At 36.3% G+C, this 72,089-nt stretch overlaps 1 long non-coding RNA gene and 1 pseudogene across 2 annotated transcripts; one reads left to right on the top strand and one right to left on the bottom strand.

Moving 5' to 3' along the window:
• Positions 1–44,735: 44,735 nt before the first annotated feature.
• Positions 44,736–46,334, bottom strand: LOC124899429. 2 transcript variants are annotated; one of them, XR_007056907.1, is made up of 2 exons: positions 46,090–46,334; positions 44,736–45,307 (listed from the first exon to the last, which is right to left on the bottom strand). It is a non-coding gene; the product is annotated as an uncharacterized LOC124899429 (long non-coding RNA). The 2 variants fall into 2 exon arrangements; XR_007056906.1 differs by having other exon boundaries at positions 44,736–45,880; positions 46,090–46,333.
• Positions 46,335–47,181: 847 nt separating this feature from the next.
• Positions 47,182–47,941, top strand: LOC107853129 (annotated as a pseudogene).
• The last annotated feature ends 24,148 nt before the right edge of the window (positions 47,942–72,089 follow it).

Below are 72,089 nucleotides of genomic sequence, written 5' to 3'. Positions count from 1 at the left end.
AGGTTAATATACAATATTATTTTTTCTAAGATAGTGATGTCTGGATCAACGTTTGTACACCTCAAGAAATTTCACGAGATACCTGTAATAGATGGTTCACAAAGTGCTGAAAGTTGGAATGTACTTAATAGGCCCCTAATCCCTATTCATATGTGTCTATGCATGTTGAAATGATCAGTTCTTAATTAATCAAATGTATGTATCAGAGATTGCTAAACATCTTTCCTAATAATTTGTAACAACTTAGCCTATTCCAAATGGTTATTTTTGTAGCCCATGAAAGACTACACTATCTAGTCGTCCCATTTGTAACTACATGCTTTAAGTTTCCAAAAAAAAAATAATTAATCAATTAATTGTGTCAAACTTTTCAGTTTTAGAATAGTTACGAAATCTCCTCAAATAGATTCAAACTTTATTCCATGTTGTTTACATGAGGACGTTCCTCTTATAATTCCATGATATATGTTTCATATCTGTAACACCCCATACTTTCAGACTTGAAAGTAAATTGTCATTTATACTTGTACACATTCCAAAAACCATAAATCTATTGTGAATATAGTGTTTTAATCAACTATGTGGTGTATAAATCTAGTTGAGCATGAATAGAGATCATAGAGGTCCCCTAACTCAAGGACGAGTTGAAAGCTTTTCCATCGATTGAGTTTTAGTAAGCGTCAAAACTTGGGTCAACTTCAATAGGTCATTACTCTTTGTATATATTTAATTATAGTAACTACTATATATCAAATGAAAGGCCTTCAAATTACCTTTCCAACGATATAAATTTCGCAAAAATCGGACACCCGAGGAAGAAGTTATGGCTATGCAAAGTGGAGTGTGTCGTGCAGCATAAGGTGTGCGACGCACGCCCTAACTTATGCCATAAGGTCTGCGAAGCACAATCTAATGTGTACGATAAAGAGTGTGCCGTACAACCTATATTACGCTAAAAGTTGTGCGCCGCATACATTACTACTCAAGTGACTCAACCACACCATTTTTGGGGCAAAATGGTCCTTTTCCCACCCTTATTTAGCCATAAACACGAAATTCAGTCCCCAAATACCCCAAAATACACCTTCATTCATCAAAATTTCTCAAGAACTCTCCTTACGGTCCCCAAGAAACTCATGATTCAACCGTGGGTTTTTGAAACTAATTGCATATTTGGAATCCCCAAAACGTAGGCTTCAAGAAACACCTATCATCTACGAATATAGAGGTACATGGGGTTATCCTAAAATATCATGGGCCTTTAAATTCATGTTTTATAATGGGGCTTTTGAAACTACGAATATAATCATGTTTTAAACGTTTCTATATTATTGATTTGATCTTTAGGCCTATTTCCGAAGTGATTTGACATATTATATATGTATATGAATGTGTTTTGAAAAGGTGTTAATTTGAGAACATGAATTATATGGAATCCCTCTTTTAATGTGAATTTGTTTTAAATGTTCATATGATGTAAATTGTTTGAAAATATCTTGAAAAGCATGACATGAAATGTTTTGAGAATTGATGTGATTTTCACTTGAAAATGAGAGGGCTATTTGTGTTGAAACATGTTGAATACAATGGTTGAATGAGAAAAATGATGTGATGTTGATGGCTTGCAAGTTGAGTATGACGATACCCTACAGAATATGATATGTGATTGAATAAGATGAAATTTGAATGCATTGATTTTACATGAGATAGGTGGATTCCCAGAGAAGGCATTTGAGTGTAAGGGCTCAATACTGGAAAATTTGTTTGCCGATATGGGAATTTGGTACCCTGCTTTGTAATCTTATGTACCTGACTTTATGTCATTCCTGAGTTGGGACTATGGTTAGGAGCCTGCTTTGTGATCTTGTGCACTACCATTGGGTCGAGACACCCTGTTGTGTGATCTCATGTGTCTTCCCCTCACTTATACTCTAATCTCGGTGGCAACCGAGGTTTGACAGTTGGTGTAAATGTGATATGTAGGGTATTCCACCTAGCTCAGCTGCATTACATTGTTGTTGAAAACAATTACATTACGCCCATGTGTTTTCAAATGATTTGATATGAAACTACTTTATAATGGCTCTCAACTATATTTTGTAAAAATATTATGTTTTGTTTTGATATCTCTGCGTACCAGTACTTTTGTATTGACCCCCTTCCCTCCCAGGTTTGGAGGCATACTCTAGGGGTCCAAAAAATCAGTAGACTCCTCAGACAGATTTGCAGAGTCACTTGGTGAGCCTTCTATATTTCGTAAGTCCTGATATCTGGCAGTTTCACTTAACTTTTATTAGTTTTGGGTCTATAGGGGGTCGTGTCCCAGTGTTCAGATAGATATTTATTTCAGTCATGTAGAAGATATTTCGCAGACGTTATAGAGATGTTGTGTTGAGATTATGGGACATTATTCCCCGTTATTGATTTCATATGATTCTTGACAATGTTTTCATAATATTATTTATCTTCTACATTTCTTTTATTATATGAGTTATGTGCAAGATTATCAGACAAATAGGGGTGTTTTGAGCCTTCATGGTTCAGAATGCTCGTCATGGCTAGGGCCCCAGTTCGGGTCATGACAAACTTGGTATCAGAGCACGGTTCATGGTCCCAGGGTGTCTACAAAATCGCATTGGGTAGAGTGTTGTTTATTGGTGTGTAGCGTGCCACACTTATAAGCAGGAGGCTACTTGCGTTTTGGAATGTATCTATTTCTTTATGTTCCTGTTCGTGCAATAGAGTCAAAATGTTCCTCTTCCATACTATCATTCGTGCTATGGTGTCGCCCATATAAAGGTAAAGTCATCCCAAATTCTTTCCTTACTCTGATTTTCTCAGACATGTCCCATTATTGGGGTGATTCAAGTGCAAAAAGTTTAGAATCTACATGATATAGTCTTTTCCGATTGTGTCATATAAGAAAAAAAATTATGCAAAGACTCGAGAGGAGTCTGTTGGTGCTTCAATATGTGTTGATCCTGATGTAAACATTGATCCTGATGGAATCGTGCTTTCCAGCTTAAGGTATTAAGTAAATCTAGTCCCTCCCAAAAATCTTGATACAGATGTGGACGGTGTATAGCAGAATGTTGGGACTGTATTTCCACCAGAATAGTAGCATAAGTTAAAGTTTTGTTCTCATGACCGATCATTAATGAAATTAGACCAAGAAGTTAGTGCTGTGAAGTCACAAAGTTAGAAGTTAGAGTGAGGGTAATTTTTTGTGTAAATGAATATTTCAGTTGAATAACGGATGTTTGAGGATGATTTACCCCTTTATAGTGATAAACTAATGTGGTAGCTAGTAGCACGTGTGGATGGTATGGTATTCCATGGGGGAATTATTTTACTCAGACTTTTATTTATACAGAGTAAGATGTGTATTCTTAGACCATTAAATATTATGTGTCAATTTCCTATCTCTTGTAATATGTAATCTTGTTATCTTGGTGTTTTTGAAAAAAAAATTAAAGTCTAGTGAAGCCATATGGGGATCTTTCGATTCACTAGCATAGTTTCCTTGTCATCTATCTCATTTTCTTGTTCAAAATACAAACCAAAGTCTAGTGAAGCCGTGTGAGGCCTATTTCAATTCACTATCAACTTATTGTCCAACTTGTTATTCTTTTGTTGGTTTAATATATGTATGGCTGAATCTGTTTGCATGAGATGGAGTTGGTAAAGAGGTGATTCATCTTTGTGAGTTAGTTTAGTATAAGGTAGAGAAGGAGTTGTTAGTCAGGGTGATTTGTTGGTTGCTTGAATGTGAAAAATGGTTATATTAGCGAGTAAGTTAAGATTATAGACTCATGGTTGTTTGAGGAATTTGAAGGCAGTCTAAATGTATGCTTGAGTAAGTAAGTATGAGGTGAGAAATCCGCAATAGTAGATAAGATCGTATGGGTTTATAATATCAGATTAAGGTTGATCATGTCTATTATGTGACCTTACCCCTTGACTTTTTTCGTGGTAGTTGTAAACTAGTACTACTTATAAGAAGGTATGTTGTAAATTTTGAGGTATTTGGATAGAATGTCCCAATTTTATAGATTAGTATATTATGTTGCACTTGTCATTGGTGGTAGATGATTGATGCTAAACTATAGAGTTGAATTCAAGTGTAGAATGTGGTGGTAAAAATAGTGGCATGAGATTAATTATGTATGTTTTGAATTTAGTAGGCTTGATGTGTTGAAATAGTATGTGCTAATGAGTTATGATAAGGAAGACCGTAAGGTCAAGATTGATTGTTGTGGTTTTGAATTTCTAGTGTACTAGTGTTTCTTGATGTTTATTTCATGGTTTCCAAGTGAGAATCACGCGTAAGGTTGGGTTGAAAAATCATGTTTTGCACTAGACCTTAAGTTTTGAACAGTTGAAGTCCATGAAGGTGTATGTGATGATTTCTTGGTTAATGATGATAGTTATATGGTAATGGAAGTGATCTAATAGGCTTGAACGGTGTATGAACTGGCTTAAGTTTAAGTTGATTCATAATGAAGTATAATGTTGTAGGTATGGTGTGTAAGTATGCCCAAAATGATATGGAGTTGTGGCATTTCTCTAAGACTATTACATGTTGCATTTGACTAGTGGTACCATTGAGTTGCTAGTTGGAAAAAGACTAGTTAGATAGTATATGGTGTTCTAGATAGCCAATTTAAGGAGCCTTGATTGATAGTGTTGAGCCTTTTGATATGATCTCGATTCTCATGGAAGAGAGATATAAGTTTGGAGTAGCAATTTTGGTATGCTAGGACGGAAGTGGTATGGTTCATCAAAGGCTTGGTGATATCCATGTTAAGTGTTAGAATCTAAGTTTGAGTTTTGAAAGTTAAACCGATAGAAATAAGTGTGCAAGCATTATACTATGATTATTGGGGCTATTGAAATATAGAGTGTATCTCAAAAGGTAGTATTAGCAGTGGGCTTTCCACTTTCATGTGTGGGCTTTAAGGTTATGTTCTATTAATTTTGTGTATTGTCATATTTCATACCCTAGAGTGCAGTGAGTGTGGTTAAGTTAAAATTCTAGTAAGGGATCTCCCAAACTTAAGATGATGTCTTAAAGCCAAGAGGGAGATGATAGAACGAATAACCAAGTCAGACTCTCAGATTCTACTAGTGATGTCATGATGACATAGAATGTCAGAAAGTGAGGGTGAGACTCAACCCATTCCTATCTCAGTATTTTTCAGTGATCCCAATAAATACTTGTGCCTTACATTTCAGTTCGATAATCGTAGTTCATGATCATGCTTGTGATAGTGAATCATGTACTCTTCCAGTTCTAAAATGAAGAGTTACAGTTTATTCAGTAGTTGGAATTACATTCCACATGTTACAAACTCCAAATTGAGGTCATGCAGGTCATGAAATATATGTTTGCGCCCTATAGTATGCTCAGTCTCCATAACTCATGTTTTACGCCAAATGATTGGCGAGATTCAGCTTATAGCCATGAATACCCTAAATTCAGAGTACTTTGATAAATCCCGAATGTTGATTTGCTATTTCTCATGCATCAATTAAGTGTTAAGTTTCAAAATCTTATGTTTTAGCCTTTCGTGACTCCTTCTTATGTGAGGATGGTTTTAAGGTGTAAATGTTTTCCTGTTGATAAAAAGCATAGTATGCTTGCTTTGGATAAGGCCTTAAGTGTTAAGTAAGTTTGGGGCCAAATCTTTGATATATGTGACAGTTAGTGAGAATTTGTGTGTGTGTGTTCTTGGGGTAGAGCGTGGGAGTTATATTGATAGTGGTTTAGAGAATATGTGAAGCATGTCCTTATGGGTGTTTGCCTTGGAGGTCATATGTGGTTATAAAGATAGGCTTGAATGACATGTTGGGATTTAAGTGAAGGAACACAATATGCTCTAGTAAATCCATAGTAAAAGTTCAGAGCTGGTCGTTGAAGTGGTAAGGCACGTTATGCTTAGGGTGTGATCTCTAAAGAGGATACAGAAGACTGAATCATATGGTTTAGACTAGTATCGTGGTGTGGCATGTTGTATTTTGTGATTTAAAATTTGGCTTGATCACCGTGAAAGGATTTAAGCTACTTTAGACACTAGTAGAAAAATTTATAAGTATTATAACTTGAATCAATAAGTATGGTAATTAAGAAGAATAGTAAGTTAAGGGATACTCGAGAAGTTTGCTAAGCTTGAAAGTAAGAAGTCACATTGACTAAGTCCTGGTAATTCTATCCTGATTTATGAGTTATATGTCTATATTCCAGACTGCAGAGTAGTGTAAATATTATGATTTCCTTAGTTGGATGTCTCGTGTAATCCATACCTAAGATTCGTGGATACTGATAGAACTTCTTTAGAGAGAGTATTGAAGAGATACTCTAGATTGAGTATAAGTTTTCAGTATAGTTCAATCTATGTGGCTAGCAAATCAGTTTAGCAGTCAGATTCGCATGACTTGTTTTCTCATCTCTTTATTTAATCATGCTACCCAAAATCTCAGATATGTTAGTATTCCAAGATAGAGTATACTAGTATTTGTGAGTATAGCACAATTCATGCGTCATGTACTAGATTTAGATTCCAGATGTTCAGATATGATTAAATTTGTAGGTGTCTAGTGCATCACCTCAGTTTTCTGAGCATCTTCGTAAATTGAGCACTCATAGAGAGACATAGGGTCCCAAGGGGGAGATACCCCATTCAGTTGAATGCATAGATTCTTATTATAAGCTCTGCACCAGTTATCATTGTGTATTCAATCATACGTTCATACATAAGTTCAGTTATTATGCATGCATTAGATATGCATGTCCAATAGAAAAAGTTCAGCTTATTAGTGTATTCAGTTCCGCGTTCATGAGAACAATTCAGTAATAAATCCATGCATCAGGTATGCATGTTCATTATGAGAACTCATCTTATGAGTAGCTTCAGTCGTGTATTCCATGCATCAGATAGGCATGTCCGATATAAGAATTCAGAATATCAGTAGTTCCAGCCATATGATCATGTTTTAGATCAGTGTATTCTTTATTATAGGACATGTCGTGTCCGCTTTATTCCATACCTTTAAGGCTTCAACAAATTCCTACCCATCATTAGAGGGCGAATAATCCCAAGTGGGAGATAATGTAACACCCCATACTTTCAGACTTGAACGTAAATTTTCATTTCTACTTGTACACATTCCAAAAACCATAAATATATTATGACTATAGTGTTTTAATCAACTATGTGGGGGTATAAATCTAGTTGAGCATGAATTGAGATCATAGAGGTCCCCTAACTGAAGGACGAGTTGAAAGCTATTCCATCGATTGAGTTTTAGTAAGCATCAAAACTTGGGTCAACGTCAATCGGTCATTACACTTTGTATATATTGAATTAGAGTGCCTACTATATATCAAATGAAAGGCCTTCAATTATCTTTCCAATGATACCAATTTGGCAAAAATCTAACACCCAAGGAAGAGGTTATGGCTTTGAAAAGTGGAGTGTGTCGTCCAGCATAAGGTGTGCGATGCACACTCTCACTTATGCCATAAGGTGTGCGACGCACAACCTAATGTGTGCGATAAAGAGTGCACCGCGCAACCTATAATATGCAATAAGGTGTAAGCCGCATACATTACTACTCAAGTGACTTAAACACTCCATTTTTGGGGCTAAATGGTCCTTTTCCCACCCTTATTTAGCCATAAACACGAAATTCAGTCCCTAAATACCCCAAAATACACCTTCATTGATCAAAATTTCTTAAGAACTCTCCTTAGAGTTTCAAAATAAAAATCCAAGCAACTCAAGATTCAACCGTGGGTTTTTGAAACAAATTGTATATTTGAAATCCCCAGAACATAGGCTTCAAGAAACACCTATCATATTCGCATATAGAAGTACGTGGGGTTATCCTAAAATCTCATGGGCCTTTAAATTCATGTTTTACAATAAGGGTTTTGAAACTACGAATATAATCATGTTTTGAATATTTCTATAATATTGATTTGGTCTTTAGGGCTATTTCTGAAGTGATTTGACATATTATATATGTGTATGCATCTATTTCGAAAAGGTATTAATTTGAGAGCATGAATTATATGGAATCCCTCTCTTGATATGAATTTATTTTAAATGTTCATATGATGTAAATTGTTTGAAAACATCTTGAAAAGCATGACATGAAATGTTTGGAGAATTGATATGATTTTGACTTGGAAATGAAAGGGCTATATGTGTTGAAACATGTTGAATACAATGGTTGAATGAGAAGAATGATGTGATATTGATAGCTTGCAAGTTGGGTATGACGATACCCTATAGAATATGATATGTGATTGAATCAGATGAAATTTGAATGCATTGATTTTACAAGAGATAGGTGGATGCCCGAAGAAGGCATTTTAGTGTAAGGACTTATTGCAGGAAACCATGTTTGCCAAAATGGGATTTTGGTACCCTGCTTTGTGATCTTGTGTACCTGACTATATGCCATTCCCAAGTTGGGACTATGGTTTGGAGCCCTGCTTTGTGATCTTGTGCACTACCATTAGGTTGAGACACCCTACTGTGTGATCTTGTGTGTCTTCCCCTCACTTAAGCTCTAATCACGGCGGCAACTGAGGTTTGACAGTTGGTGTAAATGTGATATGTAGGGTATTCCACCTAGCCCAGCTGCATTACATTGTTGTTGAAAACAATTACATTACGCCCATGGGTTTTCAAATGATTTGATATGAAACTGCTTTATAATGTCTCTCAACTATATTTTATAAAAATATTATGTTCTGTTTTGATATCTCTGCGTACCAGTACTTTTTTATTGACCCCTTTCCCTCCCAGGTTTAGAGGCACAGTCTAGGGGTCCAGAAAATCAGTACATTCCTCAGACAAATTTGCAGAGTCACTTGGTGAGCCTTCTATATTTCGGAAGGCCTGATATCTAGAAGTTTCACTTATCACTTATTAGTTTTGGGTCTACTGGGGGCCTTGTCTCAGTTTTCAAATATATATTTATTTTAGTCATGTAGTAGAGATTTTGATGACGTTATAGAGATATAGTGTTGAGATTGTGGGACATTATTCCTCGTTATTGATTTCATATGATTCTAGACTATGTTTCCGTAATATTGTTTATCTTCCGCATTTCTTTTATCATATGAGTTATGTGAATGATTATCAGACAAATAGGGGTGTTTCGGGCCTTCATGGTTCAGAATGCTCGTCACGGCCAGGGCCCCGGTTTGGATCATGACAATATCCGACTAGTTTAGACTGCTACTTTTCACGCTTGCCTTCTGGGGAAAAATTGGCAGGACTCTCCACTTCCAAAATTATTTTTGCCATTTACCCAGTAAAATTATTTTTGATTTAATTTTTAGGGTTAGGGTATAAAAACTTGGGAAAAGCTAAAAAACTAGGGCCCACAGGTGGACGTAGGGACCATTTCATCATTTTTAGAACTTTGGAAATTTAATATTCTACCTTAACACCCTATACTTATTCCAATATCCGAAAAAATCCCTCTCTCTGTCTTCTTTAATTCTCTCAACTCTCGCTTAAGAAACCTTCATCCCAAAATTATCATTTTTGTTTCTTCTTTTTCTCCAGTAGCTAAGGGGTCGTTATTGCATTGCAAGGTTAGTTAAAATCGTGTTGCGATCATTTCTAGATACATTTAAACGGGTTTCTTTGCTAATTAATTCGTAGTGATGTAGGAAATTTAAATTTTTTTTGAATTTGGTTGATTAAGGATTTTTGGTTTAGTTTCGGTTTTGTTTAGCAAAAAAGTGTTGAATAGTGGGATATCGTTATTTGAAGAGTTATTTTGGTAATTTGATTCAAACAACAATCTGTTTCTATTCGTAGACACGTGGTCTATGAAATCGACCCATAGTCTATGAAATAAGAATGCCCTAGATTGAAATCAATTTTTAGGTGTATGAAATTCTTTTAAAATATGGTTGTTGAAATAGTGGAAATTTAAAGATTAATAGCTAATTAGTTTGATTAGGTGCACTAGTATGATTTTTAAAATTTTTGTGTTTTGATGCTGCATGATGGATTTTGGTTCAGTTATTGAAGTGTGTAGTGAACTGTTTGATGGTGGTAGAGTTATTTTGGCATTTTGATTCGAACAGTGACCTGTTTCTGTCCGTAGACCGGTGGTTTATGAAATGAGAATGCCCTAGATCGAAATCAATTTTTAGACTTATGAAATTCATCTAAAATATGATGGATGAAATAGTGAAAATTAAAAGATTAATAGCTAATTAGTTTGATTAGGTGCACTAGTTTGATTTTGATACTGCATATTGGATTTTGGTGGGGTATTTCTTAATTTTTATAGGGGAAGGGAGGGGGAAGGGAGGGGGAAGGGGGGGTTCATTTGAGCATTGGGCTATTTCTGTTGATAGACTTGTGGTCTATGAACTGAAAATGGGATATTTGTTCTGCGGGTGTAGATTGAGTTGAAAATGGGTAAAAAATACATCCTTTCTAAATGCAAAGCCAGTCCCGTTTTGGATATTGTTGGTAGCAATAGAAAAAGAAAAGCTAAAGCAGTTGAAAATGTCTAAAAAAGGAAGAAAAATAAAGAGTCGGTGTCTGAATTAGATTCGGAGTTAAAGGAGATAAGGGACTACGTCTATTCCAGTGAAGATGTTGCCAAGCACAGTGCTAATGGTGAAAGTGAAGAGAGTGAAGATAGTGGAAGAAACAATGCTGATGGGGATAATGATCCCTTGTCCGTGCCATCTCTTTCAAGGTTTATTTTTGTAGAGCAGTATAAACTTCGAATGATAATGGACGTGGTCAGATCTTTCCCGGCAAAGATATCGGTCAAATCAAGAATGGCTGCTTATCGATATTTATAGCAAGTTCTTGTCGACCAAGAGTTAAGGAAAAGATTCAAGCAGTCCTGTTTTGGACAACTTAGAAACCTGCCGGAACATCTCAAGTTCAACGGGTAATTGGTCCATTATTTGTTGTTACGATGCATCAAGAACTATAAGATGCATCACGAGATGTGGTTCTGCGTTAACAACAAGTCTGCATGTTTTATCTTGAAAGACTTTTGTTTGATCACGGGGTTGAACTGCTCATCATACCCCAGTGAATCAAAAATGAAGAGGGCGTTAGCAAAGGGGGAGAATTTTTTCTTTAAGGTGAAAAAATAAAAACATTACGGCGGCCAACTTGCTACACCTGATCAGAGGGAATAAGCTGAACGAGGACCAGAAGTTTAAGTGTTGTTTATTATGGTTCTTGCACACCATGTTGCTTGAAAAAGATTCGATGAAGGTTATGGACACAAAACTGATTTGAATGGTCGATTCTTTGAGTTTCTTCGAGAATTATCCATGGGGGAAAGAGATATTTCAACTGACCCTAGACTATCTATAGAAGAAAAGTGACCTGAAGAAGCAGAGGGAAGTATTTGATGAGAAGCAGAAGGCATCCTATGCTCCATTCAAATTTCCCTAGGCATTGATGGTATCTACCATAAACCCTTTAGTGAGTTTATTGTAGATTCTTGTTTTATTTATACTATGTCATAGACTCTGAGTTATTTTTTCACTGATGTACTGCTTACAGGTTTGGATTTACGAGGCATTTCCTCTTGTTGGAAAATTTTCTAGAAAATCAACGGATGATCCCTTTCCCATTCCCCACATCCTCAGATGGCACACTACAAAAAGTGACCAGATAATCGAAGGCGACCTATTCAAGTACAATGAAAAAATTACCTATGTATGAACAAATTTTTTACCATGCAATAATAATACTAGTGCTGTATCGAATGTTATGTAATTGTTAATTGATATTCTGTAGAACGTGCACCCGTACATAATCCTTACTCTTCGTGATATGAAGATAGATTACATGATTTTCTCTGAGCCATATATGGACGAGGTGAAGAATAACATCCTCGATGGCTTAAAGAAAGAGTTAGGAGGGGTGACTATACTTAGTTCAAATAAAGACAATAATGATGACAGGAATTTGGGAGGTAACCCCGTTGAAGTACGCGTTGGTGATGATGACATTTCGAGCACCTCCAAAGATGCAGTGGACACCTCATACCCCGGGGATCTTCATAAGCGTATTGTTGCGCTTGTGGAAGCGGTGTTGGATATTGTTGCCTATATTAGAGAGAAAAGTCTAAAGAAAAACAAACATAATGAGCGACAACACGAGCATGGTAACTTCATTCAATCAATAATTGATATTGTTAATGAATTTTTAGCTTTAAATATTAGCAACACTTTGTAATATAATGATACAGTGAATGTGGACCTTCGTGAATCGGAGAGGAATGAAGAAGGAGGAAGAAGGAGCAAAATGGATAAGTTGGCCTCTGTTATAGCGGGAGAGGAAAAAGAAAAAGAAAAGAAGGATGAAGAAGAAGATATGAGCCAAGAAGAAAGTACAAAAGAAGCAGCTACAACAGAAGCAGAAGATGACACTGAAAAAGAAGCAGCAGTAGATGTTGAGAAATAAGGAGAATAAGGTGAAGAAGCATCAACTAAAGAGAGTCCAAAAGAAGCAGCTGCAGAAGCAGAAGAAGAACCTGAAAAAGAAACAGCAGCAGATGTTCAGAAAAAAGGAGAATAAGGTGAAGAAGCACCAGTTAAAAAGGTACCAACTGCTGCAAATGCTGAAATAGAAGGAGAAAAAGGCAAGCATGAAGAAGCAGCCGAAGCTGCTGAGAAAAAATGAGCTAAAGCTGACCAAAAAGATTTGGTCATGATTATCCTAGGTGAAATCAATAGTAACATTTGTGTTCATGATGAAGACAGGGAAAATGATATTTGAATGTTAATATTGTTAATGTGTTGTTGAATGATCGCTAGTTAGGATCGGGCAAATATTTTTTTTATTAGAAACATTGTTTTATTTTATGTAGTAGTTAAGATTCTGCACTGAATCTGTCTCTATCAAACTGATTAGTGGCATTGACATTTGAATATGTAGGGTGTTGTCATAGTTGGTGCAGTGTATGGTTGATGTCATAGAATGCATACGTAATCTTTCGTACACTGCTTGCATGGTGTATCATTACCATGCTGGTCGATTTTAAGCTGACGTGTTGTTTGATCGATCATGATTCTATCAAAAATAGTATTAACATTATTGAAAAATAGAAGTATTATTATTTGTTCAATATCACTACATCCATGTTACACCTTTTCAGGCCATTCTTAGGCCATTCTCCATTTCTTCGGCCAAAATCAATTTTTGTTTTAGTTGATCCCTCTCTATTTTGGTGTTCTGTAACAACACTTTAAAGTGATCCCTCTGTTCTTCGGATTCTTTGAACAAAGTCATGAGAAAATATATATTTTCTTTGCATTGTTGGAGCCTTTGTAGTAGATTAAATTTTGCCATGCCTTGAAAATTTGATGTCTCAGGTCCCGGACTCAACGTTGATGCACTGGTTGGAGGTGACAGCTCATCAAGCCATTTAAAAAATGAGCATGCACCACTATCCTAGTAAAAAATAATAATTACATAATGACGAACTTAACTTCATAAAAAAGACACACCGCTTACCTTCGCAATTGCACAATTATAAAATTTACGACCTGGATTTGAGTCCGTGCATGATGTCCTTAGGGCAGCCGCATTCCCACAATGACAAATTAGAGTATTTTCAGAATTGGATGTTTGAGAGTCTTGAGACATTGTAGAATTTTTATAAATAAAACAAAGCGAATGAAATAAAATAATGAGGGATGACAGACCTTACATATGAAGTAAAAGTGAAGTGTTGACACTGTTGGATTATAAAAGTATCCGTTTATTACCATTAGTAATTTTATTTTTTGAACTGGTGGTGACACTTAATAGACCGTCGTAGATCATGGCTTATGTCAGCTATCGATTAGACTGGTCAACCGTAGACTTACATCTTTAGATATGCATTGATTAATATCCTAAGTATGCGTAGACCACGTTGATCGATGTGCACTTTCATAGACTGTCACTTGGATTAGTTAAAAAATGTATAAATAAATTAAAAATAAATGTAGTGTTGATTTCTACATATGTGAGTGAGTGTAAACAAGACACATAATCATATTAGAGCTTGTACAATGTGAATTAAAGAGTGTGTAGATTGGTAGTGGTTGAATGTTCAATATGCTAAGAGTAGTGTTTGTCAAAGCACTAGGATGTATTAAGGATATATATTGTATTGAGGATGATGATTGTTCAACCACTATCCATTCCAGACACTATTTTGATTTAGGGGTGGTGATGGAAGGAGTATGTGGAATGTGTAGTCATCAAATACAATATATATCCTTAATACATACTTGTGCTTTGAGAAATGTTACTCTTAGCACATTGAACATTCAACCACTACCCATCCACACACTTCTTAATTCACTTTGTACAAGCTCTAATATGATTGTATGCCTTTTTTAGACTCACTTACATGTGTAGAAATCAACACTACATTTATTTTAAATTTATTTATTCATTTTTTTAACTACATCCAAGTGACGGTCTATGGCAGTGCACAGCGATCAACGTGGTCTACTCATACATAGGATATCAATTAATGCACATCTAAAGGTGTACGTCTACGGTCGACAAGTCTAATCGATTGCTAACATAAGTCATGATCTACTACGGTCTATTAAGTGTCACCACCAGTCTATAGACCATACTAATCGATGGACCCTCATGATTATCTATTTATTTTAATTATTTTGTTCTATCGGCCCTAAAATATGTTATTATCTGTTTAAATTATTTTTAATTTAATTATTTTTTTCGACCAGATCCAAAATATGTAATTGCCTGTTTATATCATTTTTATTTTAATTATTTTGTTTCATCAGTCCCAAAATATGTTATTATCTGTTTAAATCATTTTTAATTTAATTATTTTGTTTCACCAGTCCCAAAATATGTTATTGTCTGTTTAAATCATTTTTAATTTAATTTTTTGGTTCATTCAGTCCCAAAATATGTTATTATCCATTTTAATTTAACCAGTGACGCATCGACTCACATTATCTTTGATCGACTACCATACAAGGTCGACGAATGATGGAGTATATGATTCATGATAGACTATATATCACTTTTTACAGAAACTTGAAATTAATAAAGTCAAACGTCAGTACTGTTAATTGAATGAGACATGCATATTTGAAATTCGTGTTTTTACAGAAGAATAACCGCCATAAGAAAGAAAAATGAATCATAACAAATGTAGTAAAAATAATATTCAAACTGAAATTGTTCATTAAAGTGAAACTGAAACTTACATTAAACTTGTTCATTGCATTACTTGATAAAATTTATAGCAAAAGGGGTAAAATAGAAGAAGCTTTCTTCTAACAAAGTCCTACTGAGAAAGCTTCTTCAACAATGAACAAACCAACAAGAACTTAACAACATAAATAAAAAAAACAGTAAACTAAATTATGGGGATGATGGGGGGTGATGTAGTCCATACTGTACATTCCAAGACGCTCCAAAATTGCTCGGAGAAAATGAGAAATTCATTGGAGCTCACGCTCCAAGTAATGGCGGTCTTCTCCCAGGCCATAGAATAGCCGGTCAAAATCATTTCGAAGTAGAAGCAAATCATAGTGACAAAGAGGAATACATTTGATTGGGCGAAGGGCAATTCTATGACCAGGCATGATTTGTGATGTTTTGGGGAAGAAGAAGAGGGTTTCTGATGTTTTGGGTTTAGGGACAAGTGAAGGGTTACGTAGAAATAGGGCCTGTACTTATAGACCTATCGATGGCATCCATTTATATATCCAACTAGTGGTCAGCCAATGACTGTAAGAATAGAAAACGTTTTATTTGTGTATACCAGCGGTTTTTCTTGAGAACAGACGTGTTTGCAACTTTTAATTAATTGGGAACAGGAAATAAGGATTTAATGTATCTATTAGAAAGATATGGCGGTATAAAACCTACATAGCGTGTTTGATAATTAATCATATAACAAATATATATTTTTTAACAAACCGAGTTAAAGATATACCATAGAATGGATGTAGTCTATCTTAGACAAAGCTTTAAGTCGATAATAACTGAACGTTAAATTCTACTGAAATGCACATTTATACCCCAAAACAGTAGCTTTACAACTGAAGCAAAATAAAGTCTATCTATGATTTGTTGGCCATGCTACACGTGGTTCTTTTGTGCCTAAATTTCTTGCATATTGAACACCTATTCCTCCTTTTGGACATGAACATCTCACTGATCCCCTTAGTGCATTTGACTTTCTTCCTTCCGAGTTTGGGATCGTAGGGGGGTGTAGAAATTTTAGTGTATAGCAATTCCTGTGGCATATTCCATTCATCCTCTGGAGGGACAATGTTAATTGCTTCTTAGTATGCGAGGAGGTAACTTGCATCTTTATAAATTGGTGAAGAGTACTCGTAGATGGAGTTTCCATAACCTACACCATCACCATACTTTGCTCACAAAGTTGTCATCGCATGTTCGCACGGTATTTTCACCAAGTCAAATTTCCGACAAGAATAACTCCTTTCCAAGCGATTGACCTTGGCAGTAACGCCATTGCCAAACACTGTATACTGGTCGACAACCCCGTTTGGATTAGTTACATACAAGGAATCGTTTGCACTCTCGTTATTTCTTAGGATCTTTTCTGCACAAGGAACAAATATGTTCTTTATACCATCGACATAGGCATACCTCTCCCTAAACTTTTTACCAAATTTTTTAGAAATTGAATTGAATGTGTATAGCATGGGGTACTCCCGCTCATCCATCAATACCGAGTTGAGCGACTCGGTGATGTTTGTGGTCATCACATCGTACCTATTGCCCAGGAAGTGTGCTCTACTCCACTTTTCAAAACCAAGAACATTTTCTAGGACATGTGCTGCCTCGGGGAAATTATACTTCAATTCCTCAAAATTTTCGATAAACTCATCAAAGGAATACTCCTTTGCCGTGGCGTAGAATAGATAAAGATGTTCTCCAGACTGTTGATTTACACGGAGATTTTCAGCAAGGTGCCTTATGCAAAGTCCGTGATATGCACTATTGTATACCCGAGAGAAGGCATTGGTAATGCTAATGTGCCTGTTGGAGATGACACAAAGATCTGGTTCATATTCTATGATAGACTTCAACTTCTAGAAGAAAAAAGTCTAAGAAGCATCATTTTCTTTATCGACGACACAAAGGTCAATTGGAAAGATGTGATTTTCGGTGTCCTGTGCAACTAAACTAAGCAACACCCCCCGTACTTTCCATACAAATGTGTTTTATCAACGGCAATTACGTTTCTCATGTAGGCATATCCACGTATGCAAGCTCCAAATGCTAAGAAGTAGTAAACGAATGATTCATCAATCTGGTTTACCATGATAGAGTAGGAAGACCCTGGATTCAACAACTCCATCATGTGGAAAAAAATTAGCAAGCAAGAATATCCACGCTCCGGTGTCCCGCGAATGATGTTCTTCGTAATTACACTTCCTTTTCAACACATCCAGTAGCTTGCATAAAAATGCAACTCCTTGAACACAATCCTTTGAATTTCACTTATGCTTGAACCCTTACCTTCCCGAAAATGATTTACGCATAGTGAAGTAATCAATTCGAATGACATTTTCTTGTGCTTGAGGGTGGCGTCTTTAACACCACACATGTGCTCCCCCATATACTTGTATATGTGAAATCTGTTTGAGGTTTCATACTTCCTTGCCTGCAACAACCAGCCATAACCAGGAGACACGCATTTCTCCTACAACAATTTGGTGCAACTCTTCTCCATACGATAATCAAAAGACCGCCTCACCACCGCTCTGTCTAGTAGCATTTTGAGCTGTTTCTTGTCGGTAAATATTTGATCACAATAGAAATTGGTCCTTCGGAGAAGAAATATACTGGTTAGGATCCCATTCCATATTCTTCTTCCGCATCTTGTGAGTTCGATGAAACGTCTTCCATCTGCACACAGTCATCTTCCATATTCATGGGATGATCTCCATCGCTTACGTAATCATTCAAATTATCGTCGAATATCGAACACCTAGGTGGAGACGGTGATCAATTCATCGGTCCTTCGAAGGACCTATCGACTACATTTATCCTTAAAACAGGTCTAAAGCCATCTACATCAACATCCATCATATAGAGTGACACACATGCATCATTATTTATGATCGTAGGATTCATCTTTTGCTTCGAATGCATTAGATAACTAATCACCAAGTTACTCGATGCGCAATCTAGATCCCCAATCTTCTTTACGCTTTCAACCAATTCATCGTATAAACTATTGCGGCGATCAGCAATGGGCAGTGTCAACTTTGTAAAAGATCTCCATTTCCAACCTCTAGGAGTATTCACCCATTCTTCCATGAAATCACCTACAACCAGAACAAATTCTGCAACAGACATCCTAGAATTAACCTTTGGTCGACGGTATATTAAGCTTAGGGTCTATATCGGGATGTATGCACAGTTGATGAATAACGATGACGGGTTGATGACTATGCAGATATCCATACAGAAACTTGAAAATGCCAATATTGCTTCTAATAAATGGTCGTTGGGTTTAAGGAATAGAAAATGAACTTGGAGTCGCCTCAGTTATTGTAATGTACTTCTAAAGAGTTTTTAACTCATGTGACTGATTTAAAGCTTTTTAACAATGGTGTAAAGTGTGTTTTAGAAGATAACAAACTAATGGGGAAAAATGGATGCAATGGACGAGATTATGAGGTATGTGGACAAATTTAGAGCTGATCGCTGGAAAAATAACGCCGGAAAGGATGCTGAAATTAGAGCTTTTTCTGGAGGGAAAGAATCACCTTCTATTTTTAGCTTTTGGATTTATTTTTTTATATTTTTGGAAACCTAGATATTTTATAATGGTGGATGATGGAGTGGGTTTAAGTGTATTATTAAAAACTTGGGGATGAGTTTGTCAAGTTGGAAATATTGGTTTAAAGTGTAGTATTAAGAACATTGTGGGTGAATTTGTTGAGTTGGATAAATTTGTGGTGATGTGGATTAAAAAGAGTATTTGGCAAATTTTTCACAACTTTTTAATAAACCACTTTTCAAAAGAGCCTTTTTGGCCAACTTGCCCTGCCTTCTGTGACAGGTGTGATAACTTTTACTTTTCCATTAGCTGTGTAATCAAATTTTCCATCATCATCCCTGCCCTCAAATTAAGGGGTGACTCAAGGGTAAGGCTAATAAAACATTAACTTTTGGCCCCTATGATTTTGTGGCTTCAAAATTTTTAATATTAATTTTATGATTTCAACTTCAGTTGAAATAATAATGAAAATTCTGAAATACGTTTAAGAAGATTATCTAAAAAAAGAAAGAAAAAGGTTTCTAATTTTTTCCATAAATATTTTAGAACTTTGAATTAAACAACTCAAATTTCATATTAATAAATAAAGTCTTAACAACAAGATCCAAGTTAAGGTATTGCAAGCAAAACACAAATATCTTATTAGCTAGAACTAATCCTTACTTTTGTTAAAATCATATTGATATGTGAATTTGAAGGTTAAGTATCTTTTAAAAATATAGAAGAAAAAAATAACTCTAAATTATTATGGTATTACTATTTTTATATATATGTGTATATATTTAGGCATTTTATTAAAGTTTGGGTCCTTTATTGAGACGTCTCTGGCCAAATTCTAGTTGATCAATCGAGCATAACTCCTTCGGCTTCTCTGATGGCGGCACCAATTTTTTTCCGATGCCGCATTGTTATCTACCAAAAAATTCAATTCACACTCATAAAAAAGAATTAATTTAGTAATTGAATACTTAAAAAAAGCAAAAAAGAAATAAATGAATGAATAAAGTAGAAATTCAAGTGTACCTTTAACGCTTTAGACCATATACTTAAACGATCAATTCACATCAATCAAAATCAATTCACTCACAAAACGCTTAACAAAAAACAAAACAAAATAAGTGAAAAGTTGTGAAACCTATGGACGATCATTGGACGATATAATGATGTAAGATGATGGTCTCTTCTTTCCGGTGGGCGGTAGGAAACTGGTCGGTCATTTTGGCGATACCATTTTTTTTGTTAGAGTGAAAGAGAGGAGTAGTTTTTTTGGCTTCTTGCTTTGTTCAGTTTTGCTATTATACTTCAGTAGAGAGTAATTAACCCCAAAAAAAAATGACTTTCTATATTTCAATCAAATTGCATTAATAAGGAGAATCCTACTACATAAGTTTCACGTTTTCCTAGAATTAAACTCGAGAAATATGTTTGATCACAAAATTTAAAAAAAAAATATTTTTACTTTTTCGAGAATTTTTAAAATTTCTAAAACAACATAAGTTAGCCCTTTTTTCACTCCAAATTACCCTTAAAAATTCAAAAACCTCAATTTTATTTCATTGCCAAGCACACCTTTAATTTTCAAATATCATTGTTCACTTCAAAAGTAAAAACTAATTTTTTCTATTTTCACGATGAAACATGGTCAAACGCTAACTAATTTTTTTCTTCTGTTTTTTTTTTTGTTTTTTTTGGGGTTGGGGGGGGGGGGGGGGGGCTTGCATTTATTGTATATTAATCATGTCAATAGCTCACCCTAAAAAGTTAAGTGATCGTTGTAAATATAATTTGATTTTTAGATTCGGAGTGTAACTCTACAGTGAACTAAGATTGAGTTATAATTGCTCGTTATCGCTAAGAAAATAAAATGGAACACCTATTTGATTTTCATGATTAAGATTTTTTCTTTCAACTACATAACTAATAAATCAACTAACTAGAAGGTGGGTTGAGATCATGATTAAGAGGGACTAAAGTTATGTTTTCTATGATTGTCAGATTCGTTCTCACTATATTAGCTATAACCTCGCCAAATTAATCTCTATCGATCGTTGATCTTTTCTTACCATAGATATCTCTCGACCAATAAGTGTAGTAATTTCCTAGTGTTATATTCTCGAATTAACCCTAGCTAACCTATTAATCTATTCACTTAGATTGCATCAAACTTGTTGCTTTTAAATCTCAATAATGTTGATATGAACGAGGTTTTGTTATATGCTTCATCCAATGATATAGGTAATTTTGACAGTTTTTAAAAATTGAGGTATAAAATTATATTTGAAAATGACTTTTCTAAAAGTCTAAGAAAATTCAAAATCACCCTCCATATATTTTTGAGCAGTGTTTTTATGATGCCGGACGAGCCTGACCAGCTCTAAAACCCCTTTTGTTACTTGGCTCGTCCGTTAGTCTCACTTCGCGAGGTTCTTAGGCGAGTTGGACCATCCTTTAATTCTCTTTCTTTTGCTTCAAATTCAAAATACTTTCATTTGATCGTGTTCATCTAATACATTTTCTAATGACCTAAAACTCTTAATGAATACAAAACACCCAAGATATTAATATAAGGACATAATTATGCATAAAATAAAATGGGATAAGGTATTATATGTTGAAAATAGTAAATCTAAATGTTGTTTATGTGTTGAGATTCAAATGTCTTTTAGTTATCCTAGGTTTGCATGATTTTTTGTATTAGGTAGATTTTAATTATATTACCAATGTGGTTAGATTTAATTGTGGAAGTATTTTATAGGTGTGAGTCTAGAAGACTCTACTGACACCTATATAAGCCCTCTTTGTGATCTTGCAATGTCAGATTGGAGTTTCACTAATAATATGAAGTGAGCTCCTGTTTATTTCCTATGATATTAGCAATTACACACCTTATATTTCCTATATTATAAAGATACACTTTTAACTGAATATTATTTCTAATCAAAATAAATAGATTATGGATAAACAGAATTCATGAATGTTTCATAAAAGGCTAACAACTTAGCAAGAGTAGCCAAACGTATGTATCAGAGATTGTTAGACACATCCTTCCCAATATTGTATGGAGAAAATTTATTTGTAACAACTTAGCCTATTCCAAATGATTGTTTTAATTAGTAGCCCATGAAAGACTATACTAGGGATACACTATACAAGTGGCATAGTAGCTATCATAATGTTTCCTTTTTCTCCCTACTCATTGCTCAATCATTATACCATCATAATGTTTTCTTTTTTGTCTTCAATGAGTACCTAACCAGTGGTTTCCATTCAATTCCTTTAATATCATTTGAATCAATCTTCTCAAATAAGTACTAAATTGGGTGCACGTACAGTTTCCACATTAAGGAATCATAAACAAGACTCATATCTTATAAATAGGATGGTTCACCGGTGTTGCTCGCTAAAATTATTTTACGTCGCTGGCTCGTTCCCTTTCAAGAGTAACAGAGATTAATTATCCTAATTCTAATTTTCTTTTCTACTCCTGTAAAGGTGTTGCTGCTTCTGAAAACTGAAAAAAAAAATGTTAACCGTACCTTTTACTCCTTAATCAGAACGTGCATTGACAAGAATAAAAAGGAGAGGAGATTTGTCTTTTGGCTTGCCCACTTTAATTTTATTATTTAATATTAATAATATAAACTAAATTATCCATTTACCTCTCATTAAAAGTATGGTTTGTTACAGTCAGATTGGAGTTTTATTAATAATATGACGTGAGCTCCTCTTTATGCCCTATGATAGTATCAATGACACGTCTTATATTTCCTACAACATAAAGATACACTTTTAGCTGAATATCATGTATAATCAAAATAAATAGATTATGGATAAACAAAATTCATGAATGTTTCATAAAAGGCTAACAACTTAGCAAGAGTAACTAAACGTATGTATCAGAGATTGTTAGACATCTTTCCTAATATTGTATGGAGAAAATTTATTTGTAACAACTTAGCCTATTCCAAATGATTGTTTTAATTAGTAGCCCATGAAAGACTATACTAGGGATACACTATACAAGTGGCATACTAGCTAGCCGGAGAAGATTTAGTTGTTGGTCCACTTTGAAAACTTATTTTAACCAATGGACACTCATTTTGGCAAATCCTAATTTTTTTTGGGTTTGGTGGGCCATGTAAAAGAAAGAATATTTTGGCACCCCTTATGTATTTTTAAAATCTTTTGGATTTAACCCTACTCTTCCATTAAATACAAAAAAAAAAAAAAAAAATTCTCTCATCTTCTCTCTCTTTACCAAAACCGCTTCTTCTGCCTTTCCACCATTTTCAATTTTGAGCTCATGTAAATCAGCTCCAACTTCGATCTTCAACTTCAGGTAAGCTATATTATTGTTCCGGTTAATTTATGCTCCATATTGATGGAGTTTTTTTCATTTTTTTCCGTACTCATTTGTGGTGGGTGAAGTCGTTGGAGTTCAAATAAATTATTACTTTTTTTAAATGGCGCTTGATTTCAGTGAAAGTGGTTATTTTTAGTTGGTATTTACTTATTTTTTATGGATAATTGGTGTGTATCGATTATCCTTTGCGGTTGCATGTTGAAATTTCTTCACTAATTACGTCGGAATGTCGCAAGATATGTGATTTTTGTTAAAACTTTTCTCCAATGTAAGGGTGTTGTAGAAGCATGTTCACGTTGGGGATTTCTTCACTGCGTATTTGATAATTAGACTCGAAAAGTTAAAATTTTTTTAAAAAAAATGAGGCTTGATTTTACTTATAATTTGTGTTTTTAAGTTGGTATTCGATTTGTTTGTCCATTGTTTGTGTTAAATTGTAACTTTCCTCGATGATTGAATTGAGATTCTTTTTGCCACTTTTTGTCGATTTGCGTGATAAAAATGTGTTGTAAATTGAATCTTTTTTGCAACTATTGCATTGAGTTGGTGCTGCAACTGCTGCCATGTTAATAGACTGCTAGGTCGATTAGGTATTGTATCTACTGTCAATTGATTTTTTTAAAAAAAAAATAGGGATTGATTTTACTTATAATTTTTGTTTATAAGTTGGTATTTAATTTATTTGTACATTGTTCTCATTAGATTTTAACTTTCCTCGATGATTGCATTATTATTTTACAAATTTTTCTCGATTTGCGTGCTTAAAATCTGGGTTCCTTCCTATTTTTGTTCAATATATTGGTGATTTAGATGAATATTCTTGTGGGTGATGGGATTGTTTTTGAAGAAACTGGTTCTGCAAATTATAATTTTTGGTGCTGCAACTACTGCCATGTTAATAGACTGCTAGGTCAATTAGGTATTGTAGTTGCTGTTATAGCTGAAAAATGGTAGTTTTTATTGGTAGATCATAACAAATGGCTAGAGATAACAAACGCAAGGCTGCAGAAGGTGATAGGTCTGGGAGAAGAAAAAACGAGCAGTCGATCAATTGTAGGATAAAAATTGCAGCGAGGAAGCAGTTAAAGCTTGGGTTCGAGATAAGCCGGAGGAAATAGATCCTCTCGAGGCTGGGATAGACGAGGAAGCTCTGATCTTTCCCCACTGTGCAAGGTTTGTTTTTACTGAGAGGTACGACCTCGCCACAGTCTTGGATGATGTTGGATCATTTTCGGCTAAGATATCCGTTAGGTCTTGTTTGAAGATGTTAAATGAATTCAAACAAGTTGTGGTTGATCAAACTCTGAATTCTAGGTTTAAGAATTCCTATTTTGGTGGTTTATGGGACCTGCCAAAACATATGAAGTTCAATAGATAGCTTGTCCACTATAAACTTTTCTGACGAGTCGAACCGGACAACAAGCTGCATGAAATGTGGTTCAACATCAATAACAGGCTTGCATGTTTTGGACTCAAGGAGTTTGCGCTAATCACTAGTTGAAATTGTGGTTTTTATCCCCATGATTCAATATATATCAAAGCGATGGAGGAGGGTGAAGCTTTTTTCAAAAAGATTGTGAAAAAGAGTAGTGTAAATGCAAAGAGATTGTTGAATCTTATTAGAGGTAGGAGGCTGGACAAGGAGGATAAGTTCAAATGCAACTTGGTTTGGTTCGTGCAATATATATTGTTTGCACGGGACTTGTCAAAAAACGTGGACATAGACACCTTCAAGATGGTGGATAACTTGGGTTTCTGTTAGAAATACCCTTGGGGTAAGAAGTTATTTTCCTTGACTCTAGACTATCTAAAGAAGCAGATAGACTTAAGCAGGCAGAAAAGGACATTTGAGACGAAGGGAGTTTCATCGTACGCGCTCTATGGATTTCCCTTGGCATTTATGGTATTTGATTATAAACCATTGATGTATTTTATTATATACTGTAATTCATCTATGGTGTCTATAATATACTTAATCTCAGTATTATGTATTTGTTTTTTCTTTTGATCACAGAGTTGGATATATGAAGCCTTTCCGCGCTCGGCAGGGAAAATGGTAAATCAACTGAAGACCCGCTGCTTATTCCCCAATTGCTCAGATGGCATATCTCAAAAGGTGATAAACTAATCGAATGTGTTCCATATTTGCACGGATGAAGCACAAAGGTATGAAACATTTCTTCCGATGAATAATTTTACTAATATTGTGCTACTAATCAATCACATTTTCCTATTTATCTATAGAGAGTGCACCCGTACCTTATTCCCACAGTTCGTGAAATAAAGCAGTACTACATGAAAAAGTTCAAAGCATTTACAGACGAACCGAACGATGCATTCATCGATGGCTTGAAGGCCTGCCTGGAGGGTGTGACTGTCATCACCTAATTAGAGGATAGTGAGGATGGGGATGATGACCGGAATTTTGGTGGAAATGTTGTTTCAAAGCATGTCACTCGGGTGCGGGGACAAGTAAGCCGAGAGCATCGGGAAAGACATCGATGATTGAAAATTTGGAAGAGCCTGTGTTTAGGCTGGAGGAGTCGATCAAAGACATCACTGATTTCGTAAAAGAAGAGAGGCCGAGGACAGCATAAAAGGAGAGGCAAAAGAAGAGAGATGAAGCTAAAGGTAATATCTGCTCTATATATTATAGAAGATGTATATTTTATATAATCTATTTTAATTATAATAATAGAATCTATTCCATTCTTCATCAACTGATATCTTAGTTTATTATAAACGGTAAATACTTGAAAATGCAGGTGTGCATGTGCATAGTCGGCATTCAGTGGTGAGGGCTGGCCGCGATGACAACGGCATCAAAGAAGCCTTCCTTGAGGTAACAGCTTTGGAACATAACTTCATCAATGTTGATGAGCTGATGATCCCTAAGGTTGCAACTGTTGTAGAGAAGAAAAATCTGGATGAAGGCGATGAAGAGAAAGAAGAAGAAAAAAATAAAAAAGTTTTTTGTGAAGAAGAAAATAAAGATGATGGATAAGCTAGTATGGAGAAGGAAGATCATGACGAAGGTGGACAGGATGAAGATGATAAAAATGAAAAAAGTGGTTGTGAAGAAGAAAACAATGAAGGAGATAGAGAGAAAATAGAAGATAAGAATGAACAAGAAGTAGAGAAAGAATAACATAAAGAAGAAGGAAAAAGTGATGCACCAGAAAAAAAAAAGGAATCGTGGAGAAGGATAACGAGAATGAATTTTCAAACTTGGATGAATTTCTTAATCAAGTTAGCTAGGAAATCGACAAAATGATGGTGGTAATTGAAAATGTTGAATCTTTAGACAATTATTAAATTTTTATTTGTGACTGATGATTATTTTTATTTGACTAGATAATGTTAACTTCTAACTTTCAGCTCGGGATGCGTAGAACTGAACAATTTTGTTTTCAAACATCCTTTATAGTTTATGATAAATATTTTTCATTTTATATAATCAACGTATCATTGCTTTTACATGAATTGTCATCGTTGATTATAGACTCTGATTAAAAGGTAAAGCATATACAGTGGAGCGATGTGTAGTCGATGAATGGAAAAAGATAAACCATTTATAATATAAGTAAGAAGTAGTTGGTTAATAAAACATTCAGAATACATTCAATCCCACTACACCCCCGTTACACCTTTGCAAAGAGCTAAAACTAATAGTAAACCATAGACCATAAATTTCATTCTCTTTTCTTTTTCTTCAGCCATAGCCAACTTATGCTTAAGTTGATCCCTCTCAATTTCGACATCTCTCAACAATCCCTTTAAGTGATCAATCTTGTGTTCCGATTCTCTATATAATTTCATTAGAAGATCCCTGTTTTCTTTGGAATCTCTAAGCCTTTCAAACATTTCAAACTTTGCAATGCCTTTAAATTTCGACACCTCAGAATCGGAGGAAATCCACTTGAAATAAGAGCATCCACCATTATCCTAAAATAACGAGGATAAATTAGTAAATTGAATTATGAGATGAACAAAATAAATTTTTATTTAAATAAAAACAAACCTTTCCAACCGCGCAACTGTAGAATTTTTGCCCCGGATTTCTGTCGGTGTGTGATGTTTTCAACACCGCAGGATTACCACAACGGCAAATATAAGAACTTTTAAAAGTTTGAGATGACTACGATATTGTTATTGTTGATGCAAAACTTGAAAGTCATCAATAAATGAACATGGAGGAGTCGAAAATGGTCTCTTTAATTAATATAGTAAGGCTATCAAAATCTAACTGTTGGAAAATTCTACCCATTAGAGTTGTAGTGTTGGAGAAAATTTAAATGGATTGTCTTTTACATCAAGGGTTCTCTAATGAATGTATATGTCGTCTATTATCGACGGGGTGACTTACGACTTATATACTGATATTAGTGTTGATTATCCTGTGTATTAGAATATTATCGATTAAGATTGTTGTTGATTATAGACCTTTTAATCTGTCTATGATCAACTTGTTGAATATATGGACGACTTAAAATAATGGAAAAAAAGGAGAAATTAAATAAAATAAAATTATAGTATGTCAATTAACACCATTAAAACATTGTAAAGAAATTTTGATGCATCAATCGTGACTCTCAATCATTTTCGACGTGATCAAGTGTTATCTTAGACACGGCGTAGTCGTAGATGATTGAGATGACATAAAAAGGAGAATAAATAAAATAAAATAAATATTAATCATCCAAGCACTAATGAACGACCAGTTATCATGACAAGAGATTAGACTTGTGTAATGACCATAAGGATGAGTGATAGTTGTTCCTTGTGAGTGTTTAATGGACAAGTAGTGTATGAGAGCAAGGAGTCCTTCTCAACAGAGATGCTTGTTCTAGGTAATTGGATGTCACTACTATTGCCCTCCCCTATACCCATTTGATCGAGTGTCCAATTGATTTGTAATCTTATATTATGATATTTAGTCATTTTACATTGCGTGAGTGATGTTAATTTATTTTATTTTATTTTATTACTCCGTTTTTTTAATCTCACATCCTTTAAAAATAGACTTCTTTGGTCGATACATGACTAATTATAAAGTCTGGTATAGATAAAGCTATTTATCTATATACTCAAGATATCATAACAAGTTTATTTTCAAAAGAGGTGAGATTAAAAAAAGTGGGAAATAAAATAAAATAACATCACTCACGCAATGTAAAATGACTAGATATCATAATATAAGATTACAAATCAATTGGACATTCGATCAAATATGTATAGGGGTGGGAAATGGTAGTAACAACCAATTACCTAGAACAAGCGTCTCTGTTAAGGACTCCTTGTCCATTGAACACTTACAATTAACAACCACCACTCATCCTTATGGTCATCACACAAGTCTAATCTCTTGTCATGATAAGTGGTAATTCATTAGTGCTTGGATGATTAATATTTATTTTATTTTATTTTATTTCTTCTCCTTTTTATGTCATCTCAATGATCTATGACTACGTCGTGTCTAAGATAACACTTGATCACATCCAAAAGTGATTGGGAGTCACAATTGATGCATCAAAATTTCTTTACAATGTTTGAATGGTGTTAATTGACATACTCTAATTTTATTTTATTTTATTTCTTCTTTTTTTCCCATTATTTTAAGTTGTCAATATATTCAGGAAGTCGATCATACACTATATGAGTGGTCAATAATAGACTCGTTTATAAGTCGATAATCTCTCAATATACAGGATCATGAATACTGATTTAATTCTATAATTCACCCGTGACACAGTCGATTATAGAATGTGTATTTACTATATTCGATTATTTATTCCTACTGTACTCAGAGTGTAAATAAAGGTTGCAAATCTTAAAACAGGGACTACTAAAGAAACACTAACAAATCACTATAGATAAAGAGAACATCATGAATACAAAAACTTGAAACTTGTTTATAGATATATAAATGTTCATTGCATCTATATTTACAATTTTTGGGGAAAAAATCCCAAACAAAAAGTCAAAAATGATGCTTTCATTTACATAATCCTACCGTGAAAGCTTCATTAAGCAATGAACTACAAACCAAACAAAAAAAACAACAACACTACACTAGGGGGACGAAGAGGGGGTGATGAGTTCACGAGGGCCCAGGTTAAGCCTCTCGTCTATGGCCCGAAGAAATGAGCCATCCGGCGAAGCTCTATATATAGACGTCGTTGATTGGTGGAAAAACCATTGAAAAGAAAATTCAGGTCACTCCAAAGCGTTAGCAACTCTATGTTGTTTATTGTTGACATTCTGTGGAATGGCCATAATGGGTGCGTCCTCCTAGACATCTTCTTCTCCCTTAAGTCTTTTTTCTTCTGAAATTATGTTCAAAATTGACCATGGTTTCTTTAAATAGACCACACCATGATAAAATCAATCAATAGAAGCTTTACACGTGTTGATTGAGGGGGAGAAAGTTTGTGAGAATAAGAAACAAAAAGTCGTGACTGTTGTGGCAGTCGAGGCATTTAAAAAATTATCGTTTTACGAAGTGTAATAATTACATTGAAAGGTTCAGTGTATGAGGAATAGGGTTTCTGTAATAGACTACACGACTGATCGATGATAAACTATGTATTTTACACTATACCCCCTAGACAATGCATCGATGTATTATATATTTTGAGTCTAGTTGATGTTTATTGTGTATACTTGATTTCAGAACTTGAAAAGACAGTTTTCAAATTGCCACCTATTCCATGCGTCGTAATTATTTCTAGTTCAATATTGTATGAAGAAAAGGATTTGTTCAATAGACAACCAGGTAGGTTTATTATACACTACGTACTAAACATTGACTTAGTAGACCAAACACTGATATATTATATATTATGAGTCTTGTCGATTATTTAAGTCTAGAATCTATATAGTATATAGTATATAATATATGAACAGGAATCGATAATGCACAACAAAAAAATGGGTATGCTTACATATCTGTCCGAGATAACACACAACTCTGGTTCATGGACGACAAAGACCTTAAGCTTCTCGAAAAAAAAGCCCCATGACGCATCGTTCTCCATATCCACCACACAATACGCTAAGGGATAGATATGATTCTGCGTATCTTGAGCGACAGTGGACAGCAACATGCCCTCGTACTTGCCGGACAAATGCATTCCATCAACGGCAACGACCTTTCGCATGTGTGCATATCCACGGATGGAAGCCCCAAATGCCATAAAGTAGTAAATAAACCTGCCATACTCCTCATCGACCCTGAGGGAACTAATAGACCCATGGTTGAGGCCGTTGAAAATATATGAAAATTTGGGAAGCACTACATATCCATGCTTGGGCGTACCTCGAACTATGTTCTTCATAAGGACGCCTGCCATCCAACACTTCCAATAGCTCGGCCTGCAATGTAGCTCCCTAAATACGATCCTCTCGATCTCTTTCGGACTTGGACCTTTGTTGTCGATTAAAAATTTTAAAATAAGTGAGGCAATCACCTCCAAGGTGACATTCTTGCTCTTTCCTATGACATGATTAATGCCATAAGTATGCTCTCCCACGTACTTGTGGACGTGAAACCAACACGATTCTCCAATAGCACATGCGCGCACCATCCACCAAAAAGTACGATCTACGCACCTCACCCTCAAGTCTTTCTTACTACTCTTCAGAGTTGTGTAATTGAACGACATTTTCACCGACGCCTGCTTCAACAAAAGTTTTAATGTTTTCTTATCCTTGAATGTTTATCCTAAAAAAAGATTGGTGTTATCTGAGAAAGAGTGGCTTCTTTATGGATCGAGCTGCCTGTCCTCACCTCCTCCACACTCCTCTTCTTCATAATCTTCACTATTATGCCATTCATCACAACCCATGAAATCGTATTCCGTTGACGTATCATCCACATTCCGGGATGGGGGTGGGGGTGAGGGTGGGAGTGGGGCTGATGTGGAAACTTCTTTCTGGGACCTTTCAAAAAATTTAACCCTCAATATAGGTCTGGAGTTATTAGAATCAATGCAAAACATATATAATTCCACGTGTCTATCATTCCTTATGAACGTTGGATGGATTTTCCCCTCCCGTTCATCAAGGAACTAATTAACACCTCGCTTTGATAACAACTTAATTCACCCCTATCCATTGCGCTTTTAACTATGTCGGCGTATAAACCGTTGCAACGAAGGGCAATGGACACTGTCTCCTTAGACGCGGTTTTCCAAACCCAACATTTAGGACTCTCCTCCCATTCATCAGAAACTATACCACCAACAACCACGTAATCTATAATAAACATAGTATACCTCGATAATAGTCTTCAATAGACTTGAATAGTGGTTTATACGGCTAGACTTAATAGACTGAAGTCATCTTCTTCCTAGCTGCTGGTCGTACAGTGCACTATTGACCCTTTTCCGATGACCACCAGAATAATTCGACGAATTTTAGCTTACAAAAAAACTAAGGAGTATTGGAATGTTGCTATTGACCCAAGAATCGATTTCGAAATGTGGGACTGAATTTTGAGCTTTTTGTATGAAAATGGAAGAAAAATTGGAGCTAAAAATAATCGAAAAAGACTTATAACAATGGAGATAATGTCACTTTCCGATGGATGCTGGAAAATTCGATGAAAAATGACCGAAAAATGGTCGGAAAATTAAGAAAATGGCGCCAAAATAGGGTGGTTACTAGTGGATTGGTTGAGAAGATTTGGGATTTTTATTTTTTAAAATTATTTATCCAATATTTATATTTTTTAAGATGGACTAAAGTGTAGTTTTAACAAAATTAGGGCTAAAATGAGAAAAGGGGCTGAAGTGTAGATTTTGTAAGTTGACTGTTAGATTTGCATTTTATTTTTATGGTCCCATAAAAGTGTCTATTCTTCAAATTAAAAAAACTTGGTGGATAAATGTCAAAAAAAAATTGGGAAGTGGACTTTTGCCAAACTTCCCCTCAGGTTATTCCATGTGTACCTGCATCTGCATGCTTTCAATTTTCCCCAACAAATAAAAACAAAAATGTGTGTTAAGTTTTTCAGTTTTGGAATAGTTACGGAATATCCATAAATAGAATCAAATCTTCCTTCATGTTATTTACATGATGTTCCTCTTTAATAAAATTCTTGAAAGGCTTTAGTTGATCCATGATTTATATTTCATGTCTGACTATTTCAGATGCAACTTTTTAAGCTTCTAAAAGAGGATGATTTTTTAAGTCCATAACTTTATTCTTATTAATTACAAAGTGCGAGTAGCCAACAAGTAGGTTAGTCAACTAATTAATCAATCAATAGATTTTACTCCCATCTTCGCTTTCATAACGGCAACGAATGATTAAACAGTGACGAAGTGGCCTGAAGAAAATGCAATGGGCAATTATATTGCACTTACAATAGGCAAGAATGTTGATATTGTTATATACAAAATCACCTTGGCTAGAGTAATATAATATACCATATATGTGTGGAAGAAAAGGAATATATGTCTAGTTCAAGGCAAATGCAACAACTTTAAAGTGTTGGACAAGATGTTTATCGAGAAAGTTATACTCATAGGCAATAGGTATCCAAAGTTGGCCAGAAAATGGCAGAATCATAGTAAGTAATTTTTATTCATTTTAGTATTGTATGTCTGTTAAAAATTACTCTCTCCCGCGCCTCGGCCCTCCGGCCCCGTCGCCGTCGCCGACCTACGGCGCCGACCCGACCGCCGGTCACCGACCCTGACCGCCGGACCTGACCGCCGGTCACTGACCGCCGTCGCCGAGATCCGGTTCCCCTCTGCTGTACCCCCCCCCTCCCTGGCCCGCCCCCCCCCCCCCTCCGCCGGCGCCGTACAACAGGGCAGCAGCTGTAGCTCGGTCTTCAGCCGGCAGCCGCGGATCCATCTCAGTAGCGATCCCCCGGCAGCAGGTCGACGCGGGGCTTGGTTGCCGGCTTGGTCTACAAGTGAAATCCGGTGACTTCTAACCTTTGCTTATTTCATTCTTCATTCTGCATTCTTTCATTCTTCGTATTATACTAGTAATTGAGTATAGTTTGGTTGCTGGAATATTTCCTTGAATTGGTGTGAGCCTTGTATTAATTGCTGCTGCTTTACTATTACCATCGTTTATGTCTTTATATCTTTATATTATATTTATATTCTCTTATACTTTCGCCTAGTTGTGGCTGTGGGCAGTAATGGGTGGATAGGGTCATGTCCGAGGGGGTTGGGGAGGGGGGCAGTGGTGGGGGCGGGGGATGAGGAAAGGGCGGGAGTGGGAGGGAGGCCAAGGTTTGGCCGCGGGGGAAGTAGTGGAGGGCGTGCGGGTAGTGAAGGTAGGCTGAGGGTTGGGTCTTGGAATATAGGGACCCTGCAGGGCAAGTCCATAGAGCTTGTGAAGACCCTTAGGAAGAGAAGGATCAATATTGCGTGTGTTCAGGAGACCAAGTGGGTAGGGTCTAAGGCTAGGGATGTGGATGGTTACAAGCTGTGGTACTCTGGGAGCGAGAGGCGTCGGAATGGAGTTGGCATCTTAGTGGATGAAGAGCTTAGAGGTCAGGTAGTAGAGGTGAAGAGGATCAATGATAGGTTGATGACTATTAAGTTGGTCATTCGGGGGTTTACCCTGAACGTGTGTAGTGCCTATGCACCGCAAGTGGGATCGGAGGGGGAGGAGAAGATGCGGTTTTGGGAGGCCTTGGAGGAGGTGGTGAGAGGCGTGCCAAGCTCGGAGAAGATTGTTGTAGCAGGAGATTTCAACGGGCACATCGGGGCGCTACCGGGAGGCTTTGGTGATGTGCATGGTGGTTTTGGTTTTGGGGAGAGAAATGAGGAGGGGGCTACCCTACTGGAGTTTGCGAGGTCCTTTGGGCTGGTGGTGGTGAACTCGGGCTTCCCGAAGAAGGACGAGCACCTGATCACCTTTCGGAGCGCGGTAGCCAGGACCCAGATTGACTTTGTGTTGCTTAGGAAAAGGGATAGGGCGTGGTGTAAGGATTGTAAGGTCATCCTGAGTGAGAACCTTTCGACCCAACATAGGCTCTTGGTTATGGATTTGGGTATAAAGAAGAATAGAAAGAGGAGAAGTAGGGAGTGTAGACCTAGAATTAAGTGGGGCGGCTTGACGCCAGTGAAGGCATGGGAGATAGGGGAGAAGTTGGCAGGAATGGGGGTGTAGGAGTGTAGGGGAGACGTGGATAGTATGTGGGATAGGGCGGCTAGGTGCATCAGGGAGAATGCGAGTGAGGTGTTGGGGGTTTCTAGGGGCCGGGCCGGGCACCATCAGGGGGATTGGTGGTGGAATGAAGAGGTGGAGAAGAAAGTGGGGACCAAGAAAGGGGCGTATGCCAAGTTGGTGGAGAGTAAGGACAAAGAGGAGAAACGGGTAAACAGGAAAGAGTACAAGCTAGCGAGGAAGGAGGCTAAGTCAGCAGTCACGGCAGCTAAGACGGCCGCCTTTGAGAGCCTGTATGCAGGGTTACAGGGGAAGGGAGGGGAGAAAAAGTTGTTTAGACTTGCTAAGGCTAGGGAGAGGAAGGGTCGTGACCTCGATCAGGTGAGGTGCATTAAGGGGGAGGACGGTAGAGTGTTGGTGGAAGAAGGCCACATTAAGAATAGATGGCAGTCGTACTTTCATAGGCTCTTGAATGACGAAGGGGATAGAGCTATTGTGTTAGGGGAACTGGAGCACTCAGAGGAGTGTCGGGATTTTAGCTATTGTAGACGTTTTAAGGTAGAAGAGGTTAGACAGGCTGTTCGCAGAATGCGAAGGGGTAGGGCGACGGGGCCGGATGAGATACCGGCCGAGTTTTGGAAGTTCGTTGGAGAGGTTGGTCTGAGGTGGTTGACGGGATTGTTTAATGAAATTTTCAAGACGGCAACGATGCCCGAGTCTTGGAGGTGGAGCACCATGATACCTCTCTATAAGAATAAGGGGGACATCCAGAGTTGCAACAACTATAGGGGTATTAAGTTATTGAGTCACTCTATGAAAATCTGGGAGAGAGTGGTCGAGGTGAGGCTGAGACGGATAGTGTCTATTTCAGAAAACCAGTTTGGATTTATGCCTGGCCGCTCGACGACGGAGGCAATTCACCTGGTACGGAGGTTGGTGGAACAGTATAGGGAGAGGAAGAAGGACCTGCACATGGTGTTTATCGACCTGGAGAAGGCCTACGACAAAGTCCCTAGGGAGGTGCTTTGGAGATGCTTGGAGGTGAGGGGAGTACCGCTGGCATATATCAGAGCAATCAAGGATATCTATGATGGAGCGAAAACTAAGGTGAGGACGGCGGGAGGAGACTCAGAATATTTCACGGTCCGGACAGGGTTGCATCAGGGATCTACTCTTAGTCCCTTTTTGTTTGCAGTGGTAATGGATGTGTTGACGCGGCGTATTCAAGGGGAGGTGCCGTGGTGTATGCTTTTTGCAGACGATGTAGTTCTGATAGCTGAGACCCGAGAGGGTGTGAGCGACAAATTAGAGGTGTGGAGGCAAACCCTTGAGTATAAAGGGTTCAGGGTGAGCAGAAGCAAGACAGAGTATGTGGAATGCAAGTTTAATGACATGAGGAGGGAGAACGAGGTAGTAGTGAAGCTGGAATCACAGGAGGTAGGTAAGAGGGAGAGTTTCAAGTATCTCGGGTCCGTGATCCAGAGTAACGGTGAGATTGATGAGGATGTCTCGCACCGTATTGGGGCGGGATGGATAAAGTGGAAGCTCGCATCGGGGGTGCTGTGTGATAAGAAGGTGCCGCCTAAGCTTAAAGGCAAATTCTACAGGGCGGTAGTCCGTCCAGCCATGTTGTATGGAGCAGAGTGTTGGCCAGTGAAGAACTCCCACATCCAAAAGATGAGGGTGGCAGAAATGCGGATGTTGCGCTGGATGTGTGGGCTGACTAGAGGGGATAGAGTTCGGAATGAGAACATCCGGGAGAAGGTTGGTGTGACACCAGTGGAGTGCAAGATGCGGGAAGCCCAATTGAGATGGTTCGTACACGTGAAGAGGAGGGGCATGGATGCCCCGGTCCGTAGGTGTGAGAGGCTAGCGTTGGATGGGTTTAAGCGGGGTAGGGGTAGGCCGAAGAAGTACTGGGGTGAGGTGATTAGGCGAGACATGGAGCAGTTACAGCTCACCGAGGACATGACCCTAGATAGGAAGGTCTGGAGGACGCGAATCAGGGCAGAGGACTAGGGCCAGCCTGAGTCGCTAGTGTAGGGAACTACTTGGTGGGGGTTTATGCATGTTAGGAGCCCGTGTCCCATGTTTTATTATGGATCTGTGTGTTTTCCTTTGTTTTAGATTACTTATGGGTGCCGTATTTATGTTATGTAATCTTGTAACCTTGTGCTGTGCTTTACTATGTGTTTGTGTGGGACCGCGTGTCTTGAGCCGGGAGCCGGGGGTCTATCGGAAACAGCCTTTCTACTTCATCAGAGGTAGAGGTATGGACTGCGTACATCCTACCCCCCCCCAGACCCCACCAGGTGGGAATACACTGGGTTTGTTGTAATCTGTTGTTGTAATGTCTGTTAAAAATTAATGATGCGGATGCAGAGTTGTAGCAGGTTTTCATTCTTTTCAAAAGGTATGGCCAAACACAACTTCAACTACACTTTTTTTTTAATTTTCATGGACAAATGACTACTTAGTTATTTTCAAATTAGTCTTGAAAATAGAAACAATCATTACACAATCATTAATCAAAAGAGTTGTAAAATCGTAAATACGAGCAATAATTCTCTTGAACTTATCACCTAAAAAATATACAATAACAACAACAAGAACATACCCAGTGTATCCCACATAGTGGGATCTGGGAAGGGTAGAGTGTACGCAGACCATACCATTACCTCAGGTGAAGTAGAGAGGCAGTTTGGGATAGACCCCCGGCTTACCACCAACAACAATATAACAAACACAAAACATATGCCAATATAAGCTCGTACAATATGCACAAACAAACTAACACCGCTAGCCTCAAGATAATACTAAAAACTATTTATCCAAAATCATAGACAACACTCAATATCACCAACAAGAAACATCAGACATAAATAAAGAACATTCTCCTACTGTTACTGACACACTTGATATGAATCAGTCCACCAAGATGCTAAAACAGTCCATAAAACGTGAGAAGAACAAGCAATACAAAGGGATACAACATGACAAACACAAAAACACACGGATTTGCAAAATAATCAAAGGATAGATAGTGAGACCAAGATTATTACAAGATTAAGAACCAAGTATATTTCAACATTAACCCATAATGAATGTAATAATCAAAACCACACTCTTATGGTGACCGCCAAGGTAATCGATTCTCCTCAAGATCCACCGTTTCCAAGCAAAGAACAATATTGACTTTTCCGAGCCCTATACTAAGGACGACTTTTCCAAGTCCTAACTAAGACTATACTAAGGTGGCCTATTCTCAAGAGAGAGAATTTCAAGTGTTTCAATCTTTCATCTTTCATAAACTAAAGTGAAAAGACCTAAAAGAGACTTTATATAGCCTTATAACATAATGTAACACAAAATGAATCCAATACCGTTAATGAGGTGGAGAGGCCATAGAGTGTTACTTGGACAAGCCTAAGCGACCAAAATGCCCTTATTGAAGGGCCCCAATCGTGAGACCTCAATCTTCAATTCTCCAAGCAATCTTCCACATGCGGGATTGTTCTTTGGTGTACTCTAATCGGCCACTCCATGCAGGATCCCATGTCCTCAATACGACCAAATCTTGATGCCCCACGTACTGAATTCAAATGATATCATCAAAAGCTAAGGCGGCCATTTGACTTGTATCATCCTCCCCTCCTTGAAAAAGATTTGACCTCGAATCCATACCTTGCAAAATAAGAGAAAGGACAAACAAGCACAACTTCCTCATGGCATGAGGGTTAGAGTTAGCACAATAATAAACATCATCATTCCAAGGTGGAACATACTTGAAATATAACCATGAATCCGTTGTGTTAGTCATGAAAAGCTTAGCAAAAATGATACAAAGGGCATGGTTATGAAACGTATCAAGATATAAAGAAACTACAAAGGACTCAATGGTATCCTGAAGTCCCACAGGTAAGCCTACCCATAACTTAGGGACCATAAAGTACAATTGTTTCATTACCTCTTCAAGTGACCTCATCAAATGTGGTGCCACAATCAGTCTTAAAGCCCACCAAACACACATAGCGTAGTCATTAGAACAAGTAGACCAACCAACAAGTTTCCTACCTCTATATAATACAAATCTGAAACTAACATGGATGTCATCATAGGCAAAGAGGTAGTATAGGAAAAAACCAAGTGTAAAGGTGTACACGGGTGAAGATAAAGCATTTAAGCACATACACATTCTTTCCTTCAAGAAAATAGGCAACTTGGAATTCTCAAGTTGGTATTCATGCAATGTAAGCTCAAGTTTTTCAAGCAAGGATGCAAATTTAGAAACATTACCCCAAGGAGTCAATGACACCTTTGCCCTCGGGTTTTCAAGAAGGACTACACATTCCTTATCTTTAAGAGTACTCTCATCTTTCAAAAAGATATTTCCATCTTTACGAGGAATGTTGTCATAGCATAGTAGGTTAACATATAGGCTATAGCCTCCAAGGCAAGCTATACCATTATTTTCACCACTAGGTTCATTAGGAGTGTTCAAATCATCTTCAAACAAGACATTTTACCTAAAGAGAGCATGATCTATCTCAAGGGCATATTTAGAACAAGTAATTTCTTTACTCTCTAAAAGAAAATTATCAAGTTTCAAAGAGGTTTCAAGTACAAGATTATCCTTATGTGCTACGCAAACAATGGAATCCATATCACAAGAATAGCTCACGGGTTCACTCCTAGTTTATTGACCAACATTCTCAAATACTTTACTCACTTGAGTTTCATTAATTACAACACACATAACCTCAAGTGGTGGGCAAGTATCACAAATAAGCTGATAAACACCATTTACACAAGACGATGTACTCTCATTTAATATATTGGCTTCAACACTAGGTGGACATAAATTGATCTTACAAGAAGAGTCAATTTGGTCATAAATAGGATCAACTAGTGTATCCACACTCACAACATGTACATCATCAAAAAGAAGAAAAGAATCATTAGACTGACAAGTAAGTAAGCCACTACTCACACTCAATGGGCTACTAGCCACACAATTCTTATTTTCATGCATAAAAGTGTAAGAGTTAGCTATTTTACCTTGTGGATCTCATGATTTATAGTCTTCATCTTGACGTGTGTCTGGGCAGCTCACTTTCTCACTTGGACCTACGATACGATCCAATATTTCATTCAGCATGGCCATTTCTTAGGAAATAGTATCAAGGTACACCAAAATGACATTGGTGACATTGTTGTCCATGGTTTGAGAGGTGGAAGCCTTGGGTTCCATTGGAATTGTACCTAAAATAAACAAAGAAACAAACCTACAAAATGAACAAACAAGATTAGTAGTAAAAGCTCCTCACCAACACTCGTAGAGACTCACTTTTGTGATCCTCACAATTTGAGGGGCATATATTGAAAGTTGCTTATACTCCAGTAGTCAATAACATGTCAATTCTACTTAGTAGCCAGAATAGTTTCTTATTTGATCAAATCAAGACACAAAATAGAAAATTCTACTTACGAACTTGAAACAAAGAAGTTCAACAAATCAAAATGAGAAAAGCACGCAAATAACGAAAATACGAAAAAAAAAAAACAGACTCAAAAAACTAATTCAGAATCTAGTAGGTGTGATTACTAGTTGCTAATTAGTACTAGACTCAAGAAATGAAACTAAGGAAGCAAAGAAAAGAAACTTAGAAATCTGAAATTTTGAGCCTAAGGTTATTTTTGGAGGGTGATGACATGGCATTTTGATGATGTGGCAATTTGGTGATGTGGCAGTTTGCAATTTGGATTGGTCAAATTTTAATATGAAATGGTGAAAGTCAGCTTTGGGAGGGAAAACAACAAGACTTGAAGCCTTTTTTTTTTTTAATTTAAAAAAGATTTGACTTCCTTGGACCCTTTTGGCAAAACACCTTTTTGAAAGGTTGTTGGCTCTTTCCTCTTTTGTTAGTCTTGAAATAAGCTCTTACTCCTTTTTGGTAAACAATACTTTTGAAAGTCCTTTTGTCCCCTTTTGTTTTTGAATGTCATGGGATTGTGTCATTCAAGACAAACAAAAAAAACACTCCTTTATTCACCCTTTTAGATCAAACGACTCCCTTTTGAATCTTCTTTCTCAACATACATGAACAACAACAACCACAAGAACATTCAAGAATGGAAACCAACCCAAATGAGCTCCAAATTGAATGATTTTTGTTTCTTTTACCTCACGTTGAACTCAACAACAAAAGCATGTTTCAACCCCACATCCTCAACAACAAACATCAAAAACACACTTTCAAGCCATCAATCCTAAAAAAACAGCAACCATTAAAGTTCAAGAACAACTCAGAAATGGCTAAAAATTCGGATCTTGACTCTTTTAGTGTTAATGAAGAAGAGGCTAACACTAGAAACAACCAAAACACATAAAAATCTCCTAAATCTAAGATAAAAATTTTGGGCTATACACTAAAAATGGGACAGAATGTTTCTCTTTTGAATTTTTAGTTTTTCAACACCTTTTTATTATGATTTTTGAGTTAACAAGCCCAGGATTGATTCCATAGAAACGAAATCAATTCTTTCTCTAATACCAAATGATACGAATCAGTCCACCAAGATGCCAAAACAGTCCATAAAATGTGAAAAGAACAAGCAACACAAAGGGATACAAGATGACAAATACAAAAACATACGGATTTGCAAAAGAATGAAAGGATAGATAGTTAGACCAAGATTATTACAATATTAAGAACCAAGTATATTTCAACGTTAACCCCTAATAAATGTAATAATCGAAACCACACTCTTACAGTGACCGCCAAGGTAATCGACTCACCTCAAGATCCACCATTTCCAAGCAAAGAACAGCATTGACTTTTCCAAGCCCTATACTAAGGATGACTTTTTCAAGTCCTAACTAAGACTATACTAAGGTGGCATACTCTCAAGAGAGAGGATTTCAAGTGTTTCAATCTTTAATCTTCCATAAACTAAAGTGAAAAAACCTAAAAGAGACTTTATATAGCCTTATTACATAATGAAACACAAAATAACTCCAATACCCTTAATGAGGTGGAGAGGCCATGGAGTGTTACTTGGACAAGGCTAAGCGACAAAAATTCCCTTAATAAAGGGCCCAAAATCGAGAGTCCTCAATCTTCAATGCTCCAAGCAATCTTCCACACGTGGGATTGTTCTTTGGTGTACTCTAATCGGCCCCTCCATGTAGGATCCCATGTCCTCAATATGACCAAAGTTTGATGCGGCCATTTGACTTGTATCAACACTCCCACCTCCTAACCCTCTACCCTAATCTGCGTTCTCCACACTTTTTATCAAGGGTCATGTCCTCCGTAAGTGTAATACCCCACATTATTTTTAACTCAATTCAGCTCCTAGTTGCATGCATAAGAGGCTTAAAACCTAAAAATTTTACTAAGTGTTGGGGACTTAGTCATTTTAAGGCCTCTTAACTTCAAGAATTTTTTAAAATTGGTCTTCCCAACTCCAAGATGTTGGTTTTTGAGTTAATTCATGTTCAGGGATGTAAGGAGCATGTCTCTGAGAAATTTCGAATATTTCGAATGAGGATTAGGTCACGTTTGGTTCATCATTCCAGCAGCTCATCGCGGTAGCGTCGCGTCGCGGTGGCTATAGCGATGGAGTCCTTATCGCGTTGCGGTGACATATTAATCCGTATTCCAGTTACAAATTTAAATGTTTGAGGGGAAATTATGTCTTTTCCCCTCAACCTAATTTTGTATATTCATGACTTAAAGCTTAGTTAGGACATTATTTGTCCATCTTCTCTCCTCTCAAAAACAAACCCTCTCCTCCCCCAAGATCATCATCAAATTCCATTACTTTCTCGGTTTCTCTCCAAGAAAACAAAGAATTCAAATTCCCGGCCCAGTCCAGTAACATTCAAGAAAGCATCAAGATTGGTGTTTCTCTTTCAAGCTTAACGGTTTAAGATATGTGTGATGTTCATTCATGGGCCCTTTTCACCCGTAGAGTCCAAAAATATAATAATTATGTTAAATATGAGCTATGTATGATAATTATGACTTGACGTTTTGTACTCGTCGTAATTTTTTCATAAATAAAGGAAAAGAATTTATCTAAAGTGCCAATTTCATGGAGGGTTGGAAATTCAAAACCTTACCCACAAATCATATTCTCCATAGTAGCCTAACTTTGCGTCCCTCCATGCCCAAAATATTTTATGGGCTTTTGATCTTTTAGCAAAATAATTCTGCAAAAATATGACTTTTTTCATCATGAAAAATATTTGTTGAGTATGGACTTTTTGTCAAGTAGTCGTCAAATGGTGCATTGAAATTGCGGATGCTGAGGACTTTAATCACATTCTTTTCACAATGTTAAAAAAATAAAAAAATTGAATTAAATTCAACAACAACAACAACAACAAACCCAGTGTATTCCCACTAGTGGGGTCTGGGGGGTAAGATGTACGCAGTTCATACCTCTACCTCTGATGAAGTAGAAAGGCTGTTTCCGATAGACCCCCGGCTCAAGGCACGAGATACCACACACACATAGTAAAGCACAGAAGCAGATTACATAACATAGATACGGCACCCATAAGTAATATAAAACAGAGGAAAGCAGAGGAAAGCACACAGATTCGTAATAAAACATGGAACACGGAACACGGAATCATACCAAGAATAAAACCCCCACCAAGTAATTCCCTACAATAGTGACCCAAACTGGCCCTAATCCTCTGCCGTAATTCGCGTCCTCCAGACCTTCCTATCTAGGGTCATGTCCTCGGTGAGCTGTAACTGTTCCATGTCCCGCCTAATCACCTCACCCCAGTACTTCTTCGTCCTACCCCTACCCCGCCTAAAACCATCCAACGCTAGCCTCTCACACCTACGGACCGGGGCATCCATGCCCCTCCCCTTCACGTGTACGAACCATCTCAATCTTGCTTCCCGCATCTTGCACTCCCACATCATTATTCTGGACCGTGTTCGGTAAATGCTACTGCTGACGAATAAAACGGATTTACCTTAATTTCACAGGCGGAGTCTAGTTTAAAATTTTCCAGAAAAAAGAGTGAAAAATTCTTACCAGTAACCAGATCATTTGACAAGAAAATTTCACAAGTCTTCTTTCTGTAAACCGAAGTTCTCTCTCAATGCCATCACCAGGCTCTCAAACTCCTCCTCTTGAAAACTTGCAATGTTCTCTTGCCCATTAGTTTGATTAGTCCCGTAGTTTAGAAGATAAAATTACTAATTGTGAGCATGTATCTAGCTATGGCAACAAGTGCAGCTCATAACCAGTTAACTTTTAAGTTAGCAGGATATAAAAGCATTGCTCCCTTCTGATAAGAATCCCTTTCCCTTCTACGCTGGTTTTGGAAATAGACACACAGATGAGATCAGCTACCTCAAGGTTAGAATACCTAAAGGGATAATCGTTGCCATCAATCCAAAGGTACATAGTTAGCTCTTAGTATCAACAGAAAAGGACCTTCTTCAGATGACTCTGTTACAGAAAGTCTCTTATGATACTTTTTATAACCTACAGGGTCAAATTGTTGTTAATCGCCATGTAGATACAAGATCATATACCTCTCTTCATAGTCTTGAGATTGCCATATTTCCAGCCGTTTTCTCATGTGAGCAGGTTCAATTTTTCCCCTTCTCTAATTTTTAGCTCGTTAGCACGTGACAGAGTCAAGAGAATAAGTGATCTTGCGCTTCAATTTTATCCCATTTCCAATGGATGTAGGATATAATTGGATTTCCTGGAGTATAAAATTCACTTCCGCCATTATGTTAAACATTAATATCTCATCACATTGTCTAGTCGTGCACATGTTTCCCTTATTTAGAGTCTTAAACCCCGTCTAGAATTACAGTAGGTTCACTATACTGAGTTATGTGTCAAAAAGAACCCTAGTGAATCTCGCTTTCCTGCTCAGGTGAGACAGTTTCTGAGCTAATGCTTAAACTGCTGCAGATTGCTGCAGCTCTTGGCATCTTCTAAGGTTCGCAATTTACTCATACCGCGCACTCTCCTCCTTGTTGAGACCATGTGTATTCTCTTCCTGTTGCATAAAGGTTATAGTTTTATTTGCGAGACCAATCCAGTTCAAGCATAGAGCAAAGGATCTAACTAGGTTGATGGAATGGGATATTGTATTTGTATGTGGTCTCTTGGACAATTCTCTATCTAATTCACTTGCTTTTCTATATTGATCACGCGAGTACGCATCCAGTCAGCGAGTTGCGAATGAAAAAAGCGTTCATCCTGGATTCTCTTCCTCAAGAAAAATGTCTATCAATTGATCCCTGCGGTCAAAGTCTCCACTTTTCACGCCCCTCTACTAAGAGATGCACCATGTTGATAGGAATCGGGTAGAGTTAGGCACAAAGTACATTTTCTAATTAGGATTAGAAAACAAGCACGTATATTAGGATTTAGGACTAGTTAGTACCTCTCATTTCATAATCAGAGAAGAGCTTACTTAATAATACAAGCTTTTGCGGAATGTTACTAAATAGTATGGGCGACAAGGGCTCAACATCTCTAGACACTACGATTCAGATTTAAGGCTAGTCCCATATATACACTTCCATATTAACTACTATTACATATACTAGTTTCTTATTGACAAGGAACAAAAGAATTCAACATTAAGCCCTTCCCCTGTACAGTGAGCGGCAAAGAGAGAACACAGACTTATCAACTGATACAACCTTTCTATTGATAAATCCAAAATAAACTTCATAAATGTGCAAGAAGATGATGCAGGGTTAATAGGTATAAATGCTCAGTTGTATAGCTCCCAAAATATCTATCCACCCCTTTAGATTTCCTCCTGATCTCTTTTCTCTCCGTCATCCAAAAAAAAAGTATACTGACGCTATTTCCCAGACTTTCTTCCATTCTTTCCTAGTGCTGAACTTCCATGTTGCAAAGGCATCTGCGATTTTCAAGGGTAGTGCCCATGATACATTGAATGTGGAACAACCGACTCCAGCTCAGCTGCATTGCGATAACGAAGAACCATAAGATTAGAGACCTCCCCTTCTTTCTAACGCATACAACAGCAATTCAGGTTTATACAAACCCCCTCTTGACTTACAAACATATTTCTCCATATAGGTTCTATTCCTCCTCTATAATCCAGATATCTATAGCAAGATTTGTGTTTTCCTCCTGGGTCTAAACATACCATCCTGTCCTGCCCTTGCTATCGCACTTGGCGATAAATATCTTGAAGAAAATTCTCCATTTCTTCCTATTTCCAATCACCTGTCAGTTAACATAGTGTTCTTTTTGACAAACATAGTGTCCGGGCGAGCTTGTGCACACCTCGACTAATTCCACGGATATCAGCCTCCTCCTGCCGATAACAGGTAACTCTGTCACTACGGCGATGACAGATGCCATGGTGTTCTTCTCGTTCCAAAAAACACAGGGATGCATATGGTAAACAGGAATAATCCTCAGTAAAGCACAAAAGTAGTTTCCCTACACGCATCTCTCACCAGATATGTTTATCTCATCCTCTCCAACCAGAAGCATCAGCTATAACATTCACTCCTCTTTTCCTGCCTACTCAATAGAAAACCACAAGGGTTCTTTTACAGAAGTAAAAATATTGCAAGGTGACACAAACTCAAAACGTATAGCTTAATCAATTTAATTTAAATATATTTTTAATTTTTTTATGCTACAGATACGACAACATACGCAGTGTTGTTTGCACTGTAATGGAAGTTAAAAAAGGATTTATTAGAAAAAATTATGAAAATCTTACTAACCTTATCAGCTTCACATCCAGAATCTTCTTCCATGTGATCAACATGATCATCAAGTATCCAAGGCCTACACCTAACAGAACTCTTAAGCTTTCCTATGCTAATAATTGTTGAAGTAGAAGCAGCCTAACTAGGATCTTGCTCAGACTCATTCCCAACAGCGACAAATGTGAAGGACATTGGCGATTCTATACCAGGTGGAATTGGAAACTTTTTCCAGTCGTCACTTTCACCATGTAATCTTGTGTTTGAATTAAATTCAATTTTAAAAATTAGCGCACCAGATAAAAATTGTTTAAAATCGTATAAAGAAGTCTTTATATTCAAATGAACCGTATGGACCCGACAGTTAACATACAAAATGCTAGTATTCTCTTACTACATAACTCTTTTTGCTTATACTTGTCGTCCCTATTGAGAATTATTAATAAATACTCCTAGACATATTGTATAGTTGTATAAATTCGTTTAAAATTAAAACTGTTTTTGGGAATTCAAACTAATGTGCTAATACTTCTGATGAAATACACTACTTAACCAAGAACATTTACAACTTCCCCCCTAAAATAATTCAATTCGTGTAAAGTGTAAAGCACCTCCTAATGAAACTATATATTAAAATTAAACTAAATTCAAGCAATGGTTTCAGAGTGCAATTAACAGATGTGGACGTTTAAGTGACACTTTTTACATTTTGACATTCAACCTATTTTTTGTTTGGTGTAATTTTTTTTCATATGCCTTTTAGATATTTTGAATTATAAATCATTGCATCTTATATTACCTTTTTATGTAATTTTTAATTATGTTGATTTTATTTTTAAAATATTAAAAAATTTATGTTCGAATTTACAATTAAAATTAAATTATTTAACTCTTTAAATTTGAATGATGCCACATGAATAAATAAATAAAGATAGAGGAAGTATCTTTTAAGAAAATTCAAGAGGAGAAATGAATTTTCCAGAAATGACGACTGTGTTATATATATCCAAGTGTCCTAAGCAAACTTTCTGCAGAAACTTGTAGATCTCTCGTTCCTTATAAAAATAAGTCCTCACTTTGTTAACATCACTCACAAATATACCTAAGAAAAGTTCCTCTCAGTTGCCTTGCAGACCATAAACAATCTCCAACATACTCAATTCCCTTAAAAGGAAAACAGTATATTTAGAGAGAAAAAGATGGTGGAAGCAACTGTCAGCTTAATAAGTTTTCTAGTTTTAGCAATTGCTATGGCCTTTCTTCCATCAAAAAGCGAGGCACTAATACCATACACACGCCCCATATGGGGGGACATAATGTTTCCACAAGAGGCTGATCCTTTCAAGATTCTTGAACAAACTCCACTCTCCATCCCAAAAGGTGTCTAATCAATCGCCTTATTAGCTCGTTAGTTCAGATTGGAAGGAAACTGGAAACTGACATACCAGGGATGAACACGGAGGACATCAAGATTGAGGTGGAAGAAAACAGGGTGTTGAGAGTCAGTGGAGAAAGGAAAACCGAAGAAGAAGAATTTGAAGTAGGCGAAAAATGTCGCAGAGCTGAAAGAAATAGTGGGAAATTCTGGAGACAGATTAGACTGCCTGGAAATGCTGATTTGGAACACATCAAGGCTCATTTGGAAAATGGTGTGTTGAAGATTATTGAAGAAACAGAATAAGGTGATTAGTACTGCAGAGGAAAGCAAATCTGCTGGTGGTGAGGATATTAAAGCTACCAAAGCTGAGATGTAGATTAACAAGTTTGAACTGTACGTTGATCGATCTGTAGTTTTGCTTTGTTGATTGTGCTTTTCTCTGTCTTGGCTTCCTGTGTCTCTAATAAAGTTCCTGAATATGTAATTAGGCATATGATCACGTGTGCTACTTTGACTGAAAAAGAAAATAAGACAGTGAAGATAACAGAGATTTCAGATAGCCAGTCAAGAGGATGAATAGAAGAGAACCTTTGGTTTAAAAGAGAAGAAACACATGAATCTCTAGCTTTAGTCTATTACTGTGTCTCATTTTAATTTGATAAGTGAATCTCTTATATGAATCTATTTATCTATCTATTTTACGTGCTAATCTACATATCTATCCTTTGATCATAATCATCCATCATGAATAGAGCTAAAAAGAATATTCACATCCAAATTACTTTATTTCCAACTGTATGTCTTTATGTTCCACTTTAAAAACTAATTTGGCTCATCCAAATTATTTATTTACAACTGTCTTTATGTTCAACTATAAGAATTAATTTGGCCGAACTAGAAAAGAGGGATTCCGAGAATACACATATATAAGTTGATTGTCAAAATTACTTATGATATTCATCATGAATACAAGGAAATTCATGATTGTCAAAATTACTTATGATATTCAACATGAATACAAGGAAATGCTTGTTGCAAGTAAGTTTATCGCCAAAGCTACAAGCTTGCTTGCAGAACACAAAATTATATCACCGAAATAGATTCTGAAGGACAACAAATTATATCACCTAAATCATTGATACCTATGAGAAGATTATCAGCTCAATTCATGATACGGGTGTCACGGGCTCGAGACCATTTACTAGAAGTCAAGCTCGGGAACTACAAAGGCTTCAAGGCGTGTTTATGAAAATGGACGCGGTTGAGCTTGTTGCAAACTCGCCCAAGGGAGTGTACGCATTGACATTTGGGGGATGAAATTAGGGGCCCAAAATACACCCCAAGGCTGCCCTAAACACTCCACACCTTCCCTTTCATTAAGGGCAAAGAGGTCCTTTTGCCATCCTTTTTGTAAAGATTATTTAAGGTGTTTCTTTAGTCTTGTTCTCTTTATTTAGCTTATTCTTAAAAATCACTTATAATATTGAACATCATCTTCCTCTCAAGAAGAGAGTAGACCACCATTTGAGGCCACAAGAAATTGTTTCTTCTTGTGTTGTGTGTATCGTCTAGAAACGAGAGTGCTTTGAGGGAACCGAGCTCCTCTTGTGTTCCGTAAGAACGTGGTGCTTGCTAACTTATTTTGTAGAGGTTTTAGAGTATTAATACACTCTTTAGTTGCTGCATTATGAGTTCTCATTGTGTCAAGTTACATATCTTCTTTATCGTTTTAGTTTGAGTTTGTTGTTTCCGTTTAGTGTCTTGTGCGTGTGGACTGTTTTCTGTGTTTGTGGACTGTTTTCGTGCGCTTTTAGATACCGCTTGGTATCAATTCATCATTTTTTTCTCAACATGTCTACATGTTCCTCACATGCCTCATTGATGATATAGTTCCACTGACCAGTCTGCTCTATAACTTCTTGTGTTGTGCAGTAGGCAGCATCAGGTTCAACAAACATACCTTAGATTGTTTCCAAAGCATCGTCTTCCTCTATATTGACTGCATCATCATCATCGACCTTTTCCCCTCATATATGCTTCTTGATTCGGTAAACTGCATAATTTTTCTTGGGAATGTTGTTTTCCTTGAAGAAATCATCCCCATGAAGTACTCTCTCATAAGTCAATTAGTATTACTACTGGTTTTATTTTCTTTACTAGTGTATATATAATTTCTTCTATAGCCCACGACTGATCCTTTATGATTATTGATGGGATTGGCATAAGTTTTGCCTCTCCAAGTCCTGTTCCCACAAGTCTGTTAAAGTGGATGACTTATGAAGACAATAAACTGAAATCTGCCATTATTGTGCAATTAACCTTGAGCTTTGATTGAGAGACAGAACTGAGAGAAGATCACTAGAAGATATTTTGTGAAATGGTAACTAACTCTATTCCGTTAATGCAAAATCAACATATATAAAAGTATGTGTAGGTTTCAGCTGTCAACAAGTATCTAGCTAACTAAGTCTAGTCAGCTAACTAACTTTCACTAATAGCATAATTAAATATTCTAATCTACCAGCTAATCAAACTTTACATGATTCTTCAATAATCTCAACCCCCCCCCCCCCCCCCAAGTTGGAGGTGCTGAAAGTACAGTCAACTTGCCTAATACAGTATGATGCTTAACTCCAATAAGAGACTTTTTAAAGATGTCTGCAAGTTTAGTATTTGTAGTAACATGTTGCAAAGTAATGAGGCCTTCATGTAGCTTGTCCCGGAAAAAATGACAGTTTACTTCTATATGTTTAGTTCTCTCATGAAAAACAGGATTCGTTGCAATGTTTATGGCTCCTTGACTATTGCAAAGTACTGAAATAGGCTTGGTGGAGACAATAGTTAACTCAGTGAACAATCTATCCACCCATACGAGTTCACCAACAACCTTTCTAAGTGACCTATACTCTGCCTTAGCTGATGATAGAGAAATGGTAGTTTGTTTCTTGGTTTTCCAACTAACTGGACTATTGCCAAGAAAAATAATATATCCACTGACAGACCTTCTTGAATCTGGACATGAAGCCCAATCAGAGTCACAACACGTTGACAAAGTGTAGTTAGGATCATTTGACAAGAAAAGACCCAAGGTTGGATCTGATTTTAAGTACCTCAGGACATGTAAATCATCTTTATAATGGGGCTCTCTAGGATCCTGTATAAATTGGCTAAGATGTTGCATACTATATGCAAGGTCCAGCCTAGTAATTGTGAGAAAATTCAGCTTCCCAGCCAGGTTTCTATTAGGTGTTGGGTCAGACAACAACTTTCCCTCATTTACCAGTAACTTAACATTGGGATCAAGAGGGGAAGCAGTAGTGCTGTAGTTCAGGTGATCATACTTTTTAGACACATTAGTGGCAAATTTTCTCTGGGAAATTAAAATTCCATCATGTCTGTATAACACCCCTAGCCCCAAGAAATAATATAGATGTCCCAGATCTTTGATTTTGAACTTGTTGTGTAAAAAAAACTTCAGGTGGTGTATCTCCTTCTCATCAGTACCAGTAACTATAACATCATCAACATACACAGCTACAAAAATAGCGGAACCATCAGTTTTCTTGTAAAATAAAGAGTAATCACTAGCAGAATGTACATAACCCTGCAAACATAAGGATTAAGCTAGTTTTTCATACCACTGCCTACTAGCTTGCTTCAACCCGTACAAGGATTTCCTTAGCTTGCATACAGGGTTTGGATTATCCAATAATAGACCCTTTGGAGGGTCCATATACACCTCTTCATGCAAATCACCATGTAGAAAAGCATTGTTGACATCAAGTTGATGGAGTTTCCATCCTTTCTTTATAGCTAGACTGAGAAAAATTCTTATAGTAGTCATCTTCTCTACTAGTGAGAAAGTTTCACTGTAATCAACACCATGTTTTGTGTGTATCCCTTCACTATGAGTCTAGCCTTGAACCTCTCTATACTTGAATCAACCTTGTGTTCAACCTTGTAAACCCACCTGCAACCAATGGTTCTCTTTCCAGTAGGTAATGGGACAAGATCCCAAGTATGGTTTGCATACAAAGCTTCAAATTCCTGTGTCATTGCAATCTGCCAAGCAAGATTTAATACTTCTTCCTCATAGGGGGATGGATCACATTCAAGTAAAATGTTCCTCATCAACTGCTGGATATCCAGAGTAAAGGAAGTGAGTGAAAGAGAGGTATGAGTGGCAATGTTTGTTGAGGAAGAAACAAATGAAGAAGAAGGTTGTAGGTTGGGTTAGGAATAAGAATATTCCTTTGGGTAGGCTGGTATGGCATGAGTTCTAGATGATCTTCTAGGTTAAGCTTATGGTTGTAAAATATGTTATTGAGGATCAGGTAGTGGATTATGAGAAGATGATGGAGAGGTACTGGGTTGAGGAGATGTTAGTAATGATGGAGAGTTGCCAGCATGTATAGGATTAGGGCAGCATTATGAGAATTTTGTCTAAAATCCAACTCATCTGTATCAAAACTATGTGGTCTGAGAGAAGAGTGACTAGCATTAAAATTAAGATTTGTTAAGAGTGACTAGCATCCCTAGAAATATGTAACCTTTTTGTAGTCAAGTTAAGAACCTTGTAACCTTTTGTACGAAAAGGATATCCTATGAAAACATATGGAGTGGTCCTAGGGTCAAACTTACTTGTGTGAGCCTTAAGAGTGGTGGGAAAACAAAGACATCCAAAAATCTTTAAATGAGATTAACTAGGTTTCTTTTGGTACAGAAGATCATAAGGGGACTAGCCTTTAAACAATATGGAAGGTAATCTATTGATCAAGTAGGTAGCAGTTAGGATACATTCTCCCCAATATCTAATTGGCAACTTGGATTGATATAAAAGTGTTCTTGAAGTTTCAAGTAGATATTTATATTTTCTTTCCACCACACCATTTTCTGGGAAGAATGATATAGTTTTCTGGTGGATGATGCTCTTTTATGGGAAGAATGATGTAGTTGAATGATTTACAAACTCAAGGCCATTATCAGACCTGATAATCTTGATCTTGGTCAAAAATCGAGTTTCTACAAGAGAAACAAAGGTTTTGATGGATTGAAGTGTATTACTTTTACAAAGATGTGTCCCAGTTGACCTGCTGTAATCATCAACCACGGTAAGAAAATACCTATAGTTGTCATGAGTTCGAGCATGATAAGGTCCCCATAGATCAATGTGTAAGATCTCAAAAGGGGTGGTACTAATTGTCTATTTTTGTGGAAAAGGTAGTCTACTTTGTCTGGCCATTGGACAAATGGTACACATGAAAGGTTGTTTTGGTGAAAAAGGTACTGGTAGTGAAGATATTCCTCTCATTTTTGCAGAAGGTACATGGCCAAATTTTTGATGCCACAAAAGATCAACATTATTATCATGAGATGTAGAAGACAAGCATGGATTCAAAATAGAGAAAACTTCTTTATTAGTTGAACATGAATTATTTACAACAACATTTGGAAGTAAAGATGAAACAGGTTTACTACAAGTGGGAAAACTAAGAAAAGTATTTAAAGAGCTGGGAATGGAGGATTTGAGTTTTCTAGAAGATCTTGATGTGTTGTTGTGAAATTTTGAGCAGAGATAGTATAGACCATTGTTAGCTCTACCAATCTCTAGACGCCTCTTCAGTGAAGGGGCCTGCAATGTACAAAAAGAGCTACTGAAACTAACTATGCTTTTAAGATCAAGTGCTAAACAATGAACAGAAATGAGGTTAAATTTAAAACTAGACACAAACAAAACATTGTGCAGTGTTAAAGTTGGATTTATAAAGACATAACCAATTTCTGTCACCCTTACTCTATATCCATTAGGCTAAGTTACTAGGAAAGGATAGGTAAACTACTGATGTTAGTCAGTAAAGTTTATTGTATGTGATGTGGTGAGATGCTCCAGAGTCCAATATCTAGGAATCAGCTGGTAATGTGGTACATGCACATAAAAGGTCAACAATCTCAGTTATAGAGGAATGACAAGGAATTATACCTGCAAGATTCGTAGCACCACTAGAAAAAACTAAATTCTTTCTTTTTGTGAACATGAAATCCTAAGGGAAACCATGCAACCTATAACATTTGTCTTTAGTGTGACCAGAGAATGGTCACCTATACCATGTGAATTCCCATACGGATATCCTCTAGAAGAACCAGATGAACCTGAATAGTGGTTACCCTATTGTTTGCTATTGTACTGAGCATTTCCTATCCTAGTGTTTTGATAATTTTTCTTAAAGGTTGTATTTGTTGCATTTGCTATGGCATGAGTGGTAAGAGAGGCAGATTCTAGACTAAGCTGAGTGTTAGGCTTAACTTCCCTTTGATTCTTTTCCTGAATCAAAATGGAGAAGGCTTGTGCAATGCTAGGAAGGGGATTCATCTTTAAAATACTCCCTCGCACAGGTGTGTACATCTCATTGAGCCCCATGAGAAATTGAATTAGTCGTCGATCCTGTTCCGCCTTATGCACAGCTACTTTAGCACCATAAGTGCATTGATATATACAGCTAGTACTCAGAGTGAGTGCACTCAATTCCTCCCATAGTTTCTTCATTTTAGTATAGTAGTTGGTGATGTCCAAAGAACCCTGAGAAAGGTGATTAATCTCTTTCTACAACTGATACAACTTAGCCCTATTCACCTGATCATATCTGTCTTTGAGTTCTTGCCAAAGCTCTTGAGAATTATAGACATATTGTAAACTATTTTCTAGGTATCTAGATAGAGAATTCAAGACCCACGAAGTCACCATGTCATCATATCTCTCCCAATGTCTGAAAAATGGAGAATCCTCTGGTGGTTTTGGATATTTTTCATTGATAAAACCAGTTTTATTTTTGACTAACAAGGCACAAAGTACACGTCGCCTCCATGACCGATACCCCGTCCCATCGAAAACACCAGGAAACAGTGTTGCTCCTGCATTCTCAGAGGGTGCATATACAAGCAATTAGTCAAGTCGATAGTTTCTCGACTCGCTTGAGTAGGAGGATTGACTTCATTATCCACCCTTAGAAGTGACAAAGAAGCAAATATTTTGAAGACGCAATGAGAGGAAGAACAACAATATCAACAACACTAGTGAAGCATAAAGTAACACCAAAACATAACTTAAAAACCCAGAAGGTCGAATATACGAACAGAGTAGTAAGAAATGCTAAAGGAAAAGGCAAAATTCAAGATCAAAATTGCTTTGATACCATGTTAAAGTTGAGGATTTATGAAGACAATAAATTGAAATCTGCCATTGTTGTGCAGTTAACCTTGAGCTTTGATTGAGAGAGAGAGAGAGAACTGAGAGAAGATCACAAGAAGGTATTTTGTGAAATGGTAACTAACTCTATTCCGTGAATGCAAAATCAACATATATACAAGTGTGTGTAGGTACCAGCTGTCAACAACTATCTAACTAACTAAGTCTAGTCAGCTAACTAACTACCACTAACAACATAATTAAATATTCTAATCTACCAGCTAATCAAACTTTACATGATTCTTCAATAATCTCAACAAAGTCCGAACATGCTTTTAATCTGAGTTCTTCCACTTCTTCAATGGGGTGATGAAGTATCCCAATTTCTCTTTCGATTCAAAAAACTTCCATAGGGTTGATCGCCATAGATTTCGCAAATTTGATAAGACATTGCAAATGTTCACCATTCAAGAACCTTTTAAGAAGATTTATTAGTTCCGCTTCAATAGGGTGAAATTGAATAAAGACATACGACAACATGATGTAAAAATTTTATTATGTGAAGAAAATTTAAAGCAGGAATGAGAGATAAGAAGAAGAAATTTGAGATAAAATTCAGAGCAATGAGGGGGTATAAAATAAAAGTACGTACAAACATGCTATTTGTATACTGCTATACATCTTAATGCATACATTATAAAACATTATATTTTACCTAGGTTATTTTGTTCTGTGATCTTCTCTATTAGTTAACTTCCTTATTTATCTCTTAACATACCAAGACATTAGTTTTTCCCAAATTGATCTCTACTATTCCAAGAATATAAATAAATTTTCATTTGAACAAATTGCTACTTTGGACATAGATATTATTGAAAGATGAGTTCAAGGAAGATCAAGGGTAAAATTATCTTTTCAACATTGATTAAACACAATTTAAAAATATCCTCTCTTCTCCAAAATATTTATAAAAACACCCAACAATTTTCAAAACAAAAAATCTTTTACTTTCTCTTTGTGTCCCAATAATTACTATATACAAAGAGAATTTGACATTTTGGTAGTCTTCCCATCGATTTTTTTGTTAATTTTATCTGTAATTTAAATTTTAATTACTCTACAAATTTTCATCCATTCTGATAAATTTGAACAATTATTTGAACTTATTAAATGTTACAAAAATGAGGATGAAAAATGATAGTGACACCATAAAAATAATTTATATAATCAAATTCAAAATTGATCCAAGGGTTTATTGTCTTTCTATTTTGTAGAAATGTTTATTAATCTTACTTCAAAATTTTATTTTCCAAACAAATTTATCATGAACAAGTAATTAAAGTATCTTAACATTCTCTTTCTAACTTAGTACATGCTTAATTATTAAATAATAAATTATTTTTTATATATAGCTAAAAATGTTTGAAAATTATTTTTTATAAAAAAATAGAATTTAACTCTTCAAATATTAATGATACTAAATAATGAAAACCGAGAGTAATTCTTTTTCACCATTTTTATGATGAATTTTTTAACAAAAAATGGGATTATCAGCATTTTATAAAATTTAAGACAAATAAGTAATTTAACATAAAATATCAAAGCTTCATTCTCGTTTAAGAAATATCAGCAAAAATTTTTTAGGATCATTTCATCCCAGAATGAGGCCAACTGAGAGAATGGATTTTCATGGGAGGGTGGTTGCTCGCTCTGTTTGGCCTATGTTTTCTCCAAACTCAACAACAACCCTCCCTCTTATTTCTCAACAAAAACCAAAAAAAAAAAAAAAAAAAACATAACTTTCTTAACATGTAATTTTAGAAAAATAAAAAACTACTAAAGTTAATTAAAAAAAATTAGTCACTTTCAATTTCTATTGTATGGTTAAATATGAAGAAAAATAATTAACCTAAATAAGATGAAGGGTATTTTACAAACAATCTATTACTAAAAAATAATAACAGGATAACTGATCTAAGTATAACTAATCTCAAACATAACTAATTTCATCATAACTTGTTGTCCAACCAAACCATCCCAAAGTGTGTAAATTTCTTTTCCCCAGATTTATTTTCAGTTCTCTTCAGATTTTTTATTTTAATTGCTGAATTTCATTCCAAACCGTTTTTGCCTTGAGTTAGAATTGATCAGAACCAACTCTATCTCACAAACAAGGTAGATGTAAGGTCTGCGTACACTCTATACTCTCAGATCCTACTTTGTGGGACTATGCTGGTATATTGTGTTGTTGCAGTGACTGAATATCATGGGTGTTGAATGAAATTATATTATATAAAAGAGTGAGTTAAAGGACGACCAAGGACAAAATCGTCTTTTTGGTGCTCATTAAACTCACTTCAAAAATATCCTCTCTTCTCCAAAATATTTCTAGAAACATCCACCCTTTTCCAACACATGAAGAAAAATAATTACCTGAATTTTTATTCTTCAATTTCATGTTCGAAGTAAACATGTATACTTTTTTTGTTGGACCCGTGCAAAGCACTGGAATACTTATCTACTATATAGATGTTAAGCGAGATGGTGTTGCTTTTGGTTGGTCTTAGCGTTTTTAAGTTTCCTTTTTTTTTTCTTTACTTTTTTTTTTTTCCTAACTTAATTATTTTTAACTTTGTTCTAATATCACACTAATAAGTTCCCAAAGAACACAAAATTTGTATGTTTTTTCTTTGATTGCAAGTAAGTTGACTAACTTAACAAGAAAATTACTCTCTTTAGTTCAGTTTTATTTGTCACATTTTGAGTTGGCACATCTATTAAAAAAAAAATTAAGAGAAAAGGGCAAAATACCCCCCAAACTTTACCCCAAATCTCAACTACATACTTATATTTTTCGGGGGTTCTATAACCCCCTAAACTATTTTAAAGTGGAATATTTTTCCCCTGAACGGTGACATGGCAAGAGAGTGTGTTTCACTCTCCTTAAAGAGAGTGAGAACGAATTTTTTTAATAAAAAATTAATTTTAATATTCCTTTATTTTCATTATTCATTTTTAATTATTATTTTTCTTTATTAATTTTCTTTCTTTCTTCTTCTTCTTCTTTATCTTCTTCAAGAACTCAATAATGGCATCTTCAAGAACTCAACAATGACATCCAATCCAAAACTAATTTATCAAACTTACATGCTCATTAATCGAATTACTATACCAAGAATCATCGTTCTCATGAAATGAAACATAAACTTCCAACAATGCTCTATACACATTTGGTGGAATCTTAAAATCTTTTAACTTTACATTGCTTGAATTTTTAATTTCAAAGCATAAACCATCGTTCAAATCCACATTTCTTGAAATTGACACAATCAAATAAACACCATAATCAAAATCAACATCAAAATTTTTCACAATCATAAAATCAACATCAATTTTCATAGTTGAGAAATTAAAAAAAAAAAAAAGGAACGCTGAAGGGTCAGATGAGGTCACCATGACTGAGTGGTCCATTTTGAAGTTCTGGAAATAGCAAGAGTGGAAAGTTAAGCAATGGGTGGAAAACAAAGTGAAATGAAAACTAAAGAAAAGAATTTTTTGAGAAAGAATGGTCATAAAAGTGGTGCAATGGAAGAGAAAAGGAAATAAAAAAGTTAAATAATTGATTTTTGAAAGTAAAAAAGAAAAAATGACGTGGTAATGATGTGGCAAGAAAAAATGACATGGCAATGATGTGGCAGCGAGTGCAGCTCACTGTCTAAAACAATGTCTGGGCATGAGCTTTTAGGGGTGTAAATATTCCACTTTAAAATAGTTCAAAGGGGTCATAAGAATCTCGTAAACTATAGGTGTGTAGTTTGAATTTGAGGTAAAGGCTGAGGGGGCTTTTGGCCATTTTCTCAATAATTAATAACATGACTATTTTATCATAGTATCATTAAATAATGCTTACATTGTATCTTAAAATTTGAAGGGGAGCCTTGGAGTAACTGGTAAAGTTATTGCCATTTGACTAGGAGGTCACGGGTTCAAGCCTTGGAAACAACCTCTGGCAGAAATGCAAGGTAAGGCTGCGTATGATACACCTTTGTGGTGGGGCCGTTCCCCGGACACCAGGCATAGCAGTAGCTTTAATGCACCGGGCTGCCTTTCTTTGTATCTTAAAATTAATTTGAGAAAAAAATAATTAAGTTCAGATGAACCAGACACAGAACCTACATCTATAGACTGACAGGTCTGAGAGGCCACTAGTTGAGAAATAATATAGATGGACAGTCGAAATTCAGAATTCGACACTTCTCTTTGAGGAGGCTGGGGATGGTTAACACTGGTCCGTGGAGACTGAGGTAGACTAGTCAAGACTGGAGGAACTCCTAGAGTAGCAACAAACTCTGGAGTACGACCTCTATTATGGATCTGCATCCCATGAGTAAGACGGACATCCTTAGCTTGGTTATTTTGCTTATTGGTTCTACGGGGAGACATGATCAATTTCTAAAATATAGAAAATCATTGATTAGAGGACATTCAGACTTTATGGCATGATCTAGATCATGAAGAAAAAGAGATATTCCTAAATGCCTAGTAGTTTTCTCCTTATAAGTGTGGCGCGCTACACATCCATAAATAGGACTCTACCCGACTTGATTTTGCAGACACCCTGAGAACATGACACAGGCTCTGATACCAAGTTTATCATGACCTGAATTGAGAATCTGGCCGTGATGGACATCCTAAACCATGAAGTCCCGAGTTTCCCTTGTAACTGACAATCATATACATAATTCATACACTAAAAGGAAATGTGGAAAACATAACAAAAATAAAACATGTTTATTATCTTACATCAACTAATCAATACTAATATGAGTTCATAAACATTAAGAAATATTTAACACCAATTAGTGAAATCTCTAATAATAAGAAAACAACATTTGTCTGAGAGCGAGAGAATGCTCCCGGTTGGACCATGAACTAAAAAAAATAAAGGTATAGCATGAACCAAGGTCCACCTGAACAAGGGAGGCTCACTAACTTCAATGTCTGATACACTGATCTACTGCTTAGCGAAACTCTGGGACTGTGCCTTAGATCCTGAAATATAGAGAGTCAATACAAATGTATTGGTATGTGAAACAACCCAAAATAGCATATTTTTATACAATATAGGTGAGAGAATTTCGTAATAACATTGGACATGATATAAGTAAGAATACATAGGCATATCTTGGTGATCTTTAAAATAATTCTTGACAAGTCTGACTCACTCTTTGCTTTTCTTTTGAGCTAGATGGTACACCATACAATCTGAAATTCTACAGGTTATATGGAATCCACCCTTGACTCGGCGACCAAGCTTCCAATCCAAGTTTGTCATAAGGATTGGAGTATGAGTAAGGGAGATATACAAGACCACAAAACAGGGTGCCATAATCCCCAATCGAATCTACAAGTTAGGGTAGTGCACAATACCACAAAGTAGGGCTCCTAATCATAGTCCCAAATTGGGATGACATGAATTAAGGTACACAAGACCACAAAGCAGGGTACCATAGTCCCGTGTCAGCAAATCACGGTTCTTAGCATTGCGTCTTCAAACTTGTTCTTTCTTTGGGAAACCAACTAGATCTCTAAAGCCCAATTTTTAGTTCTTTAAAATCATGCTTCATGCCCTCAAAACATTCAACACTTATTCTATTAAGGACATGTCATCAGCGTGGGGATCTTTATGGAAATAAAAACTAGTTTTGTTGAGGAACGAAGTAGCTCGTCGCTTAGCCGCATTTCTCTTGGTATACCCATATGTGTGCCTCCTAATTTCGTGAAGTCCTTGGAGCATGTGCGATTTATTCAGGATCCTGGGAATCTTCTTGCAAGTCATTCATATCAAATCATAACATATCTGCGACCCTTTCCACTTATCATCATGTTATTCACAATCCATGATTTTTAAACCTCATGTAAGAGAGTTATGCTATTGATTTTAATTTGAATTTAAATCAAAATACTCTACTCTCATTAGTACTACCATAAGGTGGCCATATCATCTTTGCATTACTCCAAACCCTTGGAAATTGTTAATTTTGATACAATGAACATGCACCATATGAAAAAACTCTCTCAACATGTCATAAACTGTGTCATTCTATGATTGTTAGAAAACCATTCACCCTCTAGTTTTCCATTAAGAAAATTCATGCCTTTAAACAACCCATAACACTTGAAATCGGCATTATCAAAATGGGAGAGGGAGTTTTTTTATCATTCATACTCCCAATCAAACTTTTCATTACAAACAATGACATATGTACATAGTTATACTTCCATTTCATGAAAATTAGTTCAAGACAAACAGATGCTTTCATCAAAAAGATTCCATGATACATGTTTTCGAATTAATCTCAAAGCCATTCTTTAAAAACATGATTAGTGATCCATAAAATTGATAAAAATATTAAAACTTATGCCCAAGGATTTTAGTGTAGTCCCATATACCTTAAGTTCCTATGTTTGAATATTGGAACCCTAATTTTGAGTCTTTTCTTGAAATTTTGAACTTAAAGGTTGAATTCTTGATCTTTGGAGAAGAGTTAGTATTTATTTTTGGAGAGAAATTGAGTAAACTTTGGCAAAAAAATGCGCTAAACATGAACATGAAGCAACTCAAAAACCCATGTCTCGAGGTCGGGAAGATCAATTTAAAAATCATTAAAGTTAAGGGCTTAAAATATGGCTAAGTCTTCCAACACATAGGTGAGAGCATTTCATAATAACATTGGACATAATATAAGTAAGAATACATAGGCATATCTTGGTGATCTTCAAAATAATGCTTAACAACTCTAACTCACTCTTTGTTATTCTTTTGAGCTAGATGGTATACCCTAAAATTTGAAATTCCATGGGTTATATGGAATCTGCCCTTGACTTGACGGCCAAGCCCCCAATCCAAGTTTATCGTAAGGATTGGAGTATGAGTAAGGGAGACATACAACACCATAAAGCAAGGTGCCATAATCCCCAATCAAATCTACATATTAGGGTAGTGCACAATACCATAAAACAGGGCTCCTAACCATAGTCCCAAAGTGGAATAACATGAATCAAGGTACACAAGACCACAAAGCAGGGTACCATAGTCCCGTGTCAGCAAATCACGGTTCTTAGCATTGAATCTTCCAACTCATGCTTCCTACGGGTAACCAACTAGATCTCTAAAGCCCAATTTTTAGTCCTTCAAAATCATGCTTCATGCCTTCAAAACATTCAATATTTATTTTATTAAGGACATGTCATCATCGGGAATCTTCACTCCAAGTCTTGCAAGTCATTCATATCACATCATAACATATCTGCGACCCTTTTCACTTATCATCATGTTATTGACCATCCAAGGTTTTTAAACCTCGTGTAACAGAGTTATGCTATCAATTTTAATTTGATTTTACATCAAAACACTCTAATCTCATTAGTACTACCATAAGGTGTCCATATCATCTTGGCATTACTCAAAACCCTTAGAAATTGTTAATTTTGATACAATGAACGTGCACCATGCGAAAACACCCTCTCAATATGTCATAAACTGTATCATTCTATGATCGTTAGAAAACCATTCACCCTCTAGTTTTCCATTAAGAAAACTCATGCCTTTAAACAACCCATAACACTTGAAATCGACATTATCAAAATGGGAGAGGGAGTTTTTTTATCATTCATACTCCCAATCAAACTTTCATTACAAACAAAGACATATGTACATAGTTATATTTCCATTTCATCAAAATTAGTTCAAGACAAACATATGCTTTCATCAAAACGATTCCATGATACATGTTTTCGAATTAATATCAAAGCCATTCTTTACAAACATGATTAGGGATCTTTAAAATTGATAAAAATATTAAAACTTATGCCCATGGAGTTTATTATAGTCCCATATACCTTAAGTTCCTAAGTTTGAAGATTGGAACCGTAATTTTGACTCTTTCCTTGAAATCTTGAACTTAGAGGTTGAATTCTTGATCTTTGGAGAAGAGTAAGTGTTTATTTTGGGAGAGAAATTGAGTAAAATTTGGCATACAATTCCCTAAACATAAACTTGAAGCAACTCAAAAACCCATGTCTCGAGGTCGGGAAGATCAATTTAAAAATAATTAAAGTTAAGGGCTTAAAATATGGCTAGGTCTTTCAACACTTAGAAAAATCTTAGGCTTTAAGTTCCATATGCATGCTACTATGAGTGGAATCAAGTCAAGAATTCTATGTGGTGTTACAGCAAAGGCCAAAGAATTTATGAATCTGAAATAAGAAAAGATGAGTGTCAAAGAGTATATATTGAAGTTCACCCAGTTGTCCTGTTATGCTCCTAAATTAACGGGAAACATGAGGGATCGAATGAGAAAGTTCGCATCTGGTCTCACTGATGAATTAGGGCTAGAATGTAAAAGAGCAATACTGAACAAGGACATAGACTTCTCCAAGTTATCAGTGCATATGTAGAAGGTAGAAGAGGAGAAGATGAGGAAGGAATAGGTAAAGCAAAAATAAAGGCAGGCTAAGAGATTTAGATTTATTGATCAGCATGCCAGTCAGCAACAAGGTAGAAGGTCAGACTAGAGATGGCCCAAGAAGAAATTTTGGAATAATTCTCAGTCTTCCGCTAGAGCCCGAACGCCTAGTCCTCCAGTTGATAAGTAGTTTTATAACTCTCAGCCAAACAGTGGGCTGAGGATGTAGGGCTCTTAGTATCAGGAGAGTGTGGCTAAAACCTTTAGATCTTACTCGGGCTGCGGAAAGTATGGAAAGGATCATCTGGGACAGTGTTAATTTAATAGTCTTATATGTTAGGCCTGCGGCCAGCCAGGCCACATTAAGTGGGACTGTCCTTCATATCTTATCTTGGAGCCCATAACATAATATCAAAGGGTTATTTGTACCATCTTGTCTGAGTCAAAGATTTCAGTACTGAAAGTCCTTCACTTCAATCTGTCCCTGTAGTTAATGAATTCCCAAAAGTTTTTCCTGATGACCTTCCTGGGTAACCACCATATAAGGAGATATATTTTGGCATTGATTTATTTCCATACACCCATCCTATTTCTATTCTTCCTGTCACTACCCGAATCGAGGCCCTGGCTGTAACGAGCATCCCGAACCATAAAGGCCCAAGCACCTTTTTCTTTCTAGCAATCATGCACAACATTCAAATACTTTAATAAATATGAAAATAGATAATAAATATGGTAACATGGTCAAATCAGTTAGTTTAGCGGAATAATACAAAACTTGAGTTCATAGCATTCAACAAAACATTTGATACCAGTCTACAAAATCTCTAACACTGTGAAGGTCAACATCTTTCTAAGGACTGGGAGTGGGCCCCAGTCATACTGTAAAACAAAATAAATAAAAAAGTTTTGATCACTAGGCCATTCAGAATAGAGAAGGCTCACCAACTGCAATTTTTGACACACGAATCTACTGTTGAATGGGACCCTAGAATGTGTCTCAGATCCTAAAATATAGGGGGGAAATATAGATGTACTGGTATGTGAAACAAATCAAAATAACATGTTTTATACAAAAATAGATTAGAGCATAGTGTAATAACAGTGAATATTACATAAATAAAATACATAGGCATATTTAATAATTTCAGAATAGTTCTTGAAAACCTTGACTTACTCTTTGTCATTCTTTTGAGCTAGATGGTACACCCTACAATCTGTAATTCCATGGGATATATGGAATCCACCCTTAACTCGGCGACCAAGTCCCTAATCCAAGTTTGTCGCAAGAATTGGAGTATATATAAGGGGGACACGCAAGATCACACAGCAGGGTGCCAAAATCCCAAGTCAAGTCAACATGTTATAGTTGTGCACAAGATCATAAACCAGGATTCCTAATCATAGTACCAATTTGGGATGACATGAATCAAGGTACACAAGATTACAAAGCATGCTACCATAACCCCGTGTCGGCAAATCACAGTTTCTAGCATACAGTCTTTCAACTTGTACTTTCTTCGAGTAACCTACTAGCTCTTTTAAGCCCAACTTTTAGTTCTTTAAAACAAGCATGCTTCATACTTTTAAAATATTCAATACTTATCTTGTTAAGTGAATGTAATCACCGAGTATCGCCATACCCTGACTTATAAGTCAATATCATATCCAATTCACAGCCCAACATATTCAAAAAATGCATATGCACACCCAAGATTCATAACATCACAATAAAGTCATCACTTTTAAATCACAAGAACACTTAGGCAGTTAACCTCTCTTTACAAGATTTAAAATATGTGGTGTTCATGTCAATTTATTTAATTATATGCAATTCTTTCCCTTTAAAACAAGAATGTAGTGACAACAAGAAACTCCCTGTCATTATCTATAAACCATGTCAAACACCATGATATTGAGAAGATCACTTTCAAATCTTAAGGCATGCACTTCAAATCATTCACATAGAAAAATGTAAACTTGAGTTCATAACAAGAGAGGGAATTCATACTCATGCTCTCAATCAATCTTAAGACATACATGAAATCATACATACATATAGTTATAATTCAATTTCCATGAAAAGTGATTCAAGACAACCATTGTTTTCACCAAAACAGTCCCATGATGCATACTTTTTGAAAATCATATTGAATACTTCATTTTAAATCATAATTGGGGATATTTAATCTTTATAAAACATTTAAACTTATGCCCAAGGTTTTTATAGTTGTCCCATATGCCTTAGATTAAAAAATTTGAAAGATGAAACCCGGATCTTGATAGATGAAACACGGATCTTGATCAATTTCATGGAATTCTTGATCTTAGGAATGAGTTATTGATCTTTGGGAGAGACGTTAGGGTTTTTGTTCTAGATAAATTTAAGTAAAAATGGTCATAATCTTCCCTAAAAATGCTTTAATCACCAATTAATATGATTATGAATTGTAGGGAAAAGACGATACTACTCTCAAACTTAAAAGTTGTAGAAGAAATTCTATTTTTAAGGCTTACCGTGATGCATTGAGTAGGTCATCGCAATACCCACCACGATGCGGTGGAATCGTGGTGGCTTGCTGGAACAAAAATCTAAACAAATTTTAGATGCTCATCAAGACTCAATCTAAAGGAAGGCTTTTGGAACATTGATGCGTAGGAATAATGGTCTACATTCTACCTCAAAAATATGGGGTGTTACACTTCCATATAGAATGGCTCCTGTAGAATTGAAAAAATTGAAAGAACAGTTAAAAGACCTTCTTAAAAAGGGCATTATCCGTCCTAGTATCTGTCCTTGGGGTGCTTCGATACTCTTCATGCGTAAGAAGGACGTCTCCCTCTGTATGTGTACAGATTACCATCAGCTAAATAAAGTCGTAGTTAAGAATAAATACCCTTTTCCCAGCATTGATGATCTCTTTGACCAAATCCAAGGAGACAAATATTTTTCCAAAATAGACCTTCGCTCGAGGTACCATCAGTTGAATGTTAGAGAGGCTGATGTTCCCAAAACAACTTTTTAAACTCGATACAGTCACTATGAGTTCTTAGTGAAGTCCTTCGGACTAAGTAATGCCCTCAAAACTTTTATGGACCTAATGAATGGGGTGTTTCATTAGTTTCTAGATCTGTTCATCATAGGTTTTATCGATGACATCTTAATTTAATCTAAGAGTGAGGAAGATCATGCCAATCACCTTTGAATCATCCTTTAGACCCTCAGAGATCATGAGTTGTATGCAATGTTTTCCATGTGTGAATTTTGGCTTAGTGCTATTGCTTTCTTGGGGCACATTTTTTCTAGTGAGGGAATTAAAGTTGACCCCCAAAAGGTTGAGGTAGTGAGAAAATGGATCAAACCCACAACTCCAACCAATATCCAGAGCTTCTTAGGTTTGGCAGGGTATTATAGAAGATTTGTAAAGAGTTTTTCTTCCATAGCTGCTCCACTTACTAGATTGACTAAAAAAGGGTGAAATTTTTGTTGTCCTACTCTTGTGAGAACAGTTTTGAGAATTTGAAAGACTAGTTGACTACCGCACCAATTTTGACTCTACTTAAGGGAACAAAGGGATTTATTATGTGTTGTGATGTGTCCTGGGTGGGACTTAGGTGTGTACTTATGCAGCATAGAAAGGTTGTGGCTTATGTATCTAGACCTTTAAAGGTGCATGAAAGAAACTATCCCATTGACAATTTGGAGTTAGCGAATGTGGTGTTCACATTAAAGATTTGGCATCATTATCTTTATGGGGTGCATTTTGATATATTTACTGATCACAAAAGTTTGCAGTATGTTTTCACATAGAAAGAACTAAATCCCAAGCAGAGACGGTGGATAGAATTGTTGAAGCATTATGACATGAGCCTGCATTATTATCCAGGCAAGGCTAGCGTGGTGGCTGACGCCCTTAACAAGTTGTCTATGAGTAGTCTTTATCATGTGGAGGAAGGAAAGAGAAATATGGTGAAGGACATTCATCGACTTGCAAGTTTGAGAGTTTGACTCCTGGATTCCAAAGATGGAAGTATTCGTTCATGAGGTAGATAAATCCTCCCTATGTGCAGAAGTTAAGAAAAAGCAGGTCGAGGAACCCATCTTGATACAGATTAAGGAAGATGTTGGTCAGCAAAAGGTGATGGCTTTTGAAATTATAGGTGATGGGATTTTGATGTATCAAGGTAGGTTATGCATGTTGAATGTGGATGGGCTGCGAGAAAGAATTCTTGATGAAGCTCACACTTCAAGGTATGTTGTTCACCCTGACACTACTAAAATTTATTATGATCTTAAGGTGATTTAATGGTGGAATAACATGAAGACAGACGTTGCTAACTTTGTGTCTAAGTGTTTGAAATGTCAACAAGTTAAGGTAGAATATTTGAGACCAGGTGGCACTTCCTAAGATAGCTTTGCCTGTGTGGAAGTGGGAGATTATCAACATGGACTCCCGAAACCTATATGATTCTATTTGGGTGATTATAGATAGGATGAATAAGTCTGCCCATTTTCTCCCTATGCGGACTAATTATTCGGGGGATGATTATGCTAAATTGTACATCCTAGAGATAGTTTGGTTGCATGGGGCTGTAGTGCCTATCATATCTGATCGAGGTACACAATTCTCTTATTAGTTTTAACGGTCTTTTAGAGAGGTTTAGGTACCCAACAAACCTTAGCACCGCCTTTCATCCTCAAATAAAAGGTCAAGCAGAATGCACCATTCAGAACTCAAAAAATATGTTGGGGTCTTCTATGATTGACTTTAAGAGTAGTTAGGTGGATCACTTATCATTGATAGAATTCGCCTGCATTAATAGCTATCATTCTAATATTCAAATGGCTCTTTTTGAAGCTCTTTATGGGACGAGATGTATATCCCTAATTATGTGGTATGAAGTAGATGAAACCCGATTGTTTGGGCCTGATCTTGTTCATCAAGTGATAGAGAAAGTGAAGGTCATTAGAGAGCGACTTAAGATAGCTCAGAGTCGCCAAAAGTCTTACGCCGATGTTAGAAGAAGGGAGTTGGAATTTAAGGTTGATGATTGTGTATTTCTAAAGGTCTCCTCTATGAAGGGATTCATGCGACTCAAAAAGAAAGAAAAACTTAGTCATTATTACGTAGGTCCTTATCAGATTATGGGGAGAATTGGTGGGGTATCTTATGAGTTAGATTTTCTAGCGGTTTTAGCTTCTGTCCATTCTGTATTTCATGTATCAATGCTGAAGAAATGCATTAGGGATCATTTTCTTGTGTTTCCTATGGAAGAAATTAACATAAAAGACTCTTTGTAAAGAAGAAACCATTGTTATTTTAGACCGCCAAGTGCGACAGTTGAGAAGTAAGGAGAGTTTTGGTTAAGGTGTTGTGGAAGAATCAAAAATCTGAGGAAGCAACTTGTGAATCGGAGGATGACGTGCATATGAGGTACCCTACTCTCTTTGAAACCATGGATGATGATATCGAAGGTACAAATCTTATAATACTCTTTTCTTTCCATAGAGTGCTTGAATCGTGCTTGTTGTGTCCCAAGTAATCATTCGGAGATGAATAATTCGAAGGGGGGAATAATGTAACACCCCGTATAACTCTTGACTTGACTTAACTCTTAGTAGCATACATGTGAAGTTTAGGGCTTGAAAAGTTTTCTAAGTGTAGAAAGACTTAGGCTCCATTTATTTTTTTAAGATTCAGACGTCAGAATCTGAATACACATCTGAATGATTAAGATGTAGTCTCTAGATCTGAAACCTGAATAATTAAGACTATTTATTTTTCAACATTTGAATGTGTAAAAAAAAATTATTTGTATATATAATAAAATTAAAAATAAAATTCCAATAAAAAATTAATTATATATTAAAAGAGTATGTATTTTAATACAACTAAATTATTAGTATTTGATTGAGAAAAAATATTTATGTTTTTAAGTAATAGTGGAAAAGTCTTATAATGGTGGTTGCAGTGACAATGATTGATGCTAGTGATTAATAATATTGGTGGAGATAGTTGTGATGGTTGGTATTGTAGTGACGGTTATGATGGTGGAGATTGATGGTGGTGGTTGTTGTTGTGATGTGATGTTACTTGATGTTAGTAGTTTAAGGTGTTGATTGTGTTGGCTGAAACATGAATACATGATTATTGATGATGTGTTGGAGCTAGTTGGAGATGTTATTTGTTGTGATGGTGGAGATGGTTGTTAGTATAGATAAATTGTAGCGATGGTACTAGTTGAAGTGGTGGTAGAGGTAGAATTACAAGTGATAATGGTGGTAGTGGTCAAAGAATATGAAGAGGCTGTGATGTATTAGTGGTAGTGTAACACCCCGCAAAAATCGTTAATGCGGTAACTTTTGGTAATATGCTCTTAGAGTTAAATGACTAGAATTGTGTCAAAGAAGCTTAGTCTCATTTTTACATCAAAAGTGATTAAAGTTTACAACATATATAATTTCCCTAATTTCAACTTCTTATCATGTGAAAAATTGAATGTGCTTTCCGTCGATATAATATTCGCCCAAATCTGATACCCGAGCAAGAAGTTATGGCTAATTTAGGTTCTAGTCGTAAAACACTGTCTATTTAGAAATTCTCAAATTCCAGTAGCATAGCGTGATTGTGGCGCGTCGCACTGAATTTTCAGGTCCTAAAAAGTGGGACAACGCAATGGCTCTGCGTCGCGGTGACCTTAAGTACCCCACTCATTGATTTCCAGAGAGCCACCGCAATTGTGGCGCGTCGCAGTGGCCCATAAAATCGAGCTCCCAGTTATATTTTTACTCCATCTCATTAAGGGTATATTGGGTATTTTTCACCCCTTTATCAGACTAAACACGAAATTTAATTCAAATGACCTCATTATTGATATTTTCATCCAAAACCATCAAGAACATTCCTTAGAGTTTAAAACAAGAAAACCCAAATAACTCAAGATTTGACCGTGGATTTTCAAGATTGATTGAAGATTTCAAATCCCCAAATCATATGCTTCAAGAATCATCCATAAAATATCTAAATTGAAGTACGTGGGGTTTATCCTAAAAATAGCATGGGCTTGTAAACACTAGAACATGATTTAAAGATTATCAAGCATGAATTTAGAAAGAGGTTTTTGAAATACATGATTTATTATGCATTATGAATGTTTAATTGTATGGTTGATTTTTTCTTTAGGCCTTTTCCGCTTAAATTGATTTACATGTATATGTATATGTATGAAAATTTAGATTCAAGATTGTTTGAGAGCACAACTTATGAAATCCCTCTCTTGTGATGACTTTAAGTTTATGATCTTAATGTGAAGAATTTGAAATGCATGATTTATGGCTTGAAATTTGTTTACTCAAATACCATAGTATTTTGAGCATGATTTAGAGATTTAAGAGAAAGAGTTTGTTGATGTAAATATATTTTGTTTAAAGAGAGAGATTTGCATGATATTAAGAGATTTGACATGACCCCTTGCATCATTGAAAGTTTGACAAAAAGAGTTGCATACATGTGTTTACATGAGTTTTAGATAAAGTGTCTTTTGATATGATTTATTGATATGGTGGTGCCGAATTTATGTTTTGAAAATAGAGATTGTAATATGCTAATAATGGCTCAGAGATGTGACCTGCAAGTCAATGGTATGACAATACCATAAGTATGTATGCCGTAACAGAGTATGTTTTCAGAGTTTGATTTCAGAGAATGCATGTTTTAAAGAGTTAAAACTGAGCTTAAAAGGGGTTAGGCGGTTACCCAAAGAAGGTTTGAGTTCAAGTAACTCATAGCCTAAAACTGTGATTTGTCAATCCGGGTATATTATTTTTACGCTGGTGACGACCGTGTGGCGTAGCAGAGTCAGAGACTCCAACCCTTGCAGCACACTTGGGTTGGAGGCTTTCCCACCGAGTCAATGGCAGATTTCATAAAGCCCATGGAATTTCAGAGTTGTAGGGCATACCACCTAGCGCAAAAGTAAAACAAAGAATGTCTTAGAGTTCAGATGACTTTCTTTCAGAGTCTTTCAGAAATGGCCGTGAGATTTCTTACTATATTATATGTTTATGAACAGTTTTAAATTGTTCTCATATATGTTGAATATAAATTATTAATTTGGATTTGCTCTATGTACTACTACATCTGTATTGACCCCCTATGTCCTAGGTTCGAAGGCTCAATCTAATGGTCTGGCTAACCAATATAGTATTCCAAAGATAAGTGATCCATGCATTGGTGAGCCTTCTTTTTTCCAGAAGGCCTATTATTTCAAATTATGTTATTCCGTTATTTTGGCCTACTGGGTCCTTGTCCCAGTTTGCAGAACAGTTTGAGATATAGTAGAGATTTTGCAGACTGAGTCATATCTTATTCAAATGTTTTGAATTACAGTTTTCTTTCTTATGTCTTGAAGCCCAGATTTAATGACCATATTTATGTATTAGATTATATTTTTGCATTTTCTTTGATGATATGAATGTTGTGCCTGAATACTAGATCAGATAGAGTAGGACGTCTGGACCTTTATGGTTCGGGATGTCCGTCATGGCCAGGCCCTAGTTCGGGTCGTGACAGCTAGTTAGTAGTGGTGTGACTTGTGATAGATAAGTTGTTTGGTAGTAGGGATTGCCCGGTAGTGGTTGCTGATTGTGGTACTGTTGACGACAATGGTGGTGGTGAATATAATTAGAATAAAAGAGGTAGTAGGTGTGGTAGCGGTTGACAATTATGGTTGGTAGCAGTATTTGTTGTCGATGGTGGTTGTGATGGTGGGGGTGGTTGTTGATGGTGGGTGGTAGTTGACAATAGTAATAGTGGTAGAGGTAGTTAGTGGTGGTGACTACTAATTATGAATAGAGTGGTGAATATTATCCAACACCAGAATATCCCTTCAGACCTATTAAAACTTGGTTCTAGATTTGAATTATTAATACCTATTTAAACCTATTAAGAGTTAAAACCTTAATAAAAAACAACTACACTTAATGGTT

Source organism: Capsicum annuum, chromosome 6, assembly GCF_002878395.1.
Source record: "Capsicum annuum cultivar UCD-10X-F1 chromosome 6, UCD10Xv1.1, whole genome shotgun sequence".
NCBI lineage: Eukaryota > Viridiplantae > Streptophyta > Magnoliopsida > Solanales > Solanaceae > Capsicum > Capsicum annuum.
Note: the sequence above shows the minus strand (reverse complement) of the source record. Positions and strands in the feature narration are given on the sequence as shown.